The 72,089-nt window shown below is 32.2% G+C and overlaps 5 protein-coding genes and 1 long non-coding RNA gene across 8 annotated transcripts in view; 3 read left to right on the top strand and 3 right to left on the bottom strand.

The window, feature by feature from the left end:
- Positions 1 to 3,687, top strand: part of LOC101204603 (probable methyltransferase PMT2) — a 5,324-nt gene extending 1,637 nt beyond the window's left edge. The window contains exons 3-7 of the mRNA XM_004138873.3: positions 107 to 317; positions 448 to 742; positions 847 to 1,236; positions 1,679 to 1,756; positions 2,899 to 3,687. Coding sequence (XP_004138921.1) covers positions 107 to 317; positions 448 to 742; positions 847 to 1,236; positions 1,679 to 1,756; positions 2,899 to 3,130 — 1,206 coding nt within the window. The 3' untranslated portion in view covers positions 3,131 to 3,687. The remainder of the gene's footprint in view (positions 1 to 106; positions 318 to 447; positions 743 to 846; positions 1,237 to 1,678; positions 1,757 to 2,898) is intronic.
- A 12,152-nt stretch (positions 3,688 to 15,839) lies between these two features.
- Positions 15,840 to 17,630, bottom strand: LOC101221613 (protein PHYTOCHROME KINASE SUBSTRATE 1). Its single transcript, XM_004138941.3, has one exon. It carries the CDS (start codon positions 17,497 to 17,499, stop codon positions 16,027 to 16,029), a length of 1,473 nt encoding a protein of 490 aa, XP_004138989.1. The 5' UTR covers positions 17,500 to 17,630; the 3' UTR covers positions 15,840 to 16,026.
- A 13,404-nt stretch (positions 17,631 to 31,034) lies between these two features.
- On the bottom strand, positions 31,035 to 32,780 carry LOC116402007 (sucrose transport protein SUC8-like). Its single transcript, XM_031880662.1, is given in 3 exon segments — positions 31,035 to 31,392; positions 31,511 to 31,994; positions 31,996 to 32,780. Coding segments are annotated over 3 exon segments (1,458 nt in total). The 5' UTR covers positions 32,752 to 32,780; the 3' UTR covers positions 31,035 to 31,174.
- Positions 32,781 to 51,074: 18,294 nt separating this feature from the next.
- On the top strand, positions 51,075 to 52,821 carry LOC116401998 (sucrose transport protein SUC8-like). The gene is given in 3 exon segments (XM_031880643.1): positions 51,075 to 52,344; positions 52,463 to 52,629; positions 52,631 to 52,821. Coding segments are annotated over 3 exon segments (1,488 nt in total). The 3' UTR covers positions 52,682 to 52,821.
- Positions 52,822 to 60,801: 7,980 nt separating this feature from the next.
- On the bottom strand, positions 60,802 to 65,817 carry LOC116401972. Of its 2 annotated transcripts, none has more exons than XR_004214300.1 (2): positions 65,705 to 65,817; positions 60,802 to 61,008 (listed from the first exon to the last, which is right to left on the bottom strand). It is a non-coding gene; the product is annotated as an uncharacterized LOC116401972 (long non-coding RNA). The 2 variants fall into 2 exon arrangements; XR_004214301.1 differs by having other exon boundaries at positions 60,813 to 61,258; positions 65,705 to 65,811.
- Positions 65,818 to 69,214: 3,397 nt separating this feature from the next.
- Positions 69,215 to 71,868, top strand: LOC101203795 (sphinganine C4-monooxygenase 1). Of its 2 annotated transcripts, XM_031881517.1 has the most exons (3): positions 69,215 to 69,432; positions 69,526 to 69,623; positions 71,119 to 71,868. In XM_031881517.1, the coding sequence occupies exons 1-3, from the start codon at positions 69,402 to 69,404 to the stop codon at positions 71,656 to 71,658; spliced, it is 669 nt and encodes a 222-aa protein (XP_031737377.1). In that variant the 5' UTR covers positions 69,215 to 69,401; the 3' UTR covers positions 71,659 to 71,868. The 2 variants fall into 2 exon arrangements, with proteins under 2 accessions (XP_031737377.1, XP_004138918.1); XM_004138870.3 differs by having other exon boundaries at positions 69,216 to 69,623.
- Positions 71,869 to 72,089: the final 221 nt, after the last annotated feature.

Below are 72,089 nucleotides of genomic sequence, written 5' to 3'. Positions count from 1 at the left end.
CTAGTTATGCTTTATGCTTGCTTTTTTCTTAATTTCCTGTGATGCACTTCAAATTCTCTTAGGTTCATGCATTTGTTTATTATTCTTCTGTTGGCTGTTCCCTTAGGTTGCCAGTTGGGGTGCGTATCTTCTAAGTAGAAATGTACTAGCCATGTCATTTGCACCACGAGACTCTCATGAAGCACAGGTTCAATTTGCTCTTGAAAGAGGAGTGCCGGCAGTTATTGGTGTTCTGGGTACTATTAAGCTGCCTTACCCATCTAGAGCCTTTGACATGGCTCATTGTTCTCGATGCTTAATTCCTTGGGGTGGAAATGGTGAGAATTATTATTAGAGCATTTAGTTTATTTTTTGACCTTTCCTGTTAATTATAACTTATAAAATGTACCTTACAAAAACCAAGCAGTGTCGATAATTTTATAGGTGATATCTAATCTTTTATTGCAGATGGAACATACCTAATGGAAGTTGATCGAGTTCTGAGGCCGGGTGGTTATTGGGTACTTTCGGGTCCCCCAATCAACTGGAAGACCAATTATAAGTCATGGCAGCGTCCTAGAGATGAACTTGAGGAGGAGCAGAGAAAGATTGAGGATATTGCCAAGCTTCTTTGCTGGGAAAAGAAGTTTGAGAAGGGTGAAATTGCTATTTGGCAGAAGAGAGTAAATGCCGATTCCTGCCCTGATCGACAGGATGATTCTCGTGATATCTTTTGCAAATCTCCTGTATCAGATGATGTCTGGTATAATTGCAATTTCTATTTATAAAAAAACTCTTAACTAAAACTGATCGTTACTTTTGACTGAACTGTTTTTTGATGTTTACTAATTACTTTGATGAACTCAGGTATGAAAAAATGGAGACCTGTGTCACTCCATATCCTAGTGTTGAGAGTTCTGATGAGGTTGCTGGTGGTAAACTGAAGACATTTCCTTCAAGACTTTATGATGTACCTCCCAGAATTTCTAGTGGATCTGTTCCTGGAATTTCTGTCGAGGCCTATCACGAGGACAACAACAAATGGAAGAGGCATGTGAAGGCTTATAAGAAGATCAATAAACTTATTGATACTGGTAGATATCGTAATATTATGGATATGAATGCTGGTTTGGGAAGCTTTGCTGCAGCCCTTGAATCTTCTAAACTATGGGTAATGAATGTTGTGCCCACCATAGCTGAGAAAAATACTCTTGGTGCCATCTTTGAAAGAGGATTAATTGGCATCTACCATGACTGGTATCTCTCTCCTTTATGCATCTTATTTCATTAGCAGTCATTATAAATTTATTGTTTAATTTTTTTAAACTTATGATTTCACACCGAAATGCTTTTTTTAACAGTCCAGGACAATACAGGTTAATTATTTTAGAATGATAAGATGACACTAAAACTGTATGTGGTAATAACTAATAAGCATTTCTGATATTTTCATTCAACGACTTGTTTACTAGCTTTTTTCACAAAAAATATATGTGGTAATAACTAAGAAGCTGACATAAAACTTGTATCAGATTCATCTGATCTTTTTTAAAGCATAATTTGTTTTCAAGTTCTGGTTCTTCAGAACTTCATTATAATAATTAGTTTCTCAATTATTTAAAATATTTCCCTATTACATTCTACTGGTGTTTAGCATTTTGAAGATGTGTTCTGTTTTCTTTTTTGTTTTATGGTTCAGGTGTGAAGCTTTCTCCACATATCCTAGGACGTATGATCTCATTCATGCCCATGGCCTTTTCAGTTTGTACAAGGACAAGTAAGTACTTGAATTTGAATATGCATCAATTTTGAAATGTGTGATCTTTATTTTTTCCTCCGTAATTTACACTTTATGCATAATTGGTGGTGTTGGATGAGATTGCACTTTACACAAATTATTATTGTTGTTATAATCGTGCTGGTCTTTTTATTTTTAAACAAAATGTTCAAATATTGATATTATTAATTTGTCATAAAAGATCAACTTAAGCTTTTGGGTTAATCGATAATTTAATGTGTTTGGACTCCTATTATGTCCTTTCATCCGTAAGTGTTTGACGGATTAAATTTACAATAACCAATCAGCTGAAGGTAGTTAATAATTAATATACCCAATTTAATGTTCACTTTTATAGTTTATGTCCAGTATCATGTACTTGTTGATAAGGGTACAAAGGAAAAACCGAAAAACCGCTCGAACCAACTGATACTGTCATTGGTTTGGGTTGGAACTAGTTTGATGGTTCCGGTTTGCGTTTAGAGAAAATCGATGATATTCAGTTCATTTTGGGTTTTATTAGAAAATAAACTGAATCTAACCAAACTAACCATTAGTATTTATATTATGATTTGTATCATATGTCAATAAGCATTAACAGTCAGCGTTTATAGCTATGGAAATCTAGGAATTTGATTATGTTTTTATCAGCAATATACATAGTTTCAAGGAGCAAGAAGATTAGTCACATTAACATATCACAATTTAAAAAATTAAAGTAGATAGCTTGAATGATAATAGTAAGATGGTCTCCTTTCAATATGTAATGTAAGAACTAGCCCAGTTCTTGAACTTTTGTTGATGATCTTAATAATTGGAGACCAAAAAGAGGAGTAATGCTTGCCCTCTAGGGTACTCCAAATATAGACCTTGATCATTTTACCGTTGTTTTAAGGAAGTGCAGTAAAAGGTCCATTCTTGAGCACGCACACACTTCATACCTAAGCTAGATCAAGTGCCTTGCTTTGTTGGATATGAAGTGTTATATATATTTTCTTAAAATAAACTGTATGGTTGGATTAATTAGAAACATATATATTCTCCCGAATATATATGTCCGAGTGTGTGTATATTTTTTATGCAATGTTCTCTATCTTTTGCTTATGTGCCTAGCAATTAAGTCTGGTTGTAATCTATGTCAGATGCAACATGGAGGATATTCTTCTGGAGATGGACAGGATTTTGAGACCCGAAGGAGCGGTGGTATTCCGAGATGAAGTTGATGTACTTGTTAAGGTAAAGAAGATGATAGGAGGAATGAGATGGGATGCAAAAATGGTGGATCACGAGGACGGCCCCCTTGTGCCCGAGAAGGTTCTGATTGCTGTGAAACAATACTGGGTTGTAGGTGGAAACAACTCCACATCACACTGAAAACCTTATTCAAACCTATGGCTGCTTACAAAATTCCCTCACTCACTCAAACAAACCGCGCCCTTTTTCTCTCACGAATGTAGTCTTTTTTGCCGCACACCACGGAGGGAAGTGGAGAATACACGAACCCAACTAGCTGCAGGTGCGCTTTGTTTCAATTTAGGTGCCCTTTTCTTGAGCCTTTTATGGACAAAAGACAATCGATGCCTTACCTCCCATTTTTATGCCCTTATTTTGTACTCATAATTTATTATCCATACACACCCCTTTCCGAAAAGAGAGAAACATCCAAGTCCGGTTCAAAAACCATCAAAGTCGGGTTGTGTAATTTTATTATGTTACTAATTTATTTAATGCCTATATCTTCCGTAATTGAGTCTACGTCAATTATGGAGCTCATGATGAGTTTAAGGCTTATTTATTATTGGGCAAGTTTGATGTTATCGAAAACCGCCAATATGGCTAAGCATTATTGTAGTTGAAATTTGGTTTGTAGGCCAACCGTTTTGAAAAGGTCTTAATACCTAAATAGACTTAATTATGGAGTCTTTTTCAAATCTTATCCAATTTCTCTACTATTTTTCATAAATGTCATATGGTTATAAGAAAACATCATAATAAACTTAGGCTGTTTACTATATTGCCCTCCATTTGATTTGACTTTCTAAAATGACCATCCACCTAATTAGTATAGTAAAATAATGGGGCAGTTCGAAGAATGCATCAAGCTAGTCAGCCGATTGAATTATAGTTTGGAAAAAATAGCTATTTGTAATTAGGTAAACATTTCGCTTTAACCCAAAAAGAGAGATTTATAAAAATCCTACTAATGGTAATTTCTACTATTAATCCATAGTAAGGTTAATAAAATAGGACAGTATATATTTAAAATGTTGTTATACATTTAATTATTATTCTTAATTACCAAATGAAAGATAGGAATACATGCACAACTTAAGATAATTTGATAACAATACCCACGGTTTAAAAGAAAAAACAAGTTGTCACTTTGTGATATACAACTACAATCATGGTAGTCATAACTTCGAAATGTCTATTTTTTTTAGCCTTTTTGATTGTGACTTTGTCTTCTAGCGATGCATTTCCTTGAGATTTTGACTTCTGCTTTATGTTGCATTTATGTTGAACTTCAAACTCAACAACTTTAGCTATAAGGTCCACATTTAGTAAGTCCTTCACTTCTTTAGTGAGTTACTCAAAAAAACTGAAGTGAGAACTATTTTTATTATACACACGTGTATATACTAGTCAGAAGATATCTCTCATTTACGCAAATTAAATTTCCTAGAAAATATGCAGTGTTAATTTCATTTTGATGGTTGTGTAAGGTCAAATTTTAAAACCACTCTTATAGAACTAACCTTTTATGTCAGTTTGGTTAGAACTAGTCCTTTATGTCAGTTTGAAACTGATATTTTATATGTTTAATGTAAACCAACATCGAAAAACATGTTATAAAACGTCTATAATGTCGGTCATCTATAATTTCGGCTTATAAACGATATTATACATTAAAGAAATTATTTTCCAATCATAATCAATGTTGTTTCTATCAAACATTGTACACTTCCATGTCAGTTGTTGTACGCCATCTTCTATGCTGCTGCTTTTTTTTTTTATCCAATTTTTCAATAATTGTACGAATTTTTTTATACTGCATGTATTAAAATGTCCAAACCATTTTGAATATTGGTGACGAAATTAAAAACCACAACTCAATTTTAATACTTCTATACAATATATGATATTTATATAAACAACTCAACTTTCTACAATATAACAAACCAATTCACGTCTCTCCACAAAATGTGATGATAAACAAAATTACTAGCTACAATATATATATAAAACTCTAGCTTAATTGTTTTTCAAGCGTAAAGTACTTCTTCAAGCCCCATCGTCAATTTTGCAATATAAATTTTTAAGCAAAATCCTACAACAAAATTTCTCAAAATTTTAGCAAAAATGAAAAATAAAAAACTAAAACTATTTCTAATTAACTATAAAAACACTCACAAAATTAAAATTTTCTGCTTGTACACAAACCTCAATGTATCTACAAAATTCAAATTTAAAAAGTTTGAATGATACTAAATATTTAATTAACTTTATTTGAGTAAATAAGCTCTACATTAAAATTTAATCCAAAATTAAACATAGCTCTACGTTGACGTTGTATATCAATAAGAACCTTAATATAAACACGTAAACATAACTATTTGCATAAGGGTTGAAATCAAAACCAAATCAAATCGATTCTTAAAATTATATTATTCAAGTTCAAGAAAGGATAAATGTCTTTCATTCTTCAAATTATAACCATAGAAAGTAGAAAATGAACTAATTTAATTTCAGCATTGCAACTACTTAACTCATTTGTGTCCAATGCTTAACTAAACATAATGTTCTGCTTCTAGATTCGAAAATCTATGTTGGGGTAATATATATGTAAATCTCAGTAAGCTAATGAAAATTATAATGAGATTAAAAAGTCAATTTATTTATTTATTATTATTATCATTGAGAAAACCTATCATAATGCGCACCTATTCCCGACGTCTATAGTGTTGCGTTGGAGGAAGGGCAGATCATTAATTGCACGTTACGCCTTCCTCCGACATGGTGCCAGCAACATCATAAATAGGTTTAGGGATTCCCGACGTGTCACTGATCTCGTCAGAAATAGGGCTCTATTCCCGACGTTTTCGTTGTGTGTCGGGAGTTCTCCGTCTTTTTAACTCCATTCTTTACAGAATGGAAACATAAAAGAGAAAGAAAACCGAGAGAGGGAAAGGGAGACCGAGAGGGAGATCAAGAAGAAGAGGCATTCATCGTCATTGTCGTTCCCGTTACCGTTGCTGTCGTCATTGTCGTCTCCGTTGTCGTTGTCGTCGTCGTCGGTAAGTGGTTTAGTTCAGTTATTGTTTTGTTTTAGTTAATTAGTTTTAGTATTTAGATTTCAAATTAGTTTTAGGCTTTAGATTTTAGGTTTCAAATTAGTTTTAGTATTTAGATTTTGAATTAGTTGTAGGTTTTAGTATTGAAATTGAATTTGAAGTGTTGTTATGATTTTGAATTAGTTGTAGGTTTTAGAAATTTGAATTGAAGTGTTGAAGTTGAGATTGAAGTGTTGAATGTTGAGATTGAAGTTTTGAAGTTTAGATTGAAGTGTTGAAATTGAGATTGAAGATGAGTTTGAATTTAGGAATTAATGGAAGGTATTTTTTTTTACAAAAAAATATGGAAACTCCCGATGCACCATGGTGCGTCGGGAGTTCCTAACATACGCGTCAGAAGTTCTGTGACATCTCCCGATGCCATATTGACAGCATCCTTCGACGTTCATACAACGTCAGGAGATGTTTAGGAATTTTTGATGCACAACTTGTTGTGTGTCGGAAATTCCTCTCACGACACACTTGCCCCGACACATATTTATGCGTCGGGAAATGCCCCATTTCTTGTAGTGCACCTAATTGATGAGTAGAGATCCTAGAACAAGTCTTTGATATCAATTCCTTATGTTTGACATTGGTTCATTCGAGAAAACCTATTGTTTTGCTTACACTTGGGCAAACAATAGGAAAACTTGTACAACAAGGACTTGGAACAGATGGTGGGGACATTGAGAGCATTTTGCCTACAATGATCATGTCCACTTGCATGACGAAGAGAATAATGGAGAAAATTTTGCATGCAATGATCTGTATTCAATGACACGTCATATTAACCCCCAGCCAATGGTACACCACAAACCTAACATGCAAACTATAGCAAGGCCGTACAATTTTGGTATGGCTAAATAAGTCTATGTGCCTTGACTCAAGATGACACAACTTATTCCATCTTAAATTCCATTAAACACAATCCAATTTCAAAACAATCCCGTCCAACAAACAATACATTTGAGTGAGAGTTTTATATAGAATAACAAACATCAAGTATGCTCGTACCTCCTCATTAACTTTGTTTTTTTTTTTAATTATTGTTGACTTCATCTTAAACTTATATACGTTGGTTAAATATAAGATTGAATGAAATTGCTCTAACTCTACTAAAATGTGAATGTGAGATTAGAACAATTTCATACAATAATTCTCTTACACTTTCTATTGCACATCATAGTTGTACCGTCCAGATCACTAGTTACTTACTAGCCTATGTTTGATCGTCTATAATTTTTTTGCTTGTGGTCTGTTGTTGTTGCCAAGCTTCATCAATTGGAAGTTTGTCCATTCTCTATATCGTTCCTTTACTTCAGTAATGCTATTTATTTATTAAGATGTCTTTTCCCAATAGTTTGATATTCCCTTAATTGTATTCATTTGTTATAATTTCCATTTTTTATCCGATCGACTATGAGATCACTGGCCTAGAGATATGGAAGGGATTGGGTGGAGAGTAATAATGGAAGGTATTATTTTTTAAAAATAGTAGTAGAACTTTGATGCACAAATATTGAATCGGGAGATCTTGACAACTCCCAACACAGTATTTCTTTGGTATCAGGAAGGGCTCTTCTGATGCACTCTACCTGACCCCATTTTGACCCGCGTTTATGCGTTGGAAGTCCTTTCTCGACATATTTTGATATATTTCTTAACGATTTTCTACTTAGGAAGACTAAGATTTCCTAACAATTATTGCAGTGTGATCAATTTCAATTATGCAGAATATGAAGCAACCCTAACAAGAACTCAAATCATCGCACTTTGATCAAGAATTGTTATGAAAATCGTAATAAAAATTGTGAAAACATTTCAACAAAACTTAACATTAATTTCTGAAGAGAAATGTATATTGCATGCAAAAAGCACTAAGATGGTTGAAGAGTTCAAAATACAAACTTAAAGAATTAATTTAGAAACAAGATACAGAAAAATTGAAATAACGTAATTGAAACAAATTAAAGGAATTCTACAACAACGTTGACACTCAAAAGATAAGCAAATCCCAATGCTCTTTACCTCACAAAAATGGCAGAAGGCTGGGAAGAATGATCAGATTTTTATGTCTAAATTTAGAGAAGAGTTAAAAGTGAAAAAATGAAGTGATATCATGAAATTGGAGAAAATAGGATATTTAAAGAAAAAAATATGAAATAATTGTTGCAGGGGTTCGAAACTGCAACCTTGAAGACGAAAAATCATGACATTTGGGCTCAATAAACGGTTTATTTACGATAATACCATTGAGGAAATTCGTCAAATAATGTTTTACAGTCCACGAATTCGAAGCCACGACCTCGGAGTGCTGAACGTGAGCGGATAGTGACGTGTGCATGAATACTTTGTAATATTTACGAAAACACCATTCAGAATTTAATTCGAAGTTGAGATTTTGCGTGCGAGAATTCTTAAACTTTCAAATTCATTACAATTTTGCCACTCATCTTCATTTGAAATTCAAATTCAAATTCATTGATAATACTCATCTTCTTTACTTTATTCATTACAATTATTCTTATATTGGAATCTATTTTCATAATTTGTATAAAGAAAAGAAGATAATGAGTATAAAAATGTATGAGGGTAGAATTAAGTGTAAATTATTGGTTTATTCTACCCTTAACAATCACACTATACAACATTGTTAGAGAATTATAATTTTATGCGCTCATATATTTGCGATGGATATATCCATTTGAAATGTTATCACGATTATAAAAGATGTTGTGAGGAATAGGCATTATTCGGGGTTGTATTGGTAAATATTATATATTAGAAGAAGCTGTTAAATTTTGTTCAAAATTTTTATGTGGAGTAGATCCTATTGGACTTGGTTGTTAAAAGTTAAGATATAATTTTGATAATTTAGAAATTGGTAGACCATGGTTAAGTGGAGTTTCTAATATACCTAAACGGGAACTCTTACATCAAGCTCATCGATATATTTTGGAGAATACAACCATATAGAGTAAGTTCTTATGTCTACGATCCATTCTTTTAATTGAAATTCATAAAATTTAAAGTAATTACATTTCAACATCTTGTTGTTCTTCACAAGAAAACGTATGTTCACATTGCAACAGCAACACCTAAGTGAATAAAAAATCCAGAAATGGATTCAAGATGAACACAATCATATCTTGGTTTGCAAGAACAAGCAAAACATGAAATTGGTTATTTAACATAATGCTTTCTTGCTTATATTTTAATTGTCTAAGTCATTGTCACTTGGATTGGAATGAAACTTGCAACAAGAGATGTTCAAGTTTCAGATAACTTGTGGTGGATTACTCATGACCCTCATCCAATTGTGACTATGTACAACAATTATGCTATTAATGGATGTCACTACCATACAAAGACGCATGCCAAAAATAAAACTATATAGAATAGTGGGGTTAGTTTAGTTGCAAGAATAATGCAAGTATCTAGCTTAAAATATAAAAATCCTATAAATTGAGAAATGTCCTTTTACAGTGTGATAGAAGTGATTTGGGAACTTAACTATAGTACTTTTAAGGTTGCCTTTTAAAATGTGATTGGGTTAAAAATAATGGTGTTCTTAAAACTGACGAGCTTGAGTTTGTGTTAGTTGACTTAAATAGGATAGGACAGAAGAACGATTCTTTCACACTAGCGACTTACCTAAGACTTTTTTTTTTTTTTTTTTTTTTTTTTTTTTTTGTTGAGGATCTAAGTGATACTCCACCATAAAGAGATTTCGAGGATCAATACAATAATGACGAACTTAGACATACGGTTCTACATTGTCAAAGAATGCCTAAAGCTTGTTAGATATTGAATCTACACTTAATTTAGATGAGAATACTTCAACATATGTATGAGCTGATTGTGAAGGCACGTGGATTCCTAAAGAATAAATGTTTGGTGAGTTTTCATTTACTAGTTTAACTTTATTTTATTAATTTTTCAGGCTAATTCTTATAGCATGGAGCTAACAAGTGATGAAGATTTGGATTGACGAGGTCAAAGTACTTGTTCTCCTTTCAGGATACAAATGGAAAAGATAGATTAACGGTTCCTTTACTTATAAGCATCATATTGACTCTCTATTTAAGGTGAAGAACCTTTCGACGCCTAAACACCACACTTGTTCTCCTTTTGGGTTCTCCTTTTGGGACACAAATTATTCATTAGTACAAAAAAAAAAAGGTTTATTTTACACTTTTTACTTATAAAGTATTTGTTTACTTGACGCTTTTCAATGCGTCAAGTAATCCAATGTCAAGAATAAAGAAAGGTATACTTGACAGTTTTTAAGCGTCAAGTAAAGTTATACTTGTAAGTTTATAAGTGTCAAGTATATGAGATTAAATTACATTTTTTTTACGTGTCAAGTAATCCAGTGTTAAGAATAAGAGGTTTTTTTTTACACTGCTTAAGCGTCAAGAATAAACGAATTCTTGACGCGCTTTGAATGTCGAAGTTTTTCTTTTTTCTTTTTATTTTTTATTTTCAAATGAAAAATTATATATTTTAAATTATCTATATAATTTATCCTACACCTGCTTTGAAATCCAACAATGACGAATATAAGTAAAGCAAGAGAGTGCACAAATATGCTATACATTAATTAAACAATTGAATCAATTCAATACTTGACGCCTACAGTTTTGATATTCTTGATAGTTCTATTAAAAACTATCAAGTAGAAAAAAAACCTATAAAAATAATCAAATGTGAAAAAATATATAATTTTTTATTTTTCATTTTAAATACTTGACTGATTAAAATCTTCTAGATTAATTTTATTTACTTGACATTTTAAAATGTCAAATACTATATATTTTTTCATTTTTAACTCTTTAATTCTCAAATTTCGGTTTTTTTCAATTTCTAAAACAAATTTTCCATCTTTTTTTCCCCTCAAAATTCCTTTTTCCCCTTTCTAAAAAGCCTTAATTCCTCCCCTGAAAAATAAAACAAGAATTCCTAACCCTTTCTTCCATATCCATCTCTTAGCGTCTTCACGAAAAATTTTCCCCCAAAATTTCCATCCATAATAACTTCAGACGGTCGCCCCACCCACAACGCTCAACATCCGATGGCCCATCCACCACGCCCAACGTCCGATGACCCTTCCACCACACTCTCAAGCTTCGACGTTCGACGACCTTTTCAGTGTTCGACGATTCTAATCTCCAATCTTCATTCTCATAATACATAGTTTATTTTCCTTTTTGATAAAGTTTACTTTACTTTAACATACAAACGTTAGATTAAACTTAACTTAAGTAAACAATTTACCATTATTATAAAAGAAAACAAAGCTCCGTTACAAAAAAATGTCTAAGTAACACTTTAACTCTCAATACAAGTTTAATTTTGAAATTAAAATCAAATTAAAAATTTTTCAAATGGACTCGTTGAATAAGAAGTTTTGAGACCAATCACAAATTGCCACATCATTTATTAAGTTAAGGATGAAAAGTACAAATAATTAAGTTTGAGACTAATTAAAATTGACATGTGCCTCAAATTAAAGAATTGAAAAAACATAAATTGACCATTACACATATTTTCATCTTAATCGTTGGATTAAGTCAATCCTTTTGGTTCAATTAAATATTATTTACTTGGACTAAGTTCAATTAAACCAAAAAACAAGGTTAATTGAGCCTAAAAACTAAATATAAGTTAAATCCATATGGTTGAGCCCATGGGTCTAGTCCATGGACCAACCAGTTTTAAGTCCATAAAGTCCACTAGTGAACTTTATAAATAGAGAAATTCTACTCATTTGCAGGAGTTGGAAATTTTTGACTTCAGAAAGTCCAAAGAGAATTCTTCCTAAGTCCTGAAGTCGACCATCCTCGAATATTGAAGCTTCTTTGAAGATACAAGATTTCTTCCAAGACTCCAATTTTCCTCGAAGATTGAAGCTCCTTCAAAGATACAAACTTTCTTTCAAGACTCCAACTTCAATAACATCACGTACTCCGCTTCCTCAAATCAAACGTAGGCATTCAACCAATTTGAAGGACATCACGTGTTCCGCTTCTCCAAATCAAGCGTAGACGTTCAACAAACTTCAAGAATATCACGTGCTCTGCTTTCTCCAAATCAAGCGTAAGCATCCAGTCGAGAGAGAATCAGAGGATCAAATTCTAGAGATTGAACCGCATCGCATCAAATCAACAAAGATACAACATCAACACTAAATTCAACTCCACAAATTAAATTTCTCCAGAAATCTCGTGTGAACATGTCTCTTTACTTTAAAATAGTTTACAAATGTCTCACCTTCGAAACTTAAAACTGAACACAGTATCTCTAAAAAAGTGTCAAAGTACCAATTTGACTCTTAAGACAAGTTAAAACTACCAACTAAAAATCACCTTAAAGGTGTATTTAACTCTCAAAACAACTTACGGATATCTAAGTGTGACTTGAAAACTCAAGACATACAATGTTTCTAAAAAGTGTGAATCAAATCTTAAGATAATTTTAAAATGTGTAACGCAAACATTTTGCTCTCAAACCAATTTAATTAGTGCCCAAGAAGTGCCTAAGTGTGACTTTTAAACTCAAAACTAACAACAAATTACCTACGATAACAACTCTAAATATGTGACACTTTAAATATTAAAATAACTTTAATAAGACGACTCACTTTCAAACTTAAAACCAACCTAAAATGTTTCTATTGATATACTATTAAAATTAAACTTTTGATATCAATTTCTACCTCAATACTTTAGATCCTCAAATATAAGATACTAAATAGATTTTTTCCACGAACTTTTCTCATTCTTGCTCAAACATATCAGGACATGATTATGTACATATTGAACCTTTGAACCTCACAAATCATTCTAGATTTCTTCTCCAACATTCAAGCTTTTTCCACCATCTCATCACAAAATTTTATCTTCAAGGATTTTGGTTCTTTTGGAAATGTAAAATCCAACTAAAACCAAGACAATAATTATAATGAAACAAAGGAGACAAAATTTTACATTTAAGTGAAAAATAAGTGGCACACAACATATCTCTGCCCATATTTTTTTACGTGGCCAAAAAAATGTTGCCAGAGTCCAAATTCTTGTATTGCGATAAATTCAATTTACACAATTAAATCTATTCTTATTATTTCAAATATTCACCAATCTTTTGTTTTCTTTGACTATATTTAACACCAATATTATTGTCAATACTCTATGGTGCACTTGGCTCAAAAGGAATATCAGAACTTTCTATGGCATTTGAAAAACATAAGTCATTTATGTAGAACGATATCATTTCTTTGACGGTCCTTGGGTGCACAAAATCTTGTTGTTTTGTAATTACAATATTTCTAAAATTGCTCTGAGGTGGGTTGTGTTTCTTTATAATTGACCTGCATTCTGTCTGTTTTGAGCTATATTCTCCAGGTCTTTTGTACTTTTACGACCTGTTGAATGAATGCATCTCTCTTGACATCGAGATATATATGATGAAGATATATTAAGGAGGTATGATCAACATAGTCAAGATGTTCTGCTAGTGTATTTCTGATTCCTTCCACTAGTATCTTGTTCAAAATGAAAAAACTAAATAGCATTTAGTGAAGACTGAAATATGCAAATAATAATAATAATGGTTTTGTTAGAAATTTAGAATATATTTTGAAATGGGCCACGGAGTTAGGGACGGTAGGTTGAATAATTGATATTGGAAACCCAACATTCTTCCTGCTATAACAGATATATGAGTTGTTAACATCCCAAGTTTTAATGATTTTTCAATTGAATGATACATTCATACTCGTTCTATCTAGAAATAAAGGCTGCTTTTATTATCAATATTAACTATGATTGTTGCCTTTACACCTATATGATAGTGAGTTTTCAAGCAACCTCTATCTCTCATATTCTTGAAATCTAACTTTCATATATATAACTATATCTAATAGATACTCTCATAAATTCTTCAAAACCCGACAACCTAATCGGTTGAAACATTATATTCTTGTGATTCAAAGGTTTAGAAGTTTATAAATATATGATCTCTTGATAAAAAACAGTTCGAGTTTTGAATCTCCATTCACACATGTGTTTGGAGAAACTACCTCTCACTAACATCACATGAATATCTAAAAACATAATTGACAAATTAAAAGAAACACAATGAATTTAGGTCGAATGCTTCAAATATAAAAAATAAAAACCACACACCAGAAAGAGATCGGCCACTAGTAAAAAATACACAATAATTCTCTCTAATCCTAATGGCAAACAAGTGAGACTCCTTTTATAGAGCATAGAGTCCACCAACTCTTCTAATATTTGTCAAAACATAATAATACCTTTGATGAAGATAAAAAACAATAAAGGAAAGCAAAAATCAATATTAGGTTTCGTCTTTTCCATATAAGTTGGAGGAAAAGAAAGGTGCAATTGATTGGATTTTTCTTAATATAGCAACTACATGGAACCAGAAATTAACCTCAGACCTCTACAGAGATTATTATTGGATATAAATATAAATTAAAATGAATTGAGCATAAAAAGAAAATCACCCAAATGATAATTGCAGCTAGCTAGAGGCACATACTATGAAAAAATGTAAAGGTATAATGTTTGTAATTAGAGCCACAGATTATGATAAGAACATTATGATCAGGTTAACTATCATCATAGTTAACACACCTATGTATGTGCTCTCTATCCCTCCCACACAAAATTAAAATTGAAAATTATTATTTTTGTGCGACGGGAAGATGGGTGACACCTAAATTGGTGCATCTTGAATGCATTCAAATTTTTGCTATATCATTGAGTAAAACAAAAATTAAGAAAATGGAAACATAATTTAGTTGGCCAAGAGAATGAATACTATATCTATTAAAAGGAAACGATATTGACTTGAACTTTTTATTTGAAGGGTTTTTCATAAAGGCTTTTAATTTCTTTGTCTTATGTCAATGAAGAAGTATTGCCACTTAGGTTTACACTATATCTTAATTAATTTATTAATTAATTTATTTTATTATAATGAATAATTGTAAATTTAGTAGATAGATTTAAAATAATTAAATATATAACAACATTTTAAAAAACTTGCAAATATAGCAAAATTTATCAAATTCTATGAATAATAGAAGTCGATAGACCATGTTGCAAATATTGGTTTATTATCGAGTTTATCAGCAATACAAATCTATCACTCATAGTTTTGCTATATTTATAATTTTTTAAAAATGTTGCTACATTCTTAATTATTATTCCTAAAATGGACATATTCTTTTCATGATTCAACTTAATTATTTCATATTTAGTAACTATTTTGTTTTTTAAAATTAATCTTATTTTCTCCATCTTTCTTAAATACAATAGTTGAATTCTTAGCCAAATTATGGGGAGAGAAAACAATATTTTAAAAGTTGTTTTAAGTTAATATTTTAAAAGTTGTTTTAAATTTTTTGGGTGGATTTTTTAAGCCAACTGGTAGAAGCTGGTAGATAACAAAGAAAAAGAGTTAGAAGAGAAGGAATAGTGTACATAAATTAAACACTTGGAATAAGTAAAGGATGGTTTAGTTATTATTATATATAGTTCATATTACATTTTTATATAACATTTTGCCTATATGTTAAATAATCATTCATATGCTAATTTACTGCTGAATGAAAAAAAAGCATTCATTTACACAGATGAATTGTGACGGTGCAAAATGCAAGAACAACGTCACATCAACTAAATAAGGAGAGTACTAACGAATTATAAGAAAACCAAAAATTAGAAATAAAGTCAGGAGAGTTTAGAATAATAATGTATACATACCCCTCACTCGTACCAAAGGTATATTCAAATTTGGAATAGCAGTGAATAGGAAAATATCCTATTTTATAGTAGAGTAGAGTAAATAAGTATAGTTCAAATGTTTAATGTACTTATGGAAATATGAAGATAACATGCAATCATCTCACTGCATATTGAAGGTTATATTGGTAAGCCTTGGGGAATAAGGGCGAGGAAGCGAGCGTGTGGCGAGACCATGATGTGGCAGAGGCAGGGGAATAGGCAACATCGACGACGACCCTTGCGATTTGAAACTGAACCCTCCGACTTTGGTCTCATCTTCAAACCTTTTAACTGCCATCAACGACTCGGAGTTACGTTGTTCCATGAGAAGATAATCAGAGTTGTTAGACTTGTTACCACCCATTTTGCGTTCATACTTATTATTACCTTCAGCAACTCTTACTGCTTTCTCACTTTTACACCCTAAAATACTACTCGGTCGCCTCTTCGGGACAACGACAACCTCTTTGTGCACATTAACCCTCATTGGTGGTGGTGGCACCACTCTGGCTGGACTGGTAGTGGAGGGGCGCCGTTCGTCGAAGTCTAGAGCACTGGCAGTGACGACGCTCCAGTCAACGCTAGCTTCACTGGGCGCATAACAAGAGGCAGTTGGAGAGTGGAATGGGTTGGTTTGCTTGGTAAGGCTTTCAATCTCAAACAAGTCGGAGCTACAATCGCTATTCACCTCGTCCTCGTTGTAAAACATTCCTGATCCTAAGGTGGTGCTGTGGTTATTTGTTTTATCCCAAGAAAGCATGGTTAGCCTTTTTTCCAGGCTCATTGGTTTATTGTTTCTGAGCCTTCCCGTCATAGGCGAACCGAAAACCTCTAACGACTTTCTTTCAACTACTTCTTCAGGTTCTTGTAAATGGACCATCTTCAGTGATGATGCTGCAGTTGGAAAGCCTCGAAACGAAGGCGCTTCTCGATCCAATATATTATTAATATTATTTCGTGTTGGGTTTGTTGTGATTGCATTGCTGAAACTGATTTCACCCACGTCTTCAACTGCAGTACTTTTTTTGTTGCTTGTACAGCACATGCAATAGCCAAGTGTATTGGATAGAAAGCTCTTGTTGTTGTTACTACTCCTCTTCTGGAGCGAATAACTGTTACTGGCAATTGTTGTTGCTATTGCACTTGTTGTTGTTGTGCTTTTAACGATCTTCAGCAAAGGTCTTTGGCTGTTGACGCTACTGGATTCCGATCCAACACTTGGAGTTCCAAGCCTCGGCTTTGGCAATTTCAAGGCTTCCTCCATATGAGCAACAATAAGTTTATCAAGCTTTTGAGACGATGGATGATTGTTACTTGATCTTTGAGTGCTCTCATCTTCCATTCCGTCATTGAAGTACTTTTCAGCTCCAAATATTCCAATCTCTCCATCTTCACCGCCTCTGCTACAAGGAATCATGTTGGGGCTTTTTAGGTAACGAGTTGACTCAGCGAGTTTGCGGATGAAGTCATGGTCTTCTTTCGCAGATAAGTAAGACGAGAAGGAGGTGTCGCCATAAACTCCCAAACTATTATTGCTATCAATATGGGTATCAAAAGGCAATGTTTTAGATGATATGGAGGTGAAGATGTCCATTGAATTCGAAAATTGGATCCCAAAACAAAAGGAGACACCAAAGAGAAGACAGAGAGCTGATCAAAGAGTGGTAAATAATAAGATTTGAGAATTCAGAAATGAGGAACAAAGTTTGGTTCTATAAGAAGAAAAGTTGTGAGAGATTGTCAAGACATTATGAAGGCAGGACCATTCACTTTATGGCCATACCGACAATGAATTTAATTTCTTTCTTTCATAAAAATACACAATATTATAAATTTGTTTTTTCTTCCTACCTTTTCACTCCATATACTTTTTTCTCTTGACAGCTATAAGATTTTGTAATATGTCATTAACATTCTCACCAACGTAGACAATCTTATTCATTGTATTAGACCATTTTTTTTCTTGTGTATGACTAGTAAAATATCAAAAGTTTGAGTTCAAGCCTTAACAAGTGGGTTTTTTTAAAATATATAATAAACTGACAAAATATTTACCTTCTATGAAATAATTTTAAAAATGAAAAAAGTTCACAAGTCCACAATGTAAAATATCAAAATTACCCTAGCTAATTAGCACACGATAAAGCGGTCACACAAGTGCGATACACGATCATGTAATTATTTTTAACGAAGTAAAAAAATGTTTCAAATCTAAACGATCGTGTTGAGTAGGTCAATGATTGTTTAAAATATATCAAAGTGATATTTAAACAATGTTCGTATTTTGGAAGATGAGTTACAATAAAGAAAGAGAAGATGAAGAAAGAAAAAGAAAAGAAAAATGAATAAAAATAGAAGAAAAAAAATCTTAAACACGAATTGAATATAAATAAATGGCAAAGAAGAAGAAAGAGAAGTGAAAATTAGTCTCCAATATCAAGAGCAAATCTCGAATATAATTTATAAAAAATTTCTACTGGCTTAATGAACTTTTTTATTATGTGTAAACTTTTTTATTTTGTTACACATGTTGTAAATATTTTGGTGTTTTGTTATATTTATGAAAATTAACCTTTAATAAACTGTTAAAATGTCAAATAAATATATAAATTTTCTATTATCCTTAAAAAAAATTTGGAGAGTTTGCAAAAATAGAAAAAAAAATTATGATAGCAGAGTTCATGTCACTTACATTTTCAAAATTTCAAAACAACAAATTTAAAAGTAAATTACCACCAAATTACCTTTTGATTACCATCATATTTGCCAAATTTGCAATATGCAAAATGAGGTGTTATGAGCTGTTTTTTTTTTAAATATTTTTGTGATCTAATGCAATTTCTAAAAAAAAAAAAAAAAAAAAAAATCCTAAAATATAAAAAATGTTTAAAAATTAATGGAATTGTATTTAGACTTTGTAATTGACAGTTTTCAATGTTTTTTTCAAAGGATGTTACCAAGCTTTTATTTCAGCTCCACGTTTTATAAAACCATTTGCTCTCAAAATAGTAAGGGAGGCTACATCCTATACTGATTCTTCTCATGAACTTTCGATTTCCATACGGTTGATGTCACCCCCCCCCCCCCCCCCTCAGACATCTACTTGTTCGTTTCGAGACGTGGCGTGAAGCCAACTGACATTGCTCCCTCTTTGAACAGTATTCAGTTGACCTTGACTACTGATCTTTTACAATGCTAAACAACCTAAGTAATTTAAAACTTATGCAGCAAAAATTAAGAGAAACAAACTTCAACAACTTCTTATACTTTTTAACAAGTAATCGAGGCTAGATGCCACTAGGTACAAACTATAGTTACAGACCAAACAGAAATTTAACAACTGCACTTAACCTTATGCAAAACCATGTACATGATAAGGTTTAAAATAAAACTGACCCTTAGTAACTAAACTAATTACAACTTTTCACGACAGACTTTGAAGACAATGATTAGGTTTGTGGATCACGACCTCTACTTGGAAAGAGGGGAAAACATTTGGAAAGAGTGAGCTAAAATAGCCCAGTGAGTGATGGTTTTATTAAAACATATATTTTTTTAAAAAATAATTTAGTTTTAAACTTCGTCTTCAACATAGTTAAGTCAATTTACTCGTTATATCATATGAAATACAAGGTGGACCCTCTGACGATACTCATCTTGTTATAGCTACAATGAGGTAGGTAACCTACAGATCATTTATCTCAAGAAATGTAACACCCTCTTCTCAGAAATCTATCCCAACTGTGATAGCATACATGGGTATTTACTGATAACCTCTATCATAGGAACCTTTGTGCACAGGCCATATCCTCCCAAAGGGTTCCTATATATACATTGTACCGTATGGTCTAAAACGTTCTAAAAGCATTCTTTACTTAAATACTTATCAAACATTTTAAATCTCATGCTTTAGAAACATTTTGCTAAAATAGTAAACTCAAATAATTCATACATCAAAGCATGTTTAAAACATTTGATAGATAATTAGATTTAGAAATCAAATTTAAATTCATTTTATTACTCATAGATAGTAGCTTAGACTATTGGTTTATATATTTGTTTGATCTCCTCTTAACTTGAAATAATGAAAAATAATTCTTTTTAATTCTTCAGAACTTTACTTAAAAATTTCCTAAAATATAAAAAACATTACTTTGACATGGCTGGCACGCACGGGTGGGCGACAGGGCCCTGGCCGCGCACGTTGGGCTGCCCGCGCTAACCTCACAAGAGGTTTGTTGCACGCACTGAGCATGCCTGCGCACAGACACACCATGTGCCTCACCTGGCCGCATGTTTGGTGTCGTGTGCAGCTCTCCTGCCATGACTTCTTGCCACACGCGGGATTTGCACAAAGGTCGTGCATCTAACACCAACCTTCTTGCCCAATAACCTCTCTGATCCAAAATGCCATGCTCAGCTCGCCTAGTCCTACCTTGTCTCTTGACCAATCACCTCAATTGCCCAAAAACTCAAATTTGGCCAAAACCTTATTTCCACTTTAGAGCTTAACAACTATAAATCCATAACTCAAATGAAAATATTTTATTCTATAAAGTTGTTGAAAATTGTCTTAATATTCTTATCTCAAAAGTTCAACTTCGAATTTCAATATATGATCTCTATAGCCCTTTGGAAGTCAACCTTGTTCAGAATCACCCGAATTTTTACCTTCCTCACTTTATTCAACTTAAACTCAATCCTCTCATACTCAAATTTAACCAAAAGCCTCAATATAGAAAATAAACTCAATTTATAATCTTTTAAGTGTAATTTCACTCCAAATGCACAATTCGTTTGAGAGAAATGCACATCCGAAGTAACCTATTTATACTAGAGATTGCATGAAACTTTATTGACACCTCCTTCAGCTAAAATTTAACCTATGCATGCACATGACACCTGGACTCCACCTCTTCCTCTTCTCGCCTAATCAAAATGCCAAAGTGTCAAGGAAATGTCAAACATCTAGCCAAATTGACAACTAACATCTCATTGCATGGTCGTTATCCTCCATGTCCTTCTTGCATGCCATGCTCTTCGCCGAGCCCTAACTCCTAGCTAATCTCTCTAGCCTTGCTGCAAACCTCCAAACGCCTAGCTAACATCTAAACAAGCCTTCTTCTCGTCTAGCTACAACCAAAACGTCAACCCTTAAAGGTTCACTTTGTCCTTCTTGGCCACACATCAAAACACAAAGATAACCTCTTAAAAGGCTATCTTCTCTTCCTTTGTCGCCTAACAAGCTCCCTATTCGCCCAAACTAACCTTTTTAGATTAAACCATAGCCAAATACCCAACTCCCATACTTAGCCAAATTTTCTCTTCTTTCCTACTTAACTTTTCTTTATCTTTCAAAATTATTGCTTCTTAATTTTTCTTCTTTCCCCCTTCTACGACATACTTAAAAATATCACTTCACAAGATTACTTCCTTATCCTAACTCCACTTAAAATTAATCCTTCATAACTCTTGGGAAGACCTAAGTTCAATAGGATTCGAGGTTTACAGTTGACCTACTTGTTAGATTTGAGCAAATGCTACACAATCGCCCATCCCGCATTTAAAGCTGCCAACCACCATTGAGAGTGTTTTGTTATTTTCTCTCTTTTTAATCATTTTTTCCTCTTTCTTTCTCTCCCTATAAGTAACCGAGACTTATAGAATGAATTACTATGAACAAGAGCAACACAATTGTTTTATATGGTTTTTATTCATGAAGTTGTTTAGCATACACATAGGCAGATTTATTAAGGAGCCAGGGGGAGTACGCCCCCTTTAATATTCTCGATTTTTGTATTTTAATATTAATTTAAAAATGTTAAATTACAATATATATTAAATAATACTTTAGTTTTACTAAATTTTAGTTCTGGTGTAGTGGCTTTGCACCTGCAAAATCATAAGATTCTGGGTTCGATTGAAATAATTTTTTTTCCTAAATGAAGATAATTTGATTTTTCTTCCTAAATTTCAATAGTTTTCCTAAAAGGAATATAATTTGATTTTCTAAAAGGAATATAATTTTTAAAAAAGAGGGAAAAATTATCTAAAATAAAACCCTACCTTATTTCCTACCTCTCATATGTTATCTACCAAATATTTAGAAAAAAATGCAACAAAGTCAATGATCCATGAGAAAGGTATTACTCTTTTTTTTTTTTTTATGTAATTTTTAAATTCACATATTTACATTACAAAAAATCATGTGAAAATTGTCGGTCTTATTTATTGTACAAATGTAGTGAATGTTATTGGATTATTAGGAAAACGTCGAGATATTATTTTTACATTTGTTTATTGTGTTTATTATATAGTGCCCGGTGCCCCCAGATATCTAGATCCGCGAGTGACCATACAATAGAACTACCCCGCTTGAAAATGCCAAAACTAAATGGAAATCGTCTCTTCTCCCCCTCTCTATAACTCATGCTTTTTTTTTTCTCTTAGTTGGAACATATAATTTTTAAAATAGAGAAAATTGTTGTGGAGTTTGAGAAATTGGAGACTCCTCAATCGACGGTTAGAGAGAGGAGTACAAATTACATAAGAAGGGTTAGAGAGAGAAAACAAATAAACCAAACCCCTTTGGAGGATGAATTTACAAATATGCCCCTCTTGCATGTGTGAGATAAATGTGTAATCCAACAAATAATGGTAAATAAAAAAAACGGACTGATTGCAACTATTTAAATGTACAAGGATACAATTTGACAATTTTGAAAATTTCTGAAGTGTTAACCATAGTTGTTTGTGCAATTTTCCTAATTTTTCATTTCTTTTATGAAATTTGGGTAGAAACTAGAATTACATGACTAAATTTTCAACTTATATTTAATAGGGGTGTACATAAGCTGAGTTGGACCGGGTTGGAGGAAAGTTATAGACCAACCAAAAGTACCCGAGTTGGCAAAAAATAAACCTTATCGATTCAATATGCAAAGGGTCAATCCAACCCAAAATGTCTGGGCTCGGTTGGCGAGTTAATTTTTTTTTTCATATCTCTATAATTTAGACAAATTTCGTATTGACTTTCAATATGCAAGTTGAACAAATTGTCATTCAAGGTACAATGTGACATATAGATATTATACATTCAAATTTCAAGTTTACAAATGTCCATTCAGAAGGAGGTTTACTTTTGGGTTTTAGGTTTATATTTGTATACATATAATATACATAATTGGGTTGGGTGGGGTCATCTCAACACCTTACTTGCACGATCCGACTAGCCAACTCAACATTTTTTTCTCTAACTTTCTAACTCAACCCAACCAAACACAAAATTTAACACTTAACCCTTACGATTTAGGTTAAGTAATCCAGGTTAGTCAAATTATAGGTTTTTTTTAACACCCCTAATATAAATATAAAAAATAGATTGATTAAAGGTTAATTTGCATATATAGAACAAAGGGTTGTCAAGAAAAATAGCAAATTATTAGTTTTACTTTAGAAAAATAACAAAAATAATTTTAAAATATAAAAATTTAAAATAGCAAATTATTTGTTATAATAGCAAATTATTTGTTAGAATAGCAAAACATAAAAATTTAAAATATAAATAAATAAACTAATCTCTTAAATGTCCCTACCCAATCTGAAAAATACAATTGTTTACCTAAATCTTAAATACACTGTAATTACCATAACATATGCTACATAAATCTTTTTTCCAAAAAACATAAAGATAAGAAAATTTGTCATTACGCTGCAAAAATTAAAGAAAGTTTGAAAACCCATATGTTCATCCTTTTACCAGTTTTCTCCCGAATCACATTTGTACAACACTGAAAACGACAATGCACAAATCGAGCCAAAAGACGGTGTGCAAAGAAGAACTGAGTGTGGCTCGATGGCTCAAGTCTAGCTTGGACGGAGGCAAAGCGGCTCAGATCTGGGCGTGCAAAATGGATGGGCTCTGGTGGAGAACAAAACGGAGAAGCTACGAGATCGAACTGAGTTAGGGACGACTTGATGGTCATACTTTGATACCTTATCTCTTTGGCTTAACTCTACTTCTCATCCTCACCTCATTGATTTTATTTTCTTGTTCCCTACCAGAAACGCCCTACTTTCTCTTCCTCTTTTCTCTACGAAGAACATCCGAAAATCATGAATATCATATACCTTCCGCAACAAATCGCCATCATTGTCATCATCGCTGGAAATCACATGCCCCCTTTCTTCGCTACCGCTACTAATACACCACCAGCTTAATTATTCTCATTCTTCTAAGTTCTCTCCATCGAAAATCCATCTTCTTCATTTTTGCTTCCTTCTAATTTTATTATTGCAGAAACTTGTAAATCCATAGAAATCGAGTAAAAAATATTAGATATTAACCCTAGATTTCATCATAAAATCAAGTCTCTCTTTATCTCAATTTAGCTTTCTTTACTATATCATTACTCCATATAATCATATTAAATTAGATAATACGAAATTCTATCACAAAACTATGTATTAATAAATATTTGATATTATGTATTATTTAATAAAATTTTCATAAATGGTTTGAAATATAAAGACTGTGAAACGGTTGAATTTATCTTTGTCATTATTTTAGATTATGATCTAAAATTTGAGTTCAAATCGTTATTAAAAATATCAATTATGAATTATACAAAGAAATTGCTAATTGATTGATTTCACTGGCAATAATCCAAAAATCTAGAAGAAATTATAGCCATATTTTTAGAAGATGTTGGTGCAATCTTTCCAACATGAAAATAGCATATTTAGTTAAGATTTAACAAAGTTGATATTTTGTCTCATTTTTTTTTAACTTCATGTGAATCTTTACCCTTATTAATATGATAATTATGTTAAGAAAAACACCTAAATTTTGGAGCGTCACAGTGTGCCCGATATTCTTGTAAATCAATTAAAATACATTGTATATGTATAATTATATTTATATCGTAGTTAGTTGCACATTCCAACTTATTCATATAATGAGGATTGTATTTAACTGTGTTAAATTTCAACAAATCTTATACGTCCGTTTTATGATGTGAATCTTGAGATTTGAGTTCACTATTCAAATACGATGCATTTCTTGCATAACGATGTTTATGGATGATGAAAAATTTCTTAAAATAATCATCTGGACGTTAAATGCATCATAATTATAAGGAGAAATAAAATCATTTTATGGAATGATTGTTAAATGAACCATTTTATGGAAGTTTTAATTTCAATTTATTATTATGTTAAATGAACAATTTTATGAAAATCATCGTTAAATGCATAACTATAGGAGAAATAACAAATTTAATATGAAGTTGTTATATCAAATGCATGATTTTAGGGGAAGATACCATTCTAAATTCAAATTTTGGATATCTTTCGACTAAACATTCAATTTGAATAATAAATAAATATTTATAAACAATGAATTATATATATAAAATGTGTATTATGTATGATATAATATAATGCTACTAAATATTAACCAAACCATATGAAACGTATGATGAAGAAATTATATTATCAATCATTTCATTGACATTAAAAAAAAAGAATTAAATAGCTACTAGTATATATATTATGAATTATATAAATAAATTGTTAATTAGTTTATTTGAAGCCTACAAATTCGAATATCTGGTATGAATTGCAGACATAAATTTAGGGAAGGTTGAATCAATTAGATTCATCTTGAAAATAAATATTTATTTAATATTTTTATAAAATTAATTGTTTTCAAATACATTGTATCTATGATTCTGGATTATGATATATCATTTTTATCTATAGAAATACACTGTATCTGCGATAAAAGAATTTTTTTTCCATACGGGTAAAATCGGCTAAAAAAAAGGACTATATCATACGGTTTTGCTATAAATCATTTTAAAAAATTTTTTTTTGTTATTTTCTAATTTGTTATCAATTATTTTGTCATTTTCACAGTTTTCTCTAGAACAAAATGTAAAAATATTTAGGGCCCGTATAACAAAAAAAAAAAAAAAAAAAGAATCCCATGAAGTCTCCATAGCTTTTTCATAAATTCTAGATTTGCCTTTGTTTTAAATTTTTCGGGACGAGTATTGAACTGTTGTGCATCTTCTTCACATTACTACGTATCATTCTTCATATTCTCACATCTAAAAGATCAGTCATCTATCACAAATAGACATATATAAATCACTATCACTATCTATCCAAGATATTAAGTGATAGATCTAAATAATCCTTTCATCAAGATCGAAACGATTGTTTATCATTATCTAAACGATCGTGTACCAATATCTAAACAATTTTGGTATAAGATCATGTATCAAGATCATTTAGATTTGGTACAAGATCGTGTGTACTAAGATCTTTTAGATAATTTGGTATAAGATTATATATACACTACAAGAAATATCAGTTACGATAGCATCGAAGAAACGCTATCGTTGATTTTTTTTTTATCGTGCTTTCATAATACTATCGTAGCCGATGTTATTGAAAGTCTACTTTCCATAGCATTTATACAATGCTATGCAAAACACTATAATATGTCCCTAGTGATAGCACATATAGAATGCTATTAAAGCTTTTTGTAACGTGAAAAAAACGCTATTGAAACATTATGATAGTATTTTTTATTGCGTTGGAAGGTTGCTATCAAAATGATTCAATACCGTTTTCAATTACATTGGAAAAATGCTATAAAAGACATTTTATAGCATTTTATAGAGTTCGAAAAGCGTTGTCAAAATGTTTTAATAGCTATTTGAATAACATTGAAAAAATGCTACTGAAAATTGGATAGTGTTTTTTATTGCAATAGAAAAGCGCTATAAAAATGTTTTAATAGCGTTTTTAATAACATTGGGAAGATGCTACAAACAATTTTTGTAGCGTTTTTTATTGCGTTCAGAAACCGTTATCAAAACCATTCAATAGCAATTTTAATAACATTGAAAAAATGCTACAAAGAATTTTTTGTAGCGTTTTATGAATGTGGTCATAGCAAAAAGTCCTTAACTTTTTAATAGCAGTATTCGTAGAGCTATTAATAACAATATAAAAAGTTGATATATTATAGCTTTAATTCACCGTTATGGAAATGTTTCATGGTATTGAAAAAGTACCATAAAAAATTATTACAACAATAAAAAGACATTATAAAAAACTAGATATGTTATTGACAATTTCTTATTTTTATTAGCATTATTCATCGTAATGGAAACAAATTGTAAATACCCCATTTTCACACACAAACTTTATTGTTGATGGACCTCTATAGCATTTTTTTTTTGTAATAATACAAATATATAATTACTATCATTGATCAAATAACAACTATCCAATAGTATTACCGTAAAATCAAATTATAATCATATAGATATTTATAGATCAAGTCTCACATTTGCCATACTAAAAAAGTATAACTCACATTCATCAAAATCTGCATTCATAATTGTAATCAAAATATTCAAATTTATAACATTAAATAAAAAGTATTATATTCATTCAAGATTTGAAATAATCATCAACGATTATAAGTTCTAACAAAGTCCTTAACTATTAAAACAAGTAAATTCTTAATTCAAATAAAATGACTTCATATGTATAATCCCAAAATTTTGATATGATAAAAAAAAAAATTGTTCAAATTGTAGCTAAATAATCCCACATATATATGTTGTTTAAGTGTTTTCTCCACACATCAATCACCTAACAAAACATTAAACAAAATCATTATCTAACTCTAACTATAAATTAGTTAAAGAACTAAATAAATACCTAATTCACAAAATAAATAAAATTTCTTACATAGTTTGACTTTATCCATTGGCCATGCTAGAGTAGTGTCCAAAACATTGTCAATAACGACAATGTCAGAAGTAGACCTCCATAAGAAGGAATTTTGTATTTTCACTGTATCAACCCACACACGAGGTGGGTTAGGGCCAAGAGGTACATGGTGAACAAGAATTGATGGATCATTAGAGGACCATCTACCTTCAGCAATGACATCTCCTCAACCAATCCAATCTAGTAGCAAACACTTGTGGGGAGTGTTGGTAGTAACACTCTTTTTTAACAATAATATGGTTAGAAAAATCTCAAACATTAATAATTTAAAATAATAAAGGAACAAAAAAGTTTCAAATGAATTTACCGGTTGGGAATTTATGATTGGAATACAAGTAGGAATATCCATCGCTACTTTAACAGGATTATTCGAATTTTGTTAAGTTATTTTTTCCTATTTAAACAACAATGTCAAAATGTGCTATAAAACATAGTTTAAGAACCTTTAAGCATGTTATGACAAATTTACCTTATCCTTTAGTAAGGAAGCCATCATACCTTTCAACTCATCTACATATGACATTAGGTTGTTTCATTTTCTTTCAAGACATGCAATGGTTTTATCTTTTCAAATTGATGTAGCCATCTTTGATCAAGTCACACCAAATTCTAATCCTCTTACATAACCTTGATCTGGACCGAAAGCTCTACTAATTGCATCTTCAATTACACTACTCGAAGAAGACGCTCCTACATGATTTTGTTCAATACACTCCTAACCAAAAATCATAGTAACTATTCAAAAGTCGGGGGGGGGGGGGGGGGCGGATGAGACAGTCACAACAATTCATTTAGTTGAAGGCAATAATCCAACTACAAATCAATACTTTGTTAATACTCAGTAAACAAAGCATGAAACATAAAAAAGACAATTGGAGGTGGGGGCAGAAGACATTAGAGAAAGTCACAATATTTAAAAACTACTTCAACCAAACCTCACTATTCAAAGGGCAACAACTTAACAAGAGATTGAACAAGTGGCATCTAAGCATAGTTCATCAAACAAGTCATTTAGTTGAAGAAATCAATACTCAAATGACAATAATCCAACTACAAATTAATACTAAATAGTAAACAACAAACTTTATGACCTAAGTGAATAACCAAATGAGTCATGATGTCAAAGAATGAAGGAGGAAAATACCTCTAAAAAAGGCACAATTTTCAACATACTTTTTCGATCAATTATACATTGGCAAATTTTATTAAAGAATTCACATATTCATGTTATTGAATATTTTGGGCCCTTTGGAAGCATTCCCCTAATGACAACCGGTAGAAGTTGTTGCATTGACACATGATAGTCATGAGATTTTCATCCCATTACTTTTCTTTTCTCCACTGAAACAAAGTTCAAAATGTTTGAACTATAACCATCAGGTACTTTCAACTCGTACAACCTCTTGCAAAACAGTTGTTTCTCTAATTCGGACAAATTGTTTAAAGCTGGAGGAACGTATACTCGACTCCCATGTTCTTCTAGGTGTAAGTCGTGTCGTATTTTCATGTCTTGCAAATCTTTACGAGCATTGTATCCATCTTTTGATTTTCCATTAATATTCAGCAATGTGCCTATTACGCTCTCACATACATTTTTCTCAACATACATGACGTCTAAGTTGTGGCGTAATACAAGTTCCTACATTAGCATAAAATTAGATTAGTGCATTACCTAATGTAAAATGGAAGACTAGCCAATTAAACGACATTAGTGACAAAACGTACGTACCTTCCAATATGGTAAGGCAAACAAGATTGATTGTTTTTTCCACATTCCTTTCAACTCTTTTTGTCTCTTTCATTTTTTCTTATCAACTTTTCCAAAGCAATTTTGAAAATCTTTAATTCGGGTATCAATTGCATTTACATTTACAATCCTAGCAACTTGTCGGTCTTCAACTTTGCCATCAAACCATGACTTATTTCTTCTATACGACTGTGATGAAGGCAAAAAACGTCTATGACACATATACACTAATTTCTTACTATAGTACAACCACTAAGAATGCGTGTGCTCCCACAAATTGGACATGTCAGCTTGTCCTTTGTTGTACACCCATCACGATTTTCATATGCAAGAAAGTCATTCATTGTCCACATAAGCACAACTCTCAAATTGAAGTTTGATTTGCTAACTACATCGTAAACTTCCACTCCATTCCATAACAATTTTAAGTCATCAATTAATGGTTGCAAAAAAATGTCAATGTCATTGTCATGTTGTATAGGGCCAAGAATTAGTAAAGTTAGCATTATATTTTCTTTTGACATGCATAACCAATGAGGTCGGTTGTATGTCATAAGCATGACTGACCAACAATTGTACCTACTACTAAGGTTAGAGAATGGTTTGAAACCATCAGTTGTAAGACTGAATCTCAAGTTTTGTTTGCTTTCTTTAAAGGCTAAGTTATAGAAAATGCCCCTTTAACTTTGCATTTTGTTTAAAAAATACCCTCAAACTTTCAATAAGGTTCAAAAATACTCTTACAGTTAGTTTTAGATGGAAATCGTTAAAGTTTAGTTTAAAAATAAGATTTTCAAAATTCCCTTTTTAACTTAAAAAATTTAAAAGAAATTACATTCATAATTAGTTTATGAACTAAAATTATTTATATCTAGTTGAAACAACAATAACTTTAAATTAAAAATATTTTATGGCTACCTTAAGCTCAGCTCAACTAGCTTTTATATTTTTTCGAATATAAGAAGTTTCAGGTTTAAATCTCCACCCCATGTTGTATTTAAAAGACCTTTTAAAAAAATTATTTGTGTTAAAAATAACTCGAAATTAAAAATTCTCTCACAAATGTGTTGTCATGTTGTACCTCTTTTAGTGAAAAAAAAAAAAAAACCAATGATGGGAGATATACTCCATTCTCCTTATCATTGTACATTGTGATTTATTGAGAAGAGATTCTCTAAACGTAGGAGAGCGTAAATTTATTGATGAGATATTAATGACTTGGAATAAATTTATCACTATACCCAAATAATAGAGATATTTTTAACTACAAATTTATCACTCTACAAATAAGAAAAATATTTTAAATTATTTTTGAAATGAGATTTATTAACGCTTTTAGTTCATATAATAATTGGAAGAGTTGTTTTAAATTTTATTTTTTTTAGTTTAAGAATATTTTTGAAACTTTTTAACAGTGGAGTCGTATTTTTTAAATAAAACTTTAGAGGTATTTTTTAAATAAAATGAGAAAGTATATAATTTAATGATAGTGTTGTGTGGATGTAGCGATGAAAAAGATGGATTCAAGTAGATTTGATAATAAAAGGACATATGAGAGAGATTAGAAAAGAAAAATAAAAACATTCTAGTTTTATTATAAATTATTCTACGTTTATTATCTCATACAAAGAATTAACAAAGAAAAGAGTAGAGAAAATGGACAAAAAATAATGAGAGGAACGGTGAAAATCTGATAAAGTTGGAAGAATCAATGACCACCGCCCATTGTTAAGGAGACATCGGATTGAGGTGGTGGATCGGGGAGGACGAACATTGCACACATTGCACTTGCAAAAGAAGCAATTCCACCCATTACGAATGCGGGTAAGTTTCCTCCTCCGAAAGCAGCATCTAATGGCCCACTAACTGCGGATACGATGAACTGTGGAATGACAATGAAGAGGTTGAGAATTCCCAAGGAGAGGCCTGTTGTGATGTGAACGGGGAGAGAAAGGAAAGAAGCATATGCTTTGTTAGCTAATTAATTATACATAAAGAAATTAGTAAAATAAACTGTCGTAAATTTCAATTTTCTTTTCACTACCTTGACCCGCATCCGATTCTGAAGAAAAGATGGACGCAAGCGCAAATGGAACACTAAAAGTGACTGACAATGGAATACCCAATATCGCAAAGATCGAAAATGCTCCTGCCCTGACGTTTAGTGGAGGAGGACGCAAACCATTAACGGACCTCCAACGCTCAGCAACCTTTGTAACCACGACGGTGGATCCCATGCAAACTGTAAATATAATGTTAACAATTCCCCACCACCATCTGAGGCCTCCTAAAATACGACTTATTGGCTCAATTCCCAAAGCTGAAAATCCCAAAACAAATGAGTTTACCATCAACCCAAGGGCCCCAGCACGAACACCAAGGTCATAGAACTTGACTTCTTCAGGACTCCCCTTTGGCTTTCCTCCGTACACTTCCAAACCCATCCAGTCAGTATCGTACATGATAAATGGGAACCAACCGATCCAGTTCAAGGCTGTTACCAGCAACAAAAGCCACATTGGCCTTCTCCAACTTCTTGAGTGCTCCAAACAATTTCCCGAAAAAGGGTGTTGCTTCTTCGTCAATCTCCAATGGGTCAAATTGGTTCTCGCTCACCATCAACACAGCGAACGTGGTAACGAGGAGAAGGAATACAATGTCGATCAAGAAGCATGTTTTGAGGTTGGCACAGTAACTGTCACATGCTTTGGTTAGTGTGAAGGGAAGGAATTTGTAGAGTTTGTTATAGGACCCAGCTGCGTACCCCAAAACATTCCCTACCCCCATGAAGAATGAGAAAAATCCATTGGCCATTCTCATCTTCTTGTGGTTGTTACATGACATATCTGCCAACAGAGCTCTACAAGGGCCTTGGAGCATGTTGTTAGCAACATCAAGAACCCAAAATCCAACCACAAAGATGGCAACAGCTCTTGGTTTTGTGGGTTTGTTAAGCGGATCACCCACTGCATGCCCAATGTCTGCAGCAAAGCCAATGAGGAAAACTGCAGTTGCCACAAAAGTAGATCCAGCAACAATGAACGGCCGACGACGACCAAACCTAGAGGTGCAGCGATCACTGTAGTACCCGACAGTGGGTTGCACAATAAGTCCTGATAATGGTCCGCAAAGCCATATGAAAGCGGACCATGTATGTGAAACTCCAAGTTGTTGGACGTAAGGTGTTAGCAATGAAAGCTGTAGAGCCCAACCAAATTGGACTCCGGCTGCAATAGCTGCAACTATTATTATTTTTTGGTACGAACTTGAAGGGTCTGACGCCATCCCCTTCGACACAACACCTCCATGCTCCATGATGGTGCCTAATCCGGATTTTTAATACAACTCTTTTTTTCGTATTTGTGTTTCTCTTTTTCTGCTTTTTTTTCGTATTTGTGTTTCTCTTTTTCTGCTTTTTTTTCCAGAAAGGAAAAAGGAAATCACAATTCCAACATCAATACTACTGGATTTTTTTTTCTTTTTCTTTTTCCTTTTTTTGGGTTTTCTTCTCCTAATCCTTTCTGCACAAGTATAGATGCATGTAGTGATGAATGCTTAGGACATATGTGCTTGTGTGGCTTTTATATAGCTATGAAAATCATGGAAATTTGAAGCCAAAAATAGAATGGTTGAACAAGTAATTTTAGGAGAACCAACTGTCTAGATTCAATGTAAAGGTAAACATCTTGAACAATGGCTTTGACCTTAATTTTTTCTGTCCAAAATAGAAACATTAATGTATAACTGATAATTGAAGACCAAATCTCACGTTGCGATGAATATGTAAAGAAATAACCGTAATCAAATGAGTCTCTCCCCCTTTTTTATTCTCCTTGCAAATAAACAGGAAAGCAAATACCCATTTAAAAATCATCAGAGAAGGAAGAGATTGAATTAGAGACGAAGTTGAGGATGACAATTTGGTTTAGATCTGTTCCAAACATACATTATTCTTTCTCAAATCGATTATTAAACACAATCTATATACATAGTTATCAAACATTGGAATAAATGCAATAAAAAACACATAGAGGATAAGATTTTATTGGTTATTGAAAAGTAGAAAGATAGTTATTAAGTGAGTTGCTGCCACAATTACAAAGTGACAAGACATTGATCATTACCCAAACACAAGTGTGATTTTTGGTTGAGCTCATATTTGTGTTTTATTGTTCTTTTTTTCTTCTATTGTTCTATGGAAGAAAGTAAAAAAACAAAATTCACAAATGAAGTTAAATTACTTCGATCAACAACTATTATTTTATATTTCATATTGCAATTATTGTACTATTGATATTTCAAAATTAAGATTCAGATAGAAAGAAGAAATAATTTTTTTAGTATAAGAATAAACAAATAATTAGGGCCTTAAAAACTGGGAGAATAAATAAATAATGAGTAGGTCATAAAAAAGAGGAAGAGAAATAAGTTTGTTGAAGAGTGATTTAGGAATAATAACAAATTTAAGATGGAGAAGTGAAAATTTTTCATATTTGCAAAATTCTAAAACAATGTGCTATAATTGCTATATAATATTCTCAAAATGCTATCATATGCAATTTCTCTCTTTTCTTTTTGTTTGGAGAGTTTAACCTTCTAATTTGGATGCGTTTGTAAGCTTTTAAGATTCGGCCTCTAATTCTTTGTGGACTTTGTTGGCATTATGATAGGTTTTCTCAATAACGGAACCACTAGTCTGTCATGCCATGTTTAAGAGTGGTCCGACGAGATCACTTATAACCCAGTATCATGGTGTTTTTCAAGTTCACTTTCTCCTACGAGATCACAAGATTGTGTGCGTTTTATTGGGCACACGACTATTGTTGTAGCTGCAAACTTACCCGTCTCTTTAGGAAATTTACGGAGAGCTTGAGAAAGCCCAAAGAATAATTGTTCATTGCTCATCAATTCATCCTAGAAAAGAAAAAGAAAAGGTTAGGAAGCAGCACCTTATCGATGAAGTATCTGGCACCTATAGAAACGTATACAAGAACAAATTGAATTATTTAATCATTATCTCATTATATAAGAAAGTTGTTGGGAAGAATTACTTTACTTTTGATTTCACCCCAAACACCTCATATCAATAGAGATGGTTGGCCCTCACCTCACTTATATCTCAAAGATCTTCCCTTTATCTAGGCAATGTAGGGCTTTAGACACAATCCAACAGAACTTAATTTTCTAGCCAACCGGAGGGTGAAGTCGAAAATTAATCCAGGAAATTTATGAACAAAAAAGTACATAATTTCAACGGACGGTATGAAATATTTGATTTAACAGAATTGATTAAAATGCATGGCTGATGCATTACTTGGCCATACTGAGTTCAATGAAAGAAGATGCCTGCAATAGGGGTCATAGTGAGTTCAATATAGGAAGATCCTTCATGTAACAATTGAGAGGAGCTCAATCGGAGAAATAAAAGATTTTTCACACATGTTCCATCTATAGCAGCCCCAGCATAGTTCATCTCGCTCCACCATACTCTTTGTAAGTGGCAACTCATGGCAATGTTGGCTAACACACAATAATAATATTGTTATTCTAGCCCGTTTAAATTTACTTCTTTCGTAGTGATTTACTGATTTGGAAAAACTACTCTCAGGAAGACCATGGTCCAAATCACAATTGGTACCTATGAACTATGGCGAGGCTAAGAATGTTTTATAAGTACTAAGTCGACATTATTGTTACTTGACACTTTCAAAGGAAATAGTGGGTAGGGCAGATACATAAGACTTGTAACCCTTACTAAAAGAAATATGAAATCCAACCTCTTCAGTAGCAAGTTCTAAAGCAATTATGTTACTAATATCACAGCAATCGAACCATGCGATGCCAGTACACCACAAATGTAGATATGAAAACCATAAAGCTCGTATGATACTGACCAAGCAATCCAGACGGGCATTAATGGTTTCGATATCTTTTAATGGCTGTAAAAGATTGGCAGGAAGAAGTCTAGACCTGTAACAAAAACTTGACCGAAACTGCAGTGACAGTAAAGCACAAAATTTTAAAATAAACACGAGGAAGGGACTAAAAACATACATATTCACATGAGTACTTAACAATAACTGTATATCAAAATAATGTTCTATAAGGAATGAATGACTCATTTTATGTGATATTCAATTACATGTCATCAAATGCTACTTTAGATGACAACTTGAAGATGTAAACGATCAAAATTTGCAGCAACAAGTGGAAAAGAGAAAACCAACCAACATTTAATTTCATACCCTCCTATAGTTTTTGTGTGTTTTGAGCATGTTATACAGACTTGTCTTCTTGTTTTTCTATAAAGGCAACCAATCTCCACGGGCAAGCAATTTAAGTTGACCTTCTTCACGGTAGCAAAAAATCTATCACCCAAAACAGAAACTCCAACCATGCCATCAGGTGCGAGCTTGTTAGGAGAAACAAGTATGACCATTGGCTCATAAAAATGCAGCAAAGGTTTTGTATTCTGGTAGGAGCTGCTGGTCTGGATATATTGAGAAAGATGAAGTGAAGCTGATCTCAAGTCAAACGCAGCAACTCCAACCTGGACGAGGATTGATCTCAAGTAAGCAATTCACCTATGTTAGTAGCCGAAGCAAAATCTTCGGCAAGCAGTTATACGGTAAAATGAACTAACCTCTATCTCTCAGATTCATGTCCTTTAATTAAAATTTAGAGAGTATAAACCGTTCCAATTTAAGCTTAAGAATGATTTACTCAACCGCAAAACAACCTCCAAATTACTTATCTCCGCAACAATAAGTTCGAAGTTCGTACAAAGGCATTAAAGCTACAGGAAATGCACAAAAAGCATCGGTACATATAAATTCATCATGCGCGGCCTGTATTTTCTAGTTTTAGGCAAAATAAGAAAATGTAGTAAATATTATGGGCTCATGAGTTTGGCGGGAAACGATCCCAACCTCCGAAAATAAATATATATATTGAAAAATTACTAAATCCAATCTTTAGTCATAAAGTTTGTTTGTTTGTTTATATTCGAAATTTTTAGCATAAAAACACAATAATTACAATTTAGGATTTGGCGGGAAACTTAATATTGGTTCAAAAAGAAAATATATATCTACACAAATAAGGCTCAGTTCTTCATATTTCTCTCAACGTGTTGGATTCTTGATTTTTCTCCCTACGAGGTGGAGTTCTGATGATTTTTCTCTCTACGAGGTGGATTCTTGATTTTTCTCTCTTAGCTAAAGAGTGTCAAGAGGCGGATTCTTTTCTTCATAATCCGCACCTTCTCTCGAACATTTCTCCATATTAATTTCGGTGAGCTTTTCTTTCCTTTTCTTTAAGGCTTTTTTATATATGTTAGTGTACTCAAGGAAACCCATGGAAAATTAATTCTTAGGTGGGTAGGCACCGTAGATTCAACCCATGACCTCTTAGTTAGTTATGGCATTTTTACCACTAAGCCAACCTTAGATTCAACCCATGACCTCTTAGTTAGTTATGACATTTATACCACTAGATTAATCTAATGATGATTTTTTTTTCTTTAAGTTTAACTGGGTTGCATTGTGTTTCCATATACATAAAACTCCCTTAAGCTGTTTGTTGCATTTCTTGAAGATATTTTAAGTATATTTCCATCATAATTCATGTAAAATTAAGATCTTTAGTTGTTGTGCTTTCAAACGTGAAAATTTAAAACGTTGCTTATACCAAAATTTGAAAATTTGCATCCAAATTTAAGTGGACATATTTCCAATTTTTCCCTCTAAATTTCTGGTTGAAATGTATAAAAACTAATATACATATCCAAGTTCAATTACTAAATATCAAAACAAAAAATCTGTAAAAATTAAAACTAAAGTATATTGCAAATATATATGAATAAAACGAAGTCTCATATTACATCATAATTTCAACATTGTCTCTAATTTCACCACAGTTTCACGTGTGGATTTGTTTTTTCTTCTTCTAAGTTTAATTATCTTGTAATTTTGTTTCTAATATATAATAACAATGCATCCAATAGTAATTATGGAATATATATATATTTTGCTTGACATCTCTTTGTCACGTTTTCTCTCAGCAAGCATTCAAAAAGATGAAGATGATGCAAACAAAACGGAGATATGTAGATTATCATGTGTCAAAACCTAAAGTTCTTTCAACCAAAGTTACAACGGCTATGAAACCATATAACATTTACCAAAGAAAGGAATCCAACAGTGATCGTGAATTGGCAAATTACTTCAAATGCCCATCACCAAAGAAGAATAACATTGAGCTATTGCCCATAAAGCCAAACACTACTATTGTAGTGTTGTCACCAAGACGGGCTGCACGAGTTGAAGTGTTAAAAGCCAAATTTGGAAGCACCATTTTGAAGGCTCAACAAAAACTTCAAAATTCCAATAATGATTCTAACAAGTATGAATATGTTGTTGTTGGTGCAACTCCAAAGGCATGCTCAATATTACAAGAACAAAAACGAGCTTCAAGGGAAGCTCTTGACAAGATCAACCCAGTGTTTAATTTCAACGAGAATCTCGATTCCATGAGAGAATTTGAAAAGATATTGGAGTCGGGCGCTTGATTGAGGTAATATGCAATTTAATTATTTTATCTCTATGTAATCAATTTTTTCAATGACACGTGCGAAATGTTAGAAACAATTAGGTTTGCATAAATGATTTACGTAGCTCTAGGACAGTTGGAAATATATATATACAAGTTTTTTTCTTCAAAGTCCTAAGTATAAGTAATTACTTAAAAGAATGTTTCGTGATCTTTCATTTAAATTGTAATTATAAATTTATATGTGATTTTTCTTTCAAATAGAAAATAATACGTAGTTCTAATTTGATAATAGAATCAAAGAAAATAATGGTCAAGAGTTGGAAGGAGCGGATGTACGTGTTTAAACTTGAAGATTTGAAGACTTATGTTCCCCAGTGAAGTAGTTTTCAGATCAGTTCGTAATGACCTTTTTTTATATGCTCTTACCCTACATAGTTTGTAATTAAACTACTTATTCGTATTCAATAAAATTGAGTTGTTATTTTATTTTATATTTAATTTTCACAACCTTAATTTACTTTAATTGAGAAATTGAGTTGTTACCATTTTACTTTAATTTCAAATGTTTAATTTTAGTGATGAATGTATGTAGTTAAATGTAGTCTTGGGAAGTTAATATTTTTCATGCAACATAACACAATATATTAATATATTTTTAAAATTCATTGTGAAAATGCATGCTAATAGAAAACAAAAGGCACTCAGAAATTTTATTGATAACTAGTATAGTAAAGACTAAATTTAAGATTTATTGGAAGTCGATAAAATTTAAATAGAGAAAACTAAAATTAAATCAACTCTAAATAGGACATGGACTAAAATTTATTTTGTCAATTCTCGTTAATTACTTTCAAATGTGTTTTGTCAGATTTTTTTTAACAAATATGAAATTAGTTTTATTTTTATTTAAAACATGTGAAATATTTTCTTTATATTTAGGATCATTTATCAATATCTTTTAATAAAGAGTCAAAAGATCTTCCTTAAATATCTTCTTTTTTAAAGAAGATGATATTCCTCATATTTAGGAATATTTGATTGTAAGTTCTTTTTTGGTGGTTTGAAAACAGAAGTTCTATAAAATTCGTAGCATATTAAATATTTAAATTCTAGTTTAAATGTATTTCATACTATATATTCATAAATTATAAAGTTAGTCTTACTTATCCACTAAAATTTAGTTAAGAATAAATAATTATTAATTTATTTTTAAATATAATTTAAGAAGATATATATATTGTAGGTCTTCGAGATAACTAGGGTCAATTTAAGAAGACTAAATATAATTTTTTAGTATAAGAATAAACAAATAATTAGGGTCTTAAAAACTGTGAGAATAAATAAATAATGAGTAGGTCATCAAAAAGAGGAAGAGAAATAAGTTGTTGAAGGGTGATTTAGGAATAATAACAAATTTAAGATGGAGAAGTGAAAATTTTGTCATATTTGCAAAATTCTAAAACATTCTCAATAATTGCTATATAACATTCTCAAAATGCTATCATATGCAATTTCTCTCTTTTCTTTTTGTTTGGAGAGTTTAACCTTCTAATTTGGATGCGTTTGTAAGCTTTTAAGATTCGAGCTCTAATTCTTTGTGGATTTTGTTGGCATTATGATAGGTTTTCTCAATAACGGAACCACTAGTCTGTCATGCCATGTTTAAGAGTGGTCCGACAGGAACACTACAACCCAGTATCATGGTGTTTTTCAAGTTCACTTTCTCCTACGAGATCACAAGATTGTGTGTTTTATTGGGCACACGATAGTTTTGGGTACGTTCTCACGAGATTCTAATGAGAAGTTAATAAACACTTTACGAGACTAGTAGCGGGTCCCTTACTGAATATACGTTTATATTTACTCATTGTTATCTTTAATATTTCAGGCAAAGCTAGAGGCAAAGAAAAGTTCCAGCAATAGGAAGGGTTCATGATGTGCCATATGAAAATTCAATTTTGCTTCACCTTTTCCATCATTCATGTTTTAGTATTTCTATGTGAAACATTTCATGTCATTTATTTATGTTACATCCTTAAAATTGGTCAAAGTCCAGTTTTCTTTATTTATTTATCTTAAATTTTGTGTTTTCCAACAATTATTTGAAATTATTTTAATGAAAACTTAGTTTTCTTTTTTTTAAAAAAAAGTGTCAAAATTATTATATATTTTAAAGTAATGACTTTAACTTAGTATAAGAAGTTGGGTCTCGTTACATAACATCAATGTGTTAGTTCCACTTTTATTTACTCTATTCAATGTTCTTTTGATTTATTTCAAGATTCCAATTTGAAAAAAAAAAGTGGGGTTGGAGAAGGGATGTGAGAGATTTGAGTTTTGGAGGGAAAAAAAGAACAAAATTTAACTTTTGGGTTTATTTGATAATATGTTTTGGTGTTTATTGTGTTAGCATAAAAGATTTATAACATAAATTAGAAAAATTTCTTTCGTTATTTATCCATTTAAATAATATGATAGAATCCAATCATTCAAAGATAGAAGACGCATTATCATTTTTTTAAAAAGAAAAATAAATTAAGAACTTAAATTGACATTTTTTAAAGTTTAATAGATCAAAATTAAGATTTTATCAACTTGATTCGTTTTTTATTTCAAAATAATCATATTATTATTTTTTATTGGTTGATTTCACACCCTTGTTTTTATTCTAAAATAACCTTAATCGGTTGAATCTCAATAAAATTAGTTTTCATATTAAATTTTAACTTTTAACACATAGCCAATCTCTTCACTGGTTTGTTTTTTTTCTTTTTTCTCATGGTCTTCTGTATCATCTTTCGTTTCGCTTTCCTCACTTCTATGATCCGACATTTGAAATAATTACATATAAATTATATTACTGTACCCTTAATAGTGTATAATTACAACATAATTACAATTGTTAATACATTTTCTTTTGTTCATCATCATCTCTTGTATATTTGTTCTTCCGAGTGAACGTTTTTGTTCTTCAATCCCAAGTATTCGAGATTGCAGGCTATAGATTTGAAGATCAAAGATGGAAGATGAAAAATGAAGATGAGTGTTTGCATGTTTCAAATGGAATTGTAATTTGTTTCTATTCTTCTTCTTGAAAATGCATACATGATGAAGTTGAAAATGATATTGATACTTCAAATGTAAATGTAGGATGGAGTTGGAAAAAGGAGAGTGGAGATTAAGGTTTGCTGCTTCAAGGTATAATTTAAGGGTTTGCTCGATTCAAGAAAATAGAATGTAATCTGAACCTGGACTTGGAAAAAGGATGATGGAAGATGGAGAATAAAAAAGAAAAATGAAGATGAAGGGTCTGCTGAATTTTGATTAGACAAGTGTGTATGTGTAATTGTGTGTATGAAGTTATTAAAAGTGTAACTATGGTTTATTTTAGAGATAGAAAGGGCAATTTGTGTATATAGGGATATTTTGTGTTTCTTCATATTCCTACTTATTGCCTTTTTTATTCGTTTTGCCATTTTAGAAGAAAAACACAGTTTTGTTAACGCATTTTAAAATTTTAAATCTTCTTTCTCTTGTTCGATCATCGTCTTTTTTTTTCTCTCTTCGACATTATTATTATTCATGTTTTTTATTTTGCAATTTTATCCACATGCAAAATTTTCTGTTTTTACCGGTATCATAATTTATTTTGTTTGTTTTTCACTACAACAAAATTGGACTTTAATGTTAGTTTAACACCGACATTAAAGAGGTACGATATCGGTTGAAAACCGACATCTATGATAGTGTTATTAAAGTCCTTTAATGTCGGTTGTGCTTTGATATCAGTTTAAATTGACATTAAAGAGGTCAACAATATTGGTTTAAAATCGACATCATAGATTCCCAACAAGTTTCTCCACAAAATAAAATAAATGTATAAACTATCTAATAAACTACAAGATCGCTCGTTCTTACAAAAAATACAAGTAGAAAGTTACAAGCAAAAAATCTCAAAATTAAAGTATATGCAACAAGCTCCTCCACTAGTCAACTACTACCTTAACTTGACAAAAAAAAAAAAAAACATGTAGAAGTTTACACAAATCGGCCAACAAAACTTGTTCATTTTATACGAATCTCGTCAATCTCTTCTTGCCTATATGCATTTTTTGTATTGAACTACAAAAAGAAAGATATGGAAAGAATGATCAGTTTATATCATTTATTAAATTGAAATATTTAAAACATGAAATATTTACGTACAAAGTTAGGTAATGGGAGCACTAGAATAATTATACACTATTTCGTGTATATACTTTTGGACATATTACCCACACCCTACAAAATCCAATTCACGAGGGCATTACATGTATAATTGTTCTGGTTCATCGGAAATAATTATGTGTCAATGCAAATTTACCTTTACAGGTTTCAATTTTGGAGTAGACCGATAGTGTTGTAGATCATGTTTAACTTGTCATGTCTTTAATCCTCTGAATATTTTGAAACATCATAAGACAGTAATAAAGTGAAGTAAGAAGTAATAAAGTGCATACAATACTTTACATATTTATAGCTCCATGAATAATGTCTTTTTGAACTTTACTTTGAGAAGAGTACAACACATAAACACAATTTTCTCAAAGATTGATGACATGCAACATCCAATAGAAACTACAATAACCAACATTTTCAATGTTACTATACATTTAACCTTAAATTAAAAAAGATTAATGTGTCTCTCTTTTTTATTTACCCGATATTATATATGGAATAAGAACAAATTGTTCCAAGTTAGCCACTTCTAAAGGGTTTGCTAGATTTATGGATTGAAGATCAAGATCCTGAACATGTGACGATATTTTCTATTGGTCAATAACAAAAAACTTGGAATTGGAATTGGAATTGGGGAGAAATACCATACGACTTTCACTAGAACATTCTTAACCTCCTTTGAATTTTTAGGAATCTTCCATCTTGACATATCACTAATCTACAAGAAATAATGCTTACAATAGCTAACGAAAAAGGCTATAAAAGACTTTTCATAGCCTTTTCGAAAGGTCCTGATAGCATGTTATTAAAAGTCTGAAACTTTTTATAGCTTTTTCGTAAAACTACGATGGATACTATAATAGAGTAAGAAAATATAACATGTATGCATGACTTGAAAACATTCAATAACATTAATCATTAAAGCTATCTTTAACTCATAATAGCATGTTCTCAATGTTATCATTACTATATAATAGCCTTTGTGTGAGACGCACTTCTAATTTGAGCATAAAAAGTAAATTTTGTTCAAGTGTTTATTTTTTGACGATTTAGACAAAGGCGTCTGGGTCAGTCTACATGATTAAGAGGATAGTTTGTGCGGAAGATTTGAGAAAAGAAGGATTTGCGATAAGACCTATGAAGTCTAGGTGTTTACATGAGAAATGATCTTCGCGAGAAGAGTTACGCATTAAGACCTTCATAAGTTAAGTTAAGCGATTAAAGCTATTCACATAATGGAATTAGACGAGAAGAAAGGTTTGGCGAGAAAATGCCAAATCTGATTTTACAGAGGTTAACGTGTAAGATTAAGGATTTAAGCATCCCTAAGATAAATATTAATTTACACCTGTAAGGTTTTTAGTAGAAGATGGCAATCGGACAAAGGACTAAGGATGATTAATCTGGGTTAAAGAGTAGTATAAATAAAGGATTTGGGTCACTAAGTAACGGAGATTTTTTAAAATTCTGAAGTATTGAAATGTTGCCGTTTAGTTTTCGTAAGAAGACGAAAAGATGATTAAGAGGAGGATCTTTGGTAAAGTTTTATGAAATTTGATATCTAGCATTATTCTGCCAAAAACTGCCCTTGAGGCATTGCCTTTACTCTCAAAGGTAATATTCTTTCCAAAATATATAGAAGGCTCTTCAAAAGTCCAGCACGTACTTGTGATGGGTTCGTTCAAAATTTCAGGTATTTAAGGAAGCAAAGAGTTTTCTGCTTGCAAATATTTACAAATCTGTTTGTGAAAACGAAAAATATGCAAACATTAGAAAGAGGTAACTTGGCTCCTGCCAATGATTATTACACAGTCCTAATATTATGATCTTTTTCACTAGTAAACCAATCTTTCTTAAATATTTAAATTAACTTATTTTGAATAACACCTTGAATTCCGTTCTTTCCATTCCAATTATTCCGGCTGAGTACCTGACTTTGATCCCCTCTAATCTCGGCGAATACAAGAAGCTCAAATCCTACGCCCTAATTGGCCTCCCTCTTATTCCACACGCTTCGTGGAATCTGAAGAAATGAAAACCAAATATTTCATCATAATTATTGACGACAACTTCAGCTGTGGTTCTTCACGGGAGCACGCGTTGGTTGCGTTGGGAGCGTCCGACGTTGTGGCGATAGTGGATGAATCTTATGCACATATTTTCTTCACAGCAAACTCCGTGGCAACTAGAGAGATTTATCCATTGAAATCGGAGACTAGAATTTCTGCGAATTTTAAAATTAAAAAATAATAATAATAACTAGAAAGTAATACTTTGGTAAGCAAAATAATAATAATAATAATAAAACTATTTTAAACAGATGAAGTGATATGATTGACATATTTTTCGGTCTCGAAGACCTATAATATATATATCTTCTTATATTATATTTAAAAATAAATTAATAATTATTTATTCTTAACTAAATTTTAGTAGATAAGTAAGACTAACTTTATAATTTATGAATATATAGTATGAAATACATTTAAACTAGAATTTAAATATTTAATATGCTACGAATTTTATAGAACTTCTGTTTTCAAACCACCAAAAAAGAACTTACAATCAAATATTCCTAAATATGAGGAATATCATCTTCTTTAAAAAGAAGATATTTAAGGAAGATCTTTTTTTGACTTTTTATTAAAAGATATTGATAAATGATCCTAAATATAAAGAAAATATTTCACATGTTTTAAATAAAAATAAAACTAATTTCATATTTGTCAAAAAAAATCTGACAAAACACATTTGAAAGAAATTAACTAGAATTGACAAAATAAATTTTAGTCCATGTCCTGTTTAGAGTTGATTTAATTTTAGTTCTTCTCTATTTAAATTTTATCGACTTCCAATAAATCTTAAATTTAGTCTTTACTATACTAGTTATCAATAAAATTTCTGATTGCCTTTTGTTTTCTATTAGCATGCATTTTCACTATCAATTTTAAAAATATATTAATATATTGTGTTCTGTTGCATGAAAAATATTAACTTCGGGAGACTACATTTAAGTACATACATTCATCACTAAAATTAAACATTTGAAATTAAAGTAAAATGGTAACAACTCAATTTCTCAATTTCTCAATTAAAGTAAATTAAGGTTGTGAAAATTAAATACAAAATAAAATAACAACTCAATTTTATTGAATACGATTAAGTAGTTTAATTACAAACTATATAGAGTAATAGCATATATATGAACTGATCTGAAAAACTACTTCACTGGGGAACATAAGTCTTCAAATCTTCAAGTTTAAACACGTACATCCGCTCCTTCCAACTCTTGACCATTATTTTCTTTGATTCTATTATCAAATTAGAACTACATATTATTTTCTATTTGAAAGAAAAATCACATATAAATTTATAATTACAATTTAAATGAAAGATCACGAAACATTCTTTTAAGTAATTACTTATACTTAGGACTTTGAAGAAAAAAACTTGTATATATATATTCCCAACTGTCCTAGAGCTACGTAAATCATTCATGCAAAACCTAATTGTTTCTAACATTTCGCACGTGTCATTGAAAAAATTGATTGCATAGAGATAAAATAATTAAATTGCATATTACCTCAATCAAGCGCCCGACTCCAATATCTTTTCAAATTCTCTCATGGAATCGAGATTCTCGTTGAAATTAAACACTGGGTTGATCTTGTCAAGAGCTTCCCTTGAAGCTCGTTTTTGTTCTTGTAATATTGAGCATGCCTTTGGAGTCGCACCAACAACAACATATTCATACTTATTAGAATCATTATTGGAATTTTGAAGTTTTTGTTGAGCCTTCAAAATGGTGCTTCCAAATTTGGCTTTTAACACTTCAACTCGTGCAGCCCGTCTTGGTGACAACACTACAATAGTAGTGTTTGGCTTTATGGGCAATAGCTCAATGTTATTCTTCTTTGGTGATGGGCATTTGAAGTTTGCCAATTCACGATCACTGTTGGATTCCTTTCTTTGGTAAATGTTATATGGTTTCATAGCCGTTGTAACTTTGGTTGAAAGAACTTTGGGTTTTAACACATGATAATCTACATATCTCCGTTTTGTTTGCATCATCTTCATCTTTTTGAATGCTTGCTGAGAGAAAACGTGACAAAGAGATGTCAAGCAAAATATATATATATTCCATAATTACTATTGGATGCATTGTTATTATATATTAGAAACAAAATTACAAGATAATTAAACTTAGAAAAGAAAAAAAAAATCCACACGTGAAACTGTGGTGAAATTAGAGACAATGTTGAAATTATGATGTAATATGAGACTTCGTTTTATTCATATATATTTGCAATATACTTTAGTTTTAATTTTTACAGATTTTTTGTTTTGATATTTAGTAATTGAACTTGGATATGTATATTAGTTTTTATACATTTCAACCAGAAATTTAGAGGGAAAAATTGGAAATATGTCCGCTTAAATTTGGGTGCAAATTTTCAAATTTTGGTATAAGCAACGTTTTAAATTTTCACGTTTGAAAGCACAACAATTAAAGATCTTAATTTCACAAAAATTATGATGGAAATATACTTAAAATATCTTCAAGAAATGCAACAAACAGCTTAAGGGAGTTTTTATGTATATGGAAACACAATGCAACCCACTTAAACTTAAAGAAAAAGAAATCATCATTAGATTAATCTAGTGGTATAAATGTCATAACTAACTAAGAGGTCATGGGTTGAATCTAAGGTTGGCTTAGTGGTAAAAATGTCATAACTAACTAAGAGGTCATGGGTTGAATCTACGGTGCCTACCTACCCAATAATTAATTTTCCATGGGTTTCCTTGAGTACACTAACATATATAAAAAAGCCTTAAAGAAAATGAAAGAAAAGCTCACCGAAATTAATATGGAGAAATGTTCGAGAGAAGGTGCGAATTATGAAGAAAAGAATCCGCCTCTTGACACTCTTTAGCTAAGAGAGAAAAATCAAGAATCCACCTCGTAGAGAGAAAAATCAAGAATCCACCTCGTAGGGAGAAAAATCAAGAATCCAACACGTTGAGAGAAATATGAAGGACTGAGTCTTATTTGTGTAGATATATATTTTCTTTTTGAACCAATATTAAGTTTCCCGCCAAATCCTAAATTGTAATTATTGTCTTTTTATGCTAAAAATTTCGAATATAAACAAACAAACAAACTTTACGACTAAAGATTGGATTTAGTAATTTTTCAACATATATATTTATTTTCGGAGGTTGGGATCGTTTCCCGCCAAACTCATGAGCCCATAATATTTACTACATTTTCTTATTTTGCCTAAAACTAGAAAATACAGGCCGCGCATGATGAATTTATATGTACCGATGCTTTTTGTGCATTTCCTGTAGCTTTAATGCCTTTGTACGAACTTCGAACTTATTGAGTAATGAATAAGTAATTTGGAGGTTGTTTTGCGGTTGAGTAAATCATTCTTAAGCTTAAATTGGAACGGTTTATACTCTCTAAATTTTAATTAAAGGACATGAATCTGAGAGATAGAGGTTAGTTCATTTTACCGTATAACTGCTTGCCGAAGATTTTGCTTCGGCTACTAACATAGGTGAATTGCTTACTTGAGATCAATCCTCGTCCAGGTTGGAGTTGCTGCGTTTGACTTGAGATCAGCTTCACTTCATCTTTCTCAATATATCGAGACCAGCAGCTCCTACCAGAATACAAAAACTTTGCTGCATTTTTATGAGCCAATGGTCATACTTGTTTCTCCTAACAAGCTCGCACCTGATGGCATGGTTGGAGTTTCTGTTTTGGGTGATAGATTTTTTGCTACCGTGAAGAAGGTCAACTTAAATTGCTTGCCCGTGGAGATTGGTTGCCTTAATTATAGAAAAACAAGAAGACAAGTCTGTATAACATGCTCAAAACAACAAAAACTATAGGAGGGTATGAAATTAAATGTTGGTTGGTTTTCTCTTTTCCACTTGTTGCTGCAAATTTTGATAGTTTACATCTTCAAGTTGTCATCTAAAGTAGCATTTGATGACATGTAATTGAATATCACATAAAATGAGTCATTCATTCCTTATAGAACATTATTTTGATATACAGTTATTGTTAAGTACTCATGTGAATATGTATGTTTTTAGTCCCTTCCTCGTGTTTATTTTAAAATTTTGTGCTTTACTGTCACTGCAGTTTCGGTCAAGATTTTGTTACAGGTCTAGACTTCTTCCTGCCAATCTTTTACAGCCATTAAAAGATATCGAAACCATTAATGCCCGTCTGGATTGCTTGGTCAGTATCATACGAGCTTTATGGTTTTCATATCTACATTTGTGGTGTACTGGCATCGCATGGTTCGATTGCTGTGATATTAGTAACATAATTGCTTTAGAACTTGCTACTGAAGAGGTTGGATTTCATATTTCTTTTAGTAAGGGTTACAAGTCTTATGTATCTGCCCTACCCACTATTTCCTTTGAAAGTGTCAAGTAACAATAATGTCGACTTAGTACTTATAAAACATTCTTAGCCTCGCCATAGTTCATAGGTACCAATTGTGATTTGGACCATGGTCTTCCTGAGAGTAGTTTTTCCAAATCAGTAAATCACTACGAAAGAAGTAAATTTAAACGGGCTAGAATAACAATATTATTATTGTGTGTTAGCCAACATTGCCATGAGTTGCCACTTACAAAGAGTATGGTGGAGCGAGATGAACTATGCTGGGGCTGCTATAGATGGAACATGTGTGAAAAATCTTTTATTTCTCCGATTGAGCTCCTCTCAATTGTTACATGAAGGATCTTCCTATATTGAACTCACTATGACCCCTATTGCAGCATCTTCTTTCATTGAACTCAGTATGGCCAAGTAATGCATCAGCCATGCATTTTAATCAATTCTGTTAAATCAAATATTTCATACCGTCCGTTGAAATTATGTACTTTTTTGTTCATAAATTTCCTGGATTAATTTTCGACTTCACCCTCCGGTTGGCTAGAAAATTAAGTTCTGTTGGATTGTGTCTAAAGCCCTACATTGCCTAGATAAAGGGAAGATCTTTGAGATATAAGTGAGGTGAGGGCCAACCATCTCTATTGATATGAGGTGTTTGGGGTGAAATCAAAAGTAAAGTAATTCTTCCCAACAACTTTCTTATATAATGAGATAATGATTAAATAATTCAATTTGTTCTTGTATAGTTTCTATAGGTGCCAGATACTTCATCGATAAGGTGCTGCTTCCTAACCTTTTCTTTTTCTTTTCTAGGATGAATTGATGAGCAATGAACAATTATTCTTTGGGCTTTCTCAAGCTCTCCGTAAATTTCCTAAAGAGACGGGTAAGTTTGCAGCTACAACAATAGTCGTGTGCCCAATAAAACGCACACAATCTTGTGATCTCGTAGGAGAAAGTGAACTTGAAAAACACCATGATACTGGGTTATAAGTGATCTCGTCGGACCACTCTTAAACATGGCATGACAGACTAGTGGTTCCGTTATTGAGAAAACCTATCATAATGCCAACAAAGTCCACAAAGAATTAGAGGCCGAATCTTAAAAGCTTACAAACGCATCCAAATTAGAAGGTTAAACTCTCCAAACAAAAAGAAAAGAGAGAAATTGCATATGATAGCATTTTGAGAATATTATATAGCAATTATAGCACATTGTTTTAGAATTTTGCAAATATGAAAAATTTTCACTTCTCCATCTTAAATTTGTTATTATTCCTAAATCACTCTTCAACAAACTTATTTCTCTTCCTCTTTTTTATGACCTACTCATTATTTATTTATTCTCCCAGTTTTTAAGGCCCTAATTATTTGTTTATTCTTATACTAAAAAAATTATTTCTTCTTTCTATCTGAATCTTAATTTTGAAATATCAATAGTACAATAATTGCAATATGAAATATAAAATAATAGTTGTTGATCGAAGTAATTTAACTTCATTTGTGAATTTTGTTTTTTTACTTTCTTCCATAGAACAATAGAAGAAAAAAAGAACAATAAAACACAAATATGAGCTCAACCAAAAATCACACTTGTGTTTGGGTAATGATCAATGTCTTGTCACTTTGTAATTGTGGCAGCAACTCACTTAATAACTATCTTTCTACTTTTCAATAACCAATAAAATCTTATCCTCTATGTGTTTTTTATTGCATTTATTCCAATGTTTGATAACTATGTATATAGATTGTGTTTAATAATCGATTTGAGAAAGAATAATGTATGTTTGGAACAGATCTAAACCAAATTGTCATCCTCAACTTCGTCTCTAATTCAATCTCTTCCTTCTCTGATGATTTTTAAATGGGTATTTGCTTTCCTGTTTATTTGCAAGGAGAATAAAAAAGGGGGAGAGACTCATTTGATTACGGTTATTTCTTTACATATTCATCGCAACGTGAGATTTGGTCTTCAATTATCAGTTTATACATTAATGTTTCTATTTTGGACAGAAAAAATTAAGGTCAAAGCCATTGTTCAAGATGTTTACCTTTACATTGAATCTAGACAGTTGGTTCTCCTAAAATTACTTGTTCAACCATTCTATTTTTGGCTTCAAATTTCCATGATTTTCATAGCTATATAAAAGCCACACAAGCACATATGTCCTAAGCATTCATCACTACATGCATCTATACTTGTGCAGAAAGGATTAGGAGAAGAAAACCCAAAAAAAGGAAAAAGAAAAAGAAAAAAAAATCCAGTAGTATTGATGTTGGAATTGTGATTTCCTTTTTCCTTTCTGGAAAAAAAAGCAGAAAAAGAGAAACACAAATACGAAAAAAAAGCAGAAAAAGAGAAACACAAATACGAAAAAAAGAGTTGTATTAAAAATCCGGATTAGGCACCATCATGGAGCATGGAGGTGTTGTGTCGAAGGGGATGGCGTCAGACCCTTCAAGTTCGTACCAAAAAATAATAATAGTTGCAGCTATTGCAGCCGGAGTCCAATTTGGTTGGGCTCTACAGCTTTCATTGCTAACACCTTACGTCCAACAACTTGGAGTTTCACATACATGGTCCGCTTTCATATGGCTTTGCGGACCATTATCAGGACTTATTGTGCAACCCACTGTCGGGTACTACAGTGATCGCTGCACCTCTAGGTTTGGTCGTCGTCGGCCGTTCATTGTTGCTGGATCTACTTTTGTGGCAACTGCAGTTTTCCTCATTGGCTTTGCTGCAGACATTGGGCATGCAGTGGGTGATCCGCTTAACAAACCCACAAAACCAAGAGCTGTTGCCATCTTTGTGGTTGGATTTTGGGTTCTTGATGTTGCTAACAACATGCTCCAAGGCCCTTGTAGAGCTCTGTTGGCAGATATGTCATGTAACAACCACAAGAAGATGAGAATGGCCAATGGATTTTTCTCATTCTTCATGGGGGTAGGGAATGTTTTGGGGTACGCAGCTGGGTCCTATAACAAACTCTACAAATTCCTTCCCTTCACACTAACCAAAGCATGTGACAGTTACTGTGCCAACCTCAAAACATGCTTCTTGATCGACATTGTATTCCTTCTCCTCGTTACCACGTTCGCTGTGTTGATGGTGAGCGAGAACCAATTTGACCCATTGGAGATTGACGAAGAAGCAACACCCTTTTTCGGGAAATTGTTTGGAGCACTCAAGAAGTTGGAGAGGCCAATGTGGCTTTTGTTGCTGGTAACAGCCTTGAACTGGATCGGTTGGTTCCCATTTATCATGTACGATACTGACTGGATGGGTTTGGAAGTGTACGGAGGAAAGCCAAAGGGGAGTCCTGAAGAAGTCAAGTTCTATGACCTTGGTGTTCGTGCTGGGGCCCTTGGGTTGATGGTAAACTCATTTGTTTTGGGATTTTCAGCTTTGGGAATTGAGCCAATAAGTCGTATTTTAGGAGGCCTCAGATGGTGGTGGGGAATTGTTAACATTATATTTACAGTTTGCATGGGATCCACCGTCGTGGTTACAAAGGTTGCTGAGCGTTGGAGGTCCGTTAATGGTTTGCGTCCTCCTCCACTAAACGTCAGGGCAGGAGCATTTTCGATCTTTGCGATATTGGGTATTCCATTGTCAGTCACTTTTAGTGTTCCATTTGCGCTTGCGTCCATCTTTTCTTCAGAATCGGATGCGGGTCAAGGTAGTGAAAAGAAAATTGAAATTTACGACAGTTTATTTTACTAATTTCTTTATGTATAATTAATTAGCTAACAAAGCATATGCTTCTTTCCTTTCTCTCCCCCTTCACATCACAACAGGCCTCTCCTTGGGAATTCTCAACCTCTTCATTGTGATTCCACAGTTTATCGTATCCGCAGTTAGTGGGCCATTAGATGCTGCTTTCGGAGGAGGAAACTTACCCGCATTCGTAATGGGTGGAATTGCTTCTTTTGCAAGTGCAATGTGTGCAATGTTCGTCCTCCCGCGATCCACCACCTCAATCCGATGTCTCCTTAACAATGGGCGGTGGTCATTGATTCTTCCAACTTTATCAGATTTTCACCGTTCCTCTCATTATTTTTTGTCCATTTTCTCTACTCTTTTCTTTGTTAATTCTTTGTATGAGATAATAAACGTAGAATAATTTATAATAAAACTAGAATGTTTTTATTTTTCTTTTCTAATCTCTCTCATATGTCCTTTTATTATCAAATCTACCTGAATCCATCTTTTTCATCTCTACATCCACACAACACTATCATTAAATTATATACTTTCCCATTTTATTTAAAAAATATCTCTAAAGTTTTATTTAAAAAATACAACTAGACTATTAAAATGTTTCAAAAATATTCTTAAACTAAAAGAAAAAAAAAGTTAAAACAACTCTTCCAATTATTATATGAACGGAAAGCGTTAATAAATCTCATTTCAAAAATAATTTAAAATATTTTTCTTATTTGTAGAGTGATAAATTTGTAGTTAAAAATATCTCTATTATTTGTGTATAGTGATAAATTTATTCCAAGTCATTAATATCTCATCAATAAATTTAAGCTCTCCTACATTTAGAGAATCTCTTCTCAATAAAACACAATGTACAATGATTAGGAGAATGGAGTATATCTCCCATCTTTGTTTTTTTCACTAAAAGAGGCACAACATGACAACACATTTGTGAGAGAATTTTTAATTCAGAGTTATTTTTAACCCAAATAATTTTTTTAAAAGGTCTTTTAAATACAACATGGGGTGAATATTTAAACCTGAAACCTCTTATATTCGAAAAAATATAAAAGCTAGTTGAGCTGAGCTCAAGGTAGCGATAAAATATTTTTAATTTAGAGTTATTATTGTTTCAACTATATATAAATAATTTTAATTCATAAACTAATTGTGAAAGTAATTTCTTTTAAATTTTTTAAGTTAAAAAGGGAATTTTGAAAATCGTATTTTTAAACTAAACTTTAACGATTTCCATCTAAAACTAACTGTAAGGGTATTTTTGAACCCTTATTGAAAGTTTGAGGGTATTTTTTAAACAAAATGCAAAGTTAAGGGGCATTTTCTATAACTTAGCCTTTAAAGAAAGCAAACAAAATTTTATGGAATTCAATTTCTTATACTAGGGCTCAAAATGGGTTAGTAACATCTTTTTTTTTTTCCCTTAAATTTAGATACATACATTCTAGTGCATAATTGATACATAGTGTAAGGGAAAACTGCATGAATTTACAAAATACAACATAATATGTCGTACTAACTATAATTAAATAACAATATATATTAAAGCAACAACCACTACAAGAACTTATGGATCTCTCAACGAAGTTTTACACCGTCCGGAGAGATTCATAAATTATTTGAAATAAACCAAATATGCTTATTTACCCATATGTGTGTTCGTGTGGTGGGCTCGTTGCCCAAATTCACATCTGTGGAATCTAATCAAACCACATTCACAAGATCTAAGGAAGAAATCAGAGAGGCAAGATCTATGAAAGAAACCAATGATAGGGAGATCTAAGAAAGAAAACCCATGTGACGATTGGATGTAGGCAAACACGTCATCAAGACAACAGGGGTTGATGGAGAGGGTGGTGGATCGGGAGACAGATGAAGGCTACAACTCAGTTGGAAAGATGACACAGAGGGAGGTGAGAACTGAATCTTCCATGGTGGTAGGGGTGCCGGGTTGAGAAGGTTGGTGTTGAGAGAGAGGATTTTGTGGGAAATGGATCTGGAAAGAAGGGTTTTGGAAAAATGATTTTGGAAAATGGTGGGCTTATTTGAGGGATATATTTGTAAATAATCAATCTATTAGATTGTTTTTAAAAATAAATAGAGAATAAAAGACAATGTTGTAATATAGACCTATAATAAATGTCATTTACGTACAAATCCTTTTATCTAAACTAGAGGTCTCGTATTCAAGGTTGTTATTCCACTTTTTTAAAAAAAAGAAATTTAGACAGAAGACTTACTTTAAACATGATTTTACACAAATGTCTCAAAATCAGACTTTTAATGACCATTTTATCCCTCACATTAATTACAAATAATATATATTTTCGGAATTATATAATAATATATACTATAATTAACTTATATCACATTTGTTATGAATCTTAAAACTGACGTATTTAATAAATTAAATATATAATAATTTTTTTTATATTATACCATTTATTAGATATGCAAATTAATTGTGATATATATTTTAGTCAAATTTAGTAATTATATATGGAATATTTTACACAAAACTAACGTATTTGTTTTAATTGGACATTGAACAAAGGTTTTCTATCTGCAGTTTACTATTTCCGGCATCTTTCACCATTTTTTTCGTTCACTTTTTTCACCTAATTTTCGTCTGATTTATATCTCACTAATCACTAATCAGTTTACAACTCTTCTTAATTAATAACATAAAAGTAGATGAGAGGTTAAGAAATAGTGGATTCAAAATGTATAAACATGCAATTTATGTATAAAGAATATAGGCCTTCGACCACTTTACAATATGAACAAAACATATATTACAAATGATTAAAAAAAATGGAAGAATGGAACACATTACTACAAGTTAAGAGTTCAACAACGAATGATTTCTTCTTTTATCACGGTTGCATATTCTTCAGGTAGTTTGTTCCAACTCTTTCTTTCTTTGTAATTTCCTCCGACCATTTTGAGTCTCTCTTGCTCGGCCTATTCGGCTCTCCTCTCTCTAGGTGGGGATGAAGTGCTTGTATATGTTGCTTTTCAACGGAAAAACTCTATTCCTCTAAGCGTGTCAGCGCTGTCATATGACCCTGTGTAGTCACATCATTTCAACTACCATTTTTATCTTCTTGTGAACTTTCCTCGCATGATGTTTAGGTTCATCGCCTAGAGTTAGTTGTTAATCGCCAAGTGTCACAATGGCAACCCTTCAAGCACGATGCGAGCGATTGTGCAACACTTGTTCTAACTCAACGAATAAGTCAGCTGATCAAAATCTGCAATTCGCGGACAAACATAACACACGATTCAGCCTCCCCTCACGTTTTTGGGAAAATATTTTAGAAAACGTGAAAGATGATTAAATTGATTGAAATCATTGTTAAAACAAGCTTTGAAGACTATCAATTACAACAAGAAAGCATAGATTGCAAAAAGTACGGCAAGGCTTGGGCGAGGATTCAACAGGTATATCTCCCCTATCAGTACTTCTCTAAGACACACATGATGTCTTTGGGGACTGTTTTCCCTGGGCTTTCCAACGACTCCAGTGGAATAGCCATAAATGTTGGCTCATCACGAGCAAGACCCTTCTTCAACTGCATAGTCGAGATCATCTTTATCCCATCAGGCTGACGAATCTCTGTTTGTACAACAGTAGGCGTTGTTCTAGTAATCACTAGACATTTGGCTAGCGGCATTGGTATGACCTGATGTTCAAGTAGAAACTCCATACCCAGTACTACGTCGAAGTCATCCATCTTTGCGACCATCAAATCTATGAGACCGCTCCATTCTCCCATCCTCATTGTCGTTCGTTTTATCAGCCTGGTGATAGGTAAGCGAGCTGAGTTCACGACCTTCATTTTTCCCGCGTCTTTCTCCCAACATAGATTCAACCGTCTGGCTTCTACTTCTGCTATGAAGTTATGGGTGGCACCAGAATCCACCATAGTACTCTGGGGCGACTTCTGGTTAACCTAATAGTCTACATACATTAGACCATTCTTCGTCTGTCCACTGGTCTCCTCCATTTTCTTCTGGAGCGATGACATAAACTTTAGGGCCCCCATTCTAGGATTCTCGCCCTCCTACCTGTCCAACTTCTCCTTTAGTCTGACTCAATCTATCATCTGAGTTTGAGGATAGGGTGGCCTAAAAAGCGTTGAAGGCGATCCGATTGGGGCACTCTCTAGCAAGATGGAGCCCTTTACATATGAAACAACTTATGGAATTATCAATTGTGTTCTTATTGTTTAATCCTCGCCAGTTGTTTCCTGTATTTGCTTGGAAGGGCTTGCAGTCTCCACCTTATCGCTTGTCCCCTCTATAGACTTAGAGAAACTTGGGCGGTTGTTTCTGTTTCCCCCAAAGTATGAAGCTTGATGTCGTCTTGCATCTTGAGATTCACTAGATAAGTCGAACAACCGTTCAGCCACTGCGTATGCCGACATGAGGTCTTGGATCTGTTGCTCATACAACTTGGTTCTAGCCCACTACTTCAAACCCTCGACAAAACAGAAAACTTTGTCTTTCTTTATCATGTCGCATATATCCAACATCACTTTTGCAAATTGCTTCACATAGTCTCGGATGTTTCTCGTGTGCTTTTCACTCAGCTTCCGTCGGGCCAAAATTTTGACGTTCTCACGGAAAAGTTGTGAATGAATCTCTCCCTTTAGGGCATCCCACATGTCGATTGTGCAACGCCTCTCTTGGATGTCAATGTACCGGGACCTCCACCACAACTTCACATCTTCTGAAAGATGCATGGTTGCCAATGTCACCTTGATCTCTTCAATAACTGTATTTGTTGCCTTGAAATACTGCTCAACATCAAAGATGAAGTTTCCAACACCTTTGCATCCCTCGCCCCATAAAAGGGGTTGGGTTCAGGAATCTTGATTCTGCCAACAGGAATGGCTCCTCCAGCTGGAGCCTGGTTTGCTAATGCTCGCATGGTAAGGTTCACCCTCGTGTTTACCTCTACGAGCTCATTCCTCACGACATCGAGGGTTTCTAGAAAATCCTTCGTCATGTCGTTGATCATCTCCAACATATTCTTTTGCGAGTTATCATGCTCCATAACTCATTCTTCCATTTGGGCAACAAAGTCCGATGAACTGTCCCCACGCTCGTAGGTGACGTTTTCCGTCCTCATAACTCGAGATTCCAGAGTGTCGACTCTAGTCAGTAACTTCTGTATGGGTAATTCGTCAAGGCGACCGAACACCGCTTCATTGCCATCGTCATTCTTGGCAACATCGTTAAGTCGTTGTTCGAAGAACTGAATGGAATCAGGAACTTCCACCAGGTAGAGCATCTGCTCTTCGATTCCCATAAGTCGCTCATTTTGGGTCTTGTTAGACTGTTTCGCCACTGACATCTTTCTGTCTCGCACTGTCAACTAGTCAATTAGGCTCTGATACCACTTGTCACAATCGCAACCCTTCAAACACGATGCGAGCGATTGTGTGGTACTTGTTCTAACTCGACGAACAAGTTAGTCGATCAAAATCCACAAGTCGCGGACAAACTTAACACACGATTCAGCCTCCCCTCACGTTTTTTGGAAAATATTTTAGAGAAAGTGAAAGAGGATTAAATTGATTGAAATCGTTGTTAAAACAAGCTTTGAGGACTGTCAATTGCAATAAGAAAGCATAGATTGCAAAGAGTACGACAAGATTTGGGCATGGATTCAACAGGTATGTCTCCCCTATAGTACATTTTGAACATTTTCAGCTCTGATAGGCTTGCATATGAAAATGTTGAAACGTCACACCCAAGCATATCGACTTGAAATTGAAAGCAACTAACTAAACTATGTACAAGACATAAAGACAAGATAAATTGGGGCTATTCGGAGCATACGGTCATAGGTAAACACACCTTGGACAAGTATGTCCATTACACCAAGCATGATACATCGCATTGTCTTTGCGCGAGATGTCATGTGTGAATTGCTCCTTTCTTCTTTTTCCCACTTGTCCTGCACATTTAAACGTGATAACCGCTGAAAACAGGAACGACAACTATGTAAGTCATATTTCTAAGTATTTATACCTTTACAACATAAGTTCTATGTTCTGAGCATCCCTTATGCGTTTTAACCCCATTATTCTAATACAAATGACTATAATAACAATCATCTTTGCATGTTATCAACGATCAAGCTAAATTTGGCAAAAAAATATTCTTGTAAATGTGCATGAAATTTCAATAGCCAAAGAACTTTGGAAGAATCTTGAAGCAATGTAATAGGCAAAAAGCTTGTCAAATTAGTTGTACTTGATGGAGTAGTTTTCTATGCTGCAAATAGTGGAAGGTACAAAAATCTCAAATCATCTAGAAGTTCTCAATGACATGTTTCTACGCTAGAGATAAGAGGAGTGAAAATAGGGGATGAAAATAAGGCACTCCAACTTATCTGGTCACTTCCTCCTTTTTATGTACACATGAAACCAATCTTGATGTAAGGGAAAGAAGCTTTTAAATTTTGCTTTTTGTTAGAAGAAAAAAGATTGAAGAGAGAAAAGCATACTTCATTCGAATTCAGTAATGGTAGTTAGTAGATATAAGAAGAAAAATTTTGTGTAGAAAATGATTTGCTAAGAATGTTGGACACATAAAATAGAAGAAAAATCCAAACAAAAGCAGGTTTGTTAAAAGGCTCTAAGTCAAATGCTAACATTGTGTTTCTTGCCAGGGAAGACAATGAAGTCTAAAGAAGACAAAATTCATCCTCGTGGTATGTCCGCTTTATCATGATAGAGGATATAATGTTAAAGGTTCCACATCGGTTATATAGGCAACTTGTAAAAATTATATCAATTGCGGAAAAACTTTTAAATAAGTCAAGTAGGTGGAAGTTGCACAATAAAATTCAGCAATATGGTTTATCAACATGTGACAAAAAAATTCTTGAAATGTGGTATTCCAAGTGGTCTACTCTTTATGGTGGAGTATTTTATAATTCTCTGAGTTGAGAAATATAATTGTCGGTTAAAACAATGTATGTTTTAGAGATGTGGATTCTTCTAACAACTTGCCAAGGTAAAATTTGTTGGATTTGGTAAGACGTGGGTAAATCCCACATTGGTAACATTTGAAGAAACCGATGGTGTCACAGGCATGCGTTTTGAGGTTTTAACAAGTGGGCTCCTAAACTAAAATTGGATCGCATGCCCTAGAATAGTTTTAGATCCATCCCAAAACTAATACACCTTTAGGCTTTTGCATATTGACTCTAATTAAATTTCTTTTTGGTATTCTCTAATGAGAGAGTGGTAAAAAAAGATTGAGTATTCAAAAGCTTTTAAGCAAGTGGTTTTGTAATTGGAAACGTGGAACGAAAAACATTGTGTGATTGTAGTAAAATTTTCCATGTTTTTCACGTAAATCTTGTGTTTTTAGTTTTATTGCTTTCTTTGATTTTTTCGTTATTTTTGAGTTTACTCCTGCAATATATTTGGGAGGTTTTTCCCAATAATCTATATAATAAGTAGTTGAATTCTAGTTCTCAAAATTGATGTGATACTTTAATCATTTCAGCTCAATTTGAGAGTCAAATTGAACCAATTACACCCCTAAGAAAAATTTAAGCATACAAGAACGTACAAAAGGTTGGATATGTGTATGATTCAAACTCCATATCCGCATGGTAAGAAAAAGATCATAGGTAAATGGTACGAGCTAGATTTCTTGGATGAAACCGAAAGTTACATATCCAAAATAGACAATATTATATATTATCATGAAGATATAACACAAATGATCATATTCTAGGGTGGATAACAATAAAAAAAATTAACTATCGTGGATTTAACTAGTGGTAGAAAAAAGTGTGCATACCTATTTTAAAATAATAATAATAATTTTGTAAAACAATCAAACGTGAAATTATTTTGAAATCGCTCACAATATACCTAAGTCAATCAAACACCTATCTATAAGTTGGGTGAGTGAGAATGTCAGAATCCACAAAACATTCGTACGCTGGATTGGTTCTGAATGGGCAAATATAGACTTAAAATCACATAAATGATATAGAAAAGAATGCAACACATCGGGTTCGAATAACTCCTCGCTACTTTGGATGTTTGTGCCCACCAAAGGTGCGCATAACGTTTTAGAAAATACTTTATGGAAGCATGGCATTAGCTCTCGGCCACCCTAGGGAAAATAATGGACCCTTAATGAACTATCCAATGACACATGCATGTGCCTATGTCATGGCACAAGCGAGCATCATGGAAATAAGTGGGTCTTGAGGGTCTTACTTTGGGGGATGGAAACCTTGAGAGCAGTGCATGCTACAATAATTCTCCTTTCCCTGGGTCCAATTTTGCAATATAAGGGCCTAGCTAACTTAGTATGGCAAAGTGAACTACTCAATAAGACATAGCTATGAAGCATAGACAGATCACAACATAGATAACAATTTACTTGTATAAAGGGGATGTGCAAGATCAAATATTAATCTCCATGAATAGTTTCAAATTAATATATAGACAAGTCACAAGTCATTATTAATGAATAATCTTGGTGTACAGTAGGAGCATGACCATTGACACGTTACATTGGATTTTGTCTATGTCCAGAAAGAGAATGCAGCAGTTGCTGATCTTGCCAAGCGATCTGTCTAAAACATATTTTGAAAACATTCCATTCATACCTTCCACATGGAGACTAAATTAATAATATGAGAATGAAATTGAAAAACTGAGAAGAAGAAAAAAAGAGGGATTTAAAGATGGGAGATGATCTGTAACCAAAAAAATAATAGTAAAAAAGAGAGCTCACACACTGACTCGCTTTCATAAACTTTTCTTTTGGGATCAAGTCACTGTCAATCCACTTTGACCCTACCCTTTACGTAGGGTAGGGAGCCCCTAAATCCAACAACCATTTTTCTTTAGTTTTCAAATATCCATTTAATATTGTACTGTGGAAACTAAATCCAAAAGAAAAATATAGAACATTTCCCAAAACATGAAGATCGTTTGATAAAGTTTCGTTTTTAAATTTCTTTAAAAAAGTTATGATTATCTCTTCCCAAAACAGTGACTATGTTTCACCTTTCTTGAATTCTAAAAACAATCATTGTTTATCAAAACTTTAGATTTTTTTTTAAAGTAAGTTTATAAACACCGTGCTTCTTTGTTTTGTGTTACCTTCTGTCAAATTTTTCAAAATTCAACATAAGTTTTAAGTACTAAAAAATTTAAATCTTTCACTAAGATAGATTAAAATCATTGCAAAATATTCTGATGAAAGAAAACACATCTTTCAGAAACTAAAAATAAAATTTAAAAAAAAAAAAACTAAAAAATTTAAAAGCGTTCAGTAGCAATTTCTTGTTTTTATTTTTTTTTTAAATTAAGGATATTTTGTTGAATTTTTAACCAAATTTCAAAAATAAAAATATCAAAAGCAACTTTTTCTTTTAGTTTTCAAAATTTGACTTGGTTTTTTAAACCATGAGTAGAACGTAGATATTTTGAAAACTAAAAGAAGAAGTAGTGTTTGTATGTTTAATTCTTTTAAAATGGTTGCCAAATGAGATCTTAATTTTTAGATTTTAGTTTTTCAACACTAAACCTACTGACGTTCTTTCCATCTCTAAATTCATTGCTTTCTAATATGATTTTTATTCATGGTTTAAAAACCAATCAAAATTTTGAAAACTAAACCAAGAAGAAAACGGTTACAAAAGAGGCCTAATATGTTATTAAACAGAATCTTAGTTTAGAAATTGTTGAAAATGTTTTAAAATGTAAAAAAGAAACAAGAAGGTATAAGTAAAAGTTATTAGTTGAAAGAAAGAATAGAAAACAATAGAGAAGAATAAAATGATAAAGAAATATAAACTATGTAAACAGAAATAATAGGAAGAAAAAGAAAAGGCATGAAAGTGAAAAGGATAACAGAAAATGTTTTTAGAGTGATTTTAAGAGAAGGGGAAGAATAATATGTTTATGACGGGGATTATGATTTAGGTGTGTGGGAGAAACCAAGAAAAGGCAATTTAAGAACCCCATATGGAGAGAAATGCAGACCAGAAAGCAACATCTCATTTTAACTCTTTTGCTTTTAATTGGAGAATGAAAAAGTAAAGCAGCATGAGAGAGAGAGAGAATATTTCACCACCACCACCATAAGCATAAGCATAAGCATAAACATAAACATAAACATCAACATCAACATCAACATCAACATCCAATCCACCAAAACGACACAGTTTTTGCTTCTACATTGACCAGTCAGCCTTCGTTTTGGAGACACCCACTGTGCCCACTAAATTTTGAATAAAGCCTGGAACTTCTGCTTTAGAATGTTCCAAATATCCAACTTGCATGTGCCATATACCACTCTAAACATTATTAACCAATAAAATTATATACATGTTTGTATTTCACATGTTGTTCCTTTACAACCTACATGGTGATGATACACATATTTGAAGCTATGTTATCAATTTAAGTTCAAAACAAAACAAAGACAGAGAGCAAAGTGGTTACTTCTTTTAAGTTTAAAGACTAAGCATAAACTTTAAACACTGGAGTTCAACCAAAACTGTCATCTAAAGTTTAGAAATTAGGTTAGAATTTGAAAGACAAAAATAGGACTTAGAATATATATAAAAGACAAAGATGTTGTACCTTCAAATTGCAAGGGGGACAAAGGTTAACTCACAAAAGAGATGGGTATAAAGAAATAACCAATGATTAATTAGAAGTATTAATTAATGGTTTAGGTAGCAAAGGAATAATTTATACAAAGGAAAAAATAAAAGGCATACTAAAATTTTATTTAAGAAACAACAAACAGAGTGTTGTTTTAGTTGCATGGGGAAGAGAGCTTGGAATTCAAAAGTGGAACTGCGGAAGGAAATCTTAGAATGGCCCAAAGCAAGCGTTTGTTTCTTTTGGTAACTATTCTTTTGGGGGCTGAACTGTACCCCTCTTCTTTTTCTTCTTTGCCTCTGTTGTGTATGTCTGATTATAATAATATCAGTTTTTAAGGTTGGCCCATTACTTCTTCTCTACCTCCTAAATACTTCTTTCTTATTCAACCCCATTTCCTTTTCTTAATAGCAAAGAAAGGTTAAATTACACAAACAGCCCTGAAAGGCAATGAAGCACAGAATCTATTTTATAATTTTGGAACTAACTAGAGTGAAAAATTGGACCAAACTGGGTTAAACTAGTTACAGTGTTTAAGATTCCAAGTGGGATATGAACTAGCAAGAAAATTCCTGCTGTGTTGGGATACAAAAATTCCTTTTATCTCAATAGATGTATTCAAATGGATGGTGTGTTTAAGAATGAGGAGTTGGTTTGGGAAAGCACAAGGAGTTTGGTGTTTGGTATTATAGAGTGGATAAAAGAAAAGAAAAAGAAAAGGTAATCGATAGAGATATGAAGAAATAAATTAGGAAAAAAGATGCTTGGCTTCTCAGAGGCATTGTTCCAATAAACACCTTTATTCATCCTTATAAGATTCTTGGATAGCAGCCTTAGATTTGCAGGCTTATGATTTGAATGAATCTAAAATCGGTCTAGATGTTTGAGGGCCCAACTCTGCTTTATGCTTTAAAGTCACTTCCAAAACCAATGACAGATAAATAACAGCCTTGTGTGTCTACTACAGGAATCAAACTACCACAAAAACAAAACAGAATTAAGAGAAAAAAAAAAAAAAAAAAAGAGGGAGAAAAAAAAACCAACATATCTATCCTCTTTCTCCCTCTTTTTGCTTCATTGTAGAAGCCATGGGTTTTAGTATACACAGAGTACTTATTGTCCTTCTCATGTGTGTTGTTGCACTTTTAGCTGTTAAAACAGATCAGGCCTGTGCTTTGAGAAGTATAGACCTTGCTCTAAGACCAAGCCGCCACATTCTTGTTGAAGACTCAACAGTGGAGGAACTGAACATGAAAAGGAATTCACAACCACGAAACAACAAGTTCGATCCAAATCGATCAAGCAAAAGAAGGGTTCGGCGAGGATCGGATCCTATCCACAACAGGTCTTAGTTCATTTCTGTTGTTTGCTGAAGGAACCCACAAATTTGATATCAACAGAAGCAAGGAAACAGAGAAAGGTTCAGGCCACAGCAGAGGAAGAAACACCAGCAAGAATCTGGTTTCTCCAATGGTTGGTTGGTTGGTTTGATCATTTATCCCCATTACATAACGATTCCGTTTTTAGTTTTCTGTTTTTGAAAATTATGCTAGAATTTTCACAATTTCTTTAGTATATTTTGCACATTCCTTAAAAACACATTTGAATTCTAAGCCAAATTTAAAAACAAACCCATATATATAAAAAAAAGTTTTGAAATTTGGCTTAGACTTTAAATATGTTTTTGAAGAGCGGTTAACAAAACAAAGAACTACCTCAGAGAAAGTGGTATTTATAAGCTTACTTTAAAAAACAGAAAGTTAAAAACAAAATTGTTATCAAATGGGTTTAATGTTTTGTTTTCAGAGTTCTTGTTCCTCATATGTGTATAGTAAAGCTTCCTGGAGGAAGTCCAACACAATGACCTCCACACTGAAACTAGAAGTGAATTCATAAACTTAGCAGTAAAAAGATCACAGAGATGAATGACAAAAAGAATCCAACTACTTGACAAAGTAACATTGAATTTCTTTTGAAAAGATGATTACTTTGAATCTGTTTGGAACTTCAAGTTCAAGTTTCATGTTGCAACAAGATTCTTTTTTAATCCATCAGCTAGATTTTAACAAAGCTTTTAATTAATTTAGTTCATCTTCTACGGATACCATTTTGGGAAATTTTATAGAAGATGTCTCCTCTCTTCCCCAGAAATTGCACAGTTTCACGCAAATCTGCACACAATCAATTACCCATCAGCTCACTGAGGAGCCTTGTGAATGTGTACAACTCAACTTGTGGCCTTGCCTTTTGCTCTTTAGCTTTTTCTTTATATATTGTGGGTTTCAAAGCTTTGAGATGAACATAAGGAAGTGTAATGAGTAAAGCATTTTGATGTTATGAGAAACTGTGAACAAGAGTCTAAAAGTGTAATGATTAAAGCATTTTGATGTTCTGAGGAATTGTGAAGAAGAGTGTATTCATTGTTGTTTGTGTCAAACAAGAAGAAAAATCTTGCACATCATAATCATGGTTGACAAAGTACTGATAATTCTGAGTGTCTGACTGAAACTTGGAGATATAGAAAAATGCATGAACAAGTTCAAGTGAAAAAAAGAAAAGAAATATTTGCGTGTCATCGAGATGGGGATTGAACATACGAATCTCAAGAACATCTGATCCAAAACAGTACCAGTAACAAAGAGTATTTCGTACCTGAACATCTCGGCATCGAAATGGGGACTGGGAATCCACAAACTCAAGTGCCGAGGTTGGCTAACTTCCAATTAAGGAAACGCCAGTTTGTGCGGCCTATCATTACATTGCCCTTTTGCTCGTTCTAATTTTTAATTAATAGGTTCATTTTTGGCTAATTTGCATACATATAATTTTTAAAAAATGTTGTTATATATTTAATTATTCTAAAAATATAATTATTATATTTACCATTATCGTTATGCAAACCATTTTGCATATACTATATTTTATAATATTTTCATTTGGCTATTTACAACAAATTATTGAAATACACCATTTTTTGTTTGATTATGAGATTTTAAATAGGATAAAAATAATCTATTTTAAAATTTTGAATATTTAGTTTGATATCAAATCTCATTTGATTAGATATACTAATTTTTTAAAATATTTAGAATCTAAATTTATTTATATCGTCTGCTATTTATTTAACTTATTATTGAAAATATCTAAGATTATTCAATTTTATATTTTCGTTTTCGAAATTGTTCTATAGAATTTAAATATTTTTTTTTTTGCAAAGGTATTGTAATAAATGTTTGATGGGAATTTGAATCTGTGACCTCTTGTCACAAGCACATATAGATGTCAGTTGAGCTCATGTTGGCTAGAATGTAAATATTTTTTTAAAAAAAATATTTTAGTGTTGGTTATATTTTTTTAAAAAAACATTTATTTATCTTGTTTTTATAATTTTAAATTTAGATTAAATTATTTTTATTTGTTTGTTGTTATTTTAATTTATACAAATTGCATAGATAAAAGTAGTTAAATTATTGAAATACAGTTTATAATTCTGTTGGTAATGAGATTTCTACCTAAGGAAATGAAAAGAGAATACTGATGAGATTCAAACCACAGAATTATTGAAATATACTATATATATACTTTGAGACGTTGGTCATCAGATTTCAACCTAACATAATAAAATGATAAATTAATCAAAATTTTCTCCACTTTTTTTTTAATTTGAATTTTTTATTTTTTGTTTTGATTCAACTAATCTTTCAAAAAATTTAGGATTATTCAATCTTTAATTAATTTTTTTGTTACTATTTTGATTTTAATTTTAATGGAGAGACATTTTCAAATATAGTAAAATAAATATATCTAATGGTAGGGTAACGGTGACATATGTAAAATGTCAATGTAAGGGTATTGATGACAATATATCCAATATCAAGTTATAGATAACAGTAACATATTTATTGATTATTCAATCTTGGTGTCATCTAAGCATATTTAATGACACATTTTTCAAAGTGTTATTAAATAACCTTTCTTGACAGAAGCTTCAATGATGCAAAAAATTTATCGTTGAAACTCTTTATGATACAAATTATGTGTCGATAAAACTCAAATTTGTAGTAGTGAAAGATTTAATTAATAAGCTCAATTGGAGAATTCGAAGTTTATTAGGAATTCTAAGCTTATTAAAAAACTACCCTAGGAATCCTATAAATAAGACCTTAAGAGTCTTATTTTACATATAAGCAAAGACATAAAATTTATTCTACACAAAGAGAGAATAGATAGAGTCGAAATTTTACTTTGTGAGGTTCTAGTATACCCGAATTTGAAGAGTCAAATTTTCAGTTCATGTGTGGATATTGTTAGAAAACGCTTGTGATTTCACAGTGTTTTGGTGATATGAATTTAGAGGATCATCCTTATCAGAACAAGGCAATTCAATTTCGAAACGTTGACATAGAAATATGTTTATTTGTTATTTAATTGTTTATGCACTATCTGTTTACATTCTAAGTATTAGAGAAATATTTTTTTAGAGTTAATTCTGCTACATCTAGCCCTAGTTCGTTTTCAAACACCCCTCGGTATAGATATATTTGTTTCCATCTAATATACCCATGATCAATAAGTTAATCTTTCACATGTTGTTTGTAACCTCAACTGGATCAAAATACAGTTTTACTCCAAGATTACGTCTTGTTCCGTAAGTCCCATTGATCCACTATTAAACAATTGATTTAAAGTCCAACTTATAAATCGAATCCCTCTCGGACTGATTAGAGGTGGAGCCCCTTGTTCAAGACTTAGATTCAGTCCTTAAGAGAACAACCTATCTACTAACCCTAAAACGGGTAGGAGTGAATCTCGTCTTGTACCCTATGTCCCATAGTCATCCATCTAGTCTTACCTCAAAATAGGAGGCTTATTGAGCCAACGACGTTGAGCTGCCCTCACCTATGCTGATATAAGGATAATTTCATGTGACTAAAAGTTCATAGTTAGCTCAGAATTAAGATTAAGTTATTTAGGTCATCAATCAACAAAATAGTCAGTTTTATACAATCAACGATGTTATAACTTGAAAGTGATTATTTAATGGTTCTAGTCTTATGTAAACTCTTTAAATAGAATGCCTCAGCCACTTTCACGTCTCTACATGAACAAATAAAGATTACACCATTTGTACTAACTACAAAGCAGGTTGCATCCATAATGTCCTTAGAATTAGGGGCCCAACCTTATTCATATACTATGACCATTTAAGATATATACTCGAACTTAATCCACGTTTATGTCTCTACATAAAATTCAAGTTTACACTACATAGTCTCAAAACTTTAGTTTGTTGGATTCAAGATTATAGTATTCTACTTTTACTAATAAATCCTCAATAACCACTTTTTTGAAGAATATAATTTTAAACTACAAACTACAAAGACATAAATTCCAACAAATTAATAACGTGTTGACTGAGACATTTTTTGTATTTTTCATTTTCGGTTTGTAGACTTTTTCCATTTTCGAAATTGTTCTAGTAAATATTTTGTCGGTTTATAATATTTTTTTTTAAAAAAAAAACTCCTATTTTTTCTTACATTTAATTAATTTCTTATTTGAGTTGAGCGTTATGTATACAAAATTTATACGAAAAATTATTATAAATGATTGAAAATATTTATAAAATATGATAAAATTTTATATTGAGATAGACAAATATGAAGATGTGGTTACTTTTAAATGGATTGTTTTTAAATATAACAAAATGAAGAAAGATATTTAAAATTGAAATAAAATGTCACTATATGCAATAGATTACTACTCGTGCAAATCAGTAAATCATGATAAAGATGGTAGATAAAGAGTTAGATTCGGGTATATTTTAAACAAATATAGGATCAAAACTAATTTAATTATTGTAAAGATGAGATTAATGGTTGGAGAGATTCAAATTTGGAGATGTAATCCGTATACTACATTGATTTGCAAATCAAAATGGAAAAGAAACAAAAAATGGTATTTAAGTTAGAATCAAAGTTTGAGAGATGGGGCGGGCGAGCAGAGAGAGAGAGAGAGAGAGAGAGTCGTCATGGCATTTGGATTATTGGTATCATCGGTCAACGGAAATACAAAAATGTGAATATTTGTAATATAAATTTTATTTATTAAAAAAATGCATAATTATTGTAATTTTAAATTTGTGAAATTATCAATTGCTTTCCTGTTTTCTTCAAATAAAAAAAAAAGGGAAAAAGAAAAAAAAAAGAAAAAGAAAAAATCTCTCTTCGTGTAAACCAGAGTGGGAAGGTTGTTCCCGATTTCCTTCCCAACGCCTAGCAGATTTCTGATTTGGGGATTTATGGTTCTCTCTTCCAATCTCTAAAATCTCTACCTCTTTCCCTTTTCAATGGAATTCACCATCTCCGATGATTTGTTGGGTACTTTCGTCCCTATTTTCGTTTATTGGTTCTATTCTGGCTTATACCTTCTTCTTGGTTTCTTTGACAATTATCGATTGCACTCCAAGACAGATGAGGATGAGAAGAACTTGGTTTCTAAATCAACTGTTGTTCGGGGCGTTCTTTTTCAGCAATTCATTCAGGCTATTGTCGCCATCATCCTCTTTAAGGTGACCTTCTTTCTTTTTTTTTTTTTTTTTTTTTTCTTTTACCTATTTTTTCAATTCTTAATCGTTGCTCTTTGTTAATTTTGTTGTTATTAAGCTCATTTCTGATTCTAATTGTTTGTGAAACTTACCCTAAAATATTTCAACTGAGATTGTATTTTGCTCTAGACTTTGCCGAAACTCTTTGTTTGATCTTCCTGAATTTTTCTTGGTTTATCACCTCTTTGTGGTACAGCTTGATTATAGTTTTACTAGACTGCATACAAATTCGTTGTGGGTTTTCTTGTTTCTGGACCTATTCAGTTTGACAAAAATCTAAATAATTACTTCTCTTCTGTTTACATGTGTTTTAAATTTTGATTTTGACAAGAACAGACTAGACACTGGATGGGGGGAGTGAAGAAGCAATGTCATTGTTGACCTATTATCAACTTTCGGTTTCTTATAATTACAACTATTGTATATCTTAAACAGGATTTGTTGCTTACTTTTGTTACTTTAGTTCGAATTGATGGAGCAAAATTTTAAACCTTTTCACATCAAAATAATTTAGATGGCAATTGAATTTTTTTTAATTTGGTTCAAGAATAAGAGGAGTTAATGATTCTAAGTTAAGGAAGTTGAAGGACAAAATCTGGTTATTAGCTTTTGACTGTAAGTATGTTTTGTTTCGAACACTACAAGGAAGGCTTTTGGTGAATACTTTTAACTTCAAGATAGACGTGAACAAAATTTTTGCATATTACCCCTTTTTCATAGCTAAATATTCTCTATGAGATGATTTTTTGGACTGGAAAGTTATGGTCTAAAACATGATATTTTTGTTTTCTTTGTAAATTAAATTCCATTTCCTTTAAGTATATTGACCTTTTGATTTGTCTATTCGTTTTAGGTTACATGTTTATTCACAAGTTTTAGGACCAATCCCCATTTGTGTTCTGCATCGGCACTCGGTTGGAAGTCACCAACTTGCAAACAAAAAAATCTTGAACTTCTGTTTAATTTTGTGGTGTTTTGCTTGTATTTCCTATAATGTTGTTGCCATTGCTTCTAATCCGTGAAGTTCCTTTTCTTTTTGAGTCCCATGCTAAACTAGTTTAGCAGTTGTTCGTGTGAAATATTGTAGACTGAACTAAAACTATTGTTATTATTAACCTCATCCAAGTGCTGTTAGATGAATTGTTCAGTTTGTCGTCCCTGTGGTTAAAGTGGCAAGTCCTGAACTCAAATGTTTTGAGCATACGAGCTCAAACTAAGATGCCACCTATTTGGGGCATCTTAGAAATCCTGGTTTTGTAATATTCTAAAGTTTAGTAGTTGTCTCGTGAGATTATTCCAAATGTATGTAAACTAACTCAGAGACTTAAGTTTTTGAAATAGAGAAAAGAAAAGGAATCAATGAGAACTTTGGCATAAGTCATTGATATTATGTGGGGTGTCTCTGCACTTACGTTCGAGTTTGGTCTCTGAATTTATAATTGCATTTTGTTATGTTCAGTTGACTGGAAATGATGATGGAAGCAATGCAGTTCCAAAGTCATGGCCAATGGTTGTTTTGCAATTTTTAACTGCGATGTTCATTCTAGACACGTGGCAGTACTTTGCACACCGATACATGCATCATAACAAGTTTCTGTACAGACACATTCATTCTCAGCACCATAGGCTTGTTGTTCCATATGCATTTGGGGCTTTGTATAATCATCCAGTGGAAGGTCTACTGCTTGACACGATTGGTGGGGCGTTGTCATTTTTAGCATCTGGTATGACTCCTAGAATCTCCATCTTCTTCTTTTCCTTTGCCACTATTAAGACGGTAGACGATCACTGTGGATTATGGCTGCCTGGTAATCTCTTCCACATCTTATTTCGCAACAATACTGCATATCACGACGTCCACCATCAACTATACGGCAGCAAGTTTAATTTTTCACAGCCTTTCTTTGTTACATGGGATAGAATACTTGGTACCTATATGCCTTACTCCTTGGAGAAGAGAGCAAGCGGCGGCTTTGAAGCACGACCAAAGATTGAATAAATACCGTAAGCAGCAATCAGTTGCTTATATTATATTATTTGTATCCCACAACTATATGATTTGTATATTACTCCTATTGTTGCCATTTTTATACTTTTTCCCCCATTTTCCCTCTCTTCCCTAACATAGATTTGAAACATGAGTTCAGATGAGCTAGGTTGTGTTTTGATATATATATATTTTTTAAAAAAAATTTATAATTTTTTAGCATTTATTTTACTCACAATCATTCTGATGACTTTTCAAGAGTTGATCCAATCCAATCGATAGCTTCTTGTGTTTGTTAAGAGGTCGTCGTAAATGATTGATACAGGTTGATGATGCATCATAATCAAATTAAGCTTAATTAAATGATAGTCAATCTTTTCAGAGGTCAATAACTTAATCATTCATCTCTGTTTTATCCATAACAAAAGAACAAAAACAAAAAA

Source organism: Cucumis sativus, chromosome 2, assembly GCF_000004075.3.
Source record: "Cucumis sativus cultivar 9930 chromosome 2, Cucumber_9930_V3, whole genome shotgun sequence".
Taxonomy (NCBI): domain Eukaryota; kingdom Viridiplantae; phylum Streptophyta; class Magnoliopsida; order Cucurbitales; family Cucurbitaceae; genus Cucumis; species Cucumis sativus.
The sequence above is the reverse complement of the archived record's forward strand: the minus strand, read 5'-3'. Positions and strand labels throughout refer to the sequence as shown.

Excerpts from the sequence above, each read along its gene's own strand:
- LOC101203795 (XM_004138870.3), top strand. The coding sequence starts at position 69,402 with ATGGAATTCACCATCTCCGATGATTTGTTGGGTACTTTCGTCCCTATT. Across the intron at positions 69,624-71,118 it reads TCGCCATCATCCTCTTTAAG|TTGACTGGAAATGATGATGG; the intron begins GTGACCTTCTTT and ends TGTTATGTTCAG.
- LOC101221613 (XM_004138941.3), bottom strand. The coding sequence starts at position 17,499 with ATGGACATCTTCACCTCCATATCATCTAAAACATTGCCTTTTGATACC.